Consider the following 70,496-nt stretch of genomic DNA (forward strand, 5'->3'; position numbering starts at 1 on the left):
AAAATAAGCTTATGTCACTTAGCTGAAGCATAGAGGGATAAATCTTTATTCTAGATATTTGTTGGAAGAAGTGGAACAAAGTCAACAAACCCTAAAAGAAGTATTCCAAAAAAGTAAAAAAAAAAAAAAAAACAACTGGACTTTTTTTCCGAAGTTTGAAGACGTTTCGCTTCCTATCCCGGAAGCTTTCTCAATTCCAAAAGTCTGGAGTAATGTGGAGCATCAATCTCAACAAAGGCCTTGTAATGGCTTAGATAACATGCAGATTGAACCGAAACTGGTCCACTCCTCTGCAACAGGGAGTCGTTAGGGTCGTTATAGGCCTGGTTTACAGGAACGATGTTTTGATCACCCGTATGGGGATGACGATTGAGGTGATAATTGATAATTGGCAGGAATTAATCCTATAGCTGTGTAAGCTTTTGAGAGTTGGAACCTAAGGCCCCCTCCTCTGTTTAGGTTTTTTTTTTCTCTCTTAATGTAGATGGCTTCCTTCACACCCCTTTCAAACCATCTGTCTTCTTTGTCCAAAATGTGAAAATTTTGGTCCTCAAAAGAGGTGGACAGCAGCAAAAGAAGTATATCTCCACTTCTGTGATAGAACAATTGCTGCCAAGATTTTTGGCAGTAACTTTAAGACCACATCTTCTCCAAAGATGTCTTTAAAATCTTCGAAATGACAATAGAAATAAAAACATATCCTGCATTTCAAAGACATGGCGCAGGAACAAGAGGCTGCTGAACTGGATCTGCCTGCGGCCCTGACGCGCCCACAAAGGACAAAGAAACACGGCGACAAGATAAAAGTAACTGAGGACATCTAGAGAAAATATTTAGGAACAACAAAGGATGTCACAACTTCAACACACAAACTCAAAAACAGAGATTTTTGAAGCATGACAAGAGGAAATTAACATAATCAAAATTAAAACTCTTCGAAAACCACATTTTACAGCCTGGGCCTTTTTGTTTTTACTCAATTTTTTATAGTCTTATTGATTTTATTGTTGTTTTAAACTGTGTGTTCTTTTTTTTATGTTTTTAGTGTTTGTTCTTTTTTCTTTTTTTTACACGTGCAGCACTGTTGCACCTGGGGTTGTTTTAAAGTGCTTTGAAAATAAATTAAGGAAGTAAGTGAAATGAACCATAGTGACAGGAACGATATGGGCCTCAGCCCATTTTAATATAAGTGGATAAAATAATTTGCAAAAATATGAAATAATAAGCAAATAATGGCATCAAGGAGCTTCAGAACTGTGAACAACTGTTTTAACCTTGCTTCATACTTTTCTGTCTTTCAGGCTTTTTGTAAGCCTATAAAGGTGTCTTGTCTTTGTTCATAGTTCCTCAGAAATGTTTTTCTTTGGACATACGGCCTTGTTTGAAGGGTAGAACACTTATTGCTTTGAGGAAATGGCAAACCAAACAGATTATTTGTGGAAAAAGATTGTTGGGAAAGGTAGAAGCTTGGATAAATCAACACTCCTTTCAGGTCAGGGCAGACAGAGTGGAAAAACCGAGACTGCACTTCAGCTAGTGCAGTCTTTGTTCCACCCATCGGGTTTGTAGATAACGGCAAGAAACCACATTTTTTGCATATTTTGGACTGCACACATCCACTGATAACAGAAAACACCCATCAAGTTTCTGTAGAGAGCGAGAAAGGAGTTTATTGCATCGTCTTTGGCGTTTTGGGGAAGAAATGAGACTAGCTTTGATGAATGTGCCAGTCTGCGTCACGTGTCTCTCCCACTTTGCCGACACAACAAAGATAAGGCCTAGTATTAAACATTTCATCTTCAATTCAAAATTGCAATGACTCATTCGTGCTTACGAGATTTGCACGAGAAGTGCTGCATGGAGGGTTTTTTTTACCCGTCCTTGAAGACTACTTTGAAAACAGGGCAAAGATGCCTGAGGAAATGTTGTGCTTCACATGATCACCGTGATCCAAAACAGGCAGCTCTCCAGTTTAAGGTCATTCCAGTTAAACAGAAATAACATGTTTTTCTCTTTTCCCCAGAATCATTGTATTTCTAACCTTGAACAGTCCATGGACTGCTGAAGAACCTGTTCTAAAAAGGCATCATTATTTAGTCTCTAAAATGTCTATTTTCCCCCACAAAGTCAACTGTAGGTTTACAGAGCCTGACAGTTTTATAATATTAAGATGTAAAAATAAATTATTTGGTCTCAAGAGAGATCTAAAGTAGAAAGATGTATTATATGCGCTATTGTTGGTAAGACTATTATTGGATTATCCAGTTAGAGAATCGATGTGTTGTGTTTAAGAGTGATCCTTGTGCATTTTTGGTTTTTCCCAACAAAAGATCTCCAGTTTTGCCACCTGTGTCACAATTGAAAGTTTGAAATAGATGAAATTTCTTGCAGAAATTCAAGAAGGGAAAAAATATATATTTAAAGTTGTTGGCCAACAGTCCAGGAATGATTTGAAAAGGACTTCACTTGATTTTTGATATATGAAAATATGATATGAATATATTTGAACTTTATTTTTAAGAGTAGTAAGTATCCCATTTTTGTGGTCTTTAATTTGATTTTCATAAATATTTCCAATGTCAAACATAACTCAGTTCAGCCCAGGTTTGATCTGTCTATACATTTTGAATTTTACACTTGTCTTAGTTTAATGTATCCCATTCCTTAAAAGCATCAGAGACGTCCTTATTGTTTCCAGATATTTTAGATTTTATACAAGACATAATTAAAGTTTGCAGATCACCTGACAAATAATGGAATAGCTCTTAAAGTCAATGCAACTCCCACAGACGGCCATTCTGGGTCCCCTGAGCAAGGCCCTTAACCCCTGATTGCTCCCCTGGTGCTGCACAGTGGCAGCCCACTGCTCCCCAAGGGGATGGGATAAATGCACACAACAAATGTCTTTGGAATGTATGTTGCAAAGACAATAAAGATGATTATTATTATTATGCTGAAATCCAGTGCCCTAAAATCCCATCAACACCTCATGGTGTACGTATTTTCCTACATTGCATTGATATTTGTTGTGAAAACTCAGACTCCAAACTCAAATGACCAAAATACTTTTTTTCTAACTCAATTGCTAGAAAAGATTACAATGTTTTCTCAGTGTAAAAATGGCTAAATAGGGTCCTCTTGTTTCCAATTATAATTATTATTTTTTACATTTTCTTCATAATTTGAATACTGGCAACATCTCTCCAGACACTATGTTCATGAAGATCTGTTTTGTTTATGTATGGTTGGAAAGCCTTCATTATACCTAAAATGATATATGTTAAACATAAATACTTTCCTTTTAAAGCCCATTGTTTCTGAACAAAGTACCCCTAAACAATACTGGGTGTGTCCCAATTCAGGGGCTGCATCTTTGACTTTCGAAGGACATGGTCTACGTGTGCTGGGTCCTTCTTCGATCGCGAAATATATGGAGCTAAAACACTGACAGCTTGCAGTGATATTGAAAAGAGATTAGGCATTGCAAAATCAAACATTGAAAAGTCACTTCCAATGACATTAAAAAAGAGATTTGGCATTGAAAAATTTGACATTTAAAAATGAACATTGTTAGAAAGTAAAACATTATGATGATATTCTCATTTTATGCTGCAGTTTTTCTCAATGAGAGATGTTTTTATTGTAACTGCAGAGTTCCTTCAGCTACGACGTCACTACAAGCTGGCGCTGTTTTGCTGTTGGGGGCGGGGCTAAATTGAAGGCCCCTTCATGGGCCTACCGTTTCTCCGGTACTCCTTATCATCTACCTACAGTGAACTTATGGAAAGATCTGGTCGAGTACCGCTGCTTGACCACAAGAAAGGGTATTGTATGCATTAATATTATCTTCATTAGCTCATACAGCTAATGATGGTAATGACAAGGAAATAATAAGTTCCCTGTAGATAGATGATGATGAGTACCGAGTACCGTACTTAAAACACTAAAGCTATAACTGTTTCAGTAAATTTAAATCAATTTATTTGTAGAGAATGAAAAAATCTAATTATCATTGATATTAAATATCTGAATTATTTCGGCTTTTAACTTATTGCGGAAAGCCAGCGGGAGTTTGAAAGCGATTTGTCGCTGTGGCGACTCCTGAAAAGGAAGAATCTGAATCGGTCTCCATCTAACCTTATCTTCTGCATCTTCCCTTACACCTACTACCTTCATGCCCTCTTTAACTGCATTCATAAATCTCCTCTCTGGTCTTTCTCTAGGCCTCTTGCCTGGGAGTTTGATCCTCAGCATCTTTCTATTGATGTATTCACTATCACTTGTTGTTCTTGTACCAACCATCTCAGTCTGGCCTCCCTGGCTTTATCTCCAAAAACATCTAACATGAGGTTTTCCTTTCATGTATCCATTCCTGATCTTATCCATCTTTATCCACTCCCAAAGAGAACCTTAACATCTTCATTTCTGCTACATGCAGCTCTGCCTCCTGTCTCTTTCTCTGTGCCACTGTCTCTAAACTATTCAACATTGCTGGACACACCACGGTTTGTACACTTTTCCCTGTACTCTTATCACACAACACACCCGACACTTTTCTCCACCTGTTCCAAAGTTCTTGGACACATTTCTTCACCTCCTTTCCACACTCTGCATTGCTCTTGACTGCTGACCCTGAGTATAGCCTCTCCCATCTTTATCTCTGCTTCCTGTCACCTCACAGCTCCACTTGGGTACTGCTTTCATCTCTCTGGATTTCCCGTCTTCCTGTTTCCTGCTCTCACCAAAAATCACATGGAGATTCCCATCTAACGCCATCTGTCAACCTCTCCATCACCACAGGAAACAACGAGTTCAGAGCTTAAACTCCTCTGCCACACCCACAGCACAACTCACCATTGTCTTGCAGCTCTCATACATGTCCTGCATCACTCCCACATACTTCTCTGCAACTCTAGACTCCCTCATGCGATATTACAATGCTTTTGCTAGATCTATAAAAACACAATGCAGCTCCCTCTGACCATCTTGGTACTTCTACATCAACATCATCAAAGCCAATGTTGCATCTCTTGTACTTTTTCTTGGCATGAAACCATATGGCTGCTCACAGATGCTCACCCCTGAACACAATCTAGCTTCCACTACTCTTTCCTATAAATTCAGTTGTATGACTCGTCAAAGTTATTCCTCTGCATTTGCCACAATTCTGCACATCCTAATTGTTCTTGAAAATTGGTACCAGCACACGTCTCCTAGCTATTACCCTCTCGCTTCTCAATCCTCTTCCCATCTCATTCATTGCACCTATCAGTACATTTCCATCTCGATCCTCAATCTTCTTTGCTGATCTTTCTCCAAACACACTCCTGTACTTCCTCGTTCCACCGCCAAGTCTGTTTTTCAACTTTCCTTCCCAAAGACATTACAAGTACTCTCCTTCCTGTTTACTTGATAACATTAGCTGTAGTTGTCCTGTCGTCTGGAAGCGCCTCCTGGCCACCCAGAGTCTGTCTCAACTCCTCGCTGAAAGCCACACAATATTCTCCTTTTTTCATCTTCCACCGCTTTGTCCTCTTCATCTTCCTCACCACCAGGGACACTCTATATATCATCACCCAGTGCTGTCTGGAAACACTCTCAACAACCACTACCTTGCTGTAACATCGTCTACACAATGAGATGTAATCTACCTGTGTGCTCCTACTTCTGCTCTTGTAAGTCACTCTGTGTCCCTGCCTCTTCTGAGGGAAAAAGTGTTCCCTACAGCCATTTCCATTGTCTTTGCTAAGTCTACCCCCGGGCCTCAACCGATTCTGTACAGAGATCATGTTTTTCACTGGCATGGTAAATGTGGCAAATGTGTGACGTTGGATCCCCTACCTGAAACGAACCTCTGCATTTATCCAGGCTTGGGCCCGGCTTAAAAAGGACACTGCGCCTCATTTGACGTTGCATTATCAAGCTTACTGCTGACAATCAAAATTAAAGCAACCTAATTAGCAACAGCAATACCTAAACCACCCATTGCTCTCTCTACAATAATCATCCACCAGAATGGTTGATATTTCTTCCTAACAATATATAATCAAATCATAAACCAGCTAACTTCAGATTGGCTAGTTTCCTTTAGCAGCTAGCCAATCCGTAATACTAAAGACCAACATTTACATAAAATGGTACCAAACAAGAATTAGTTTCTAGTAGTTTTGGTTTTTATATATCATATAATATATATTTTGCTCTGCTCAGCTTTCTTTTAAACAGTGATTCATTGACAAAAATGTTGATGCTGCCACATATTGTCATGTTTTGGTTGCAAGGACTCAAATGCAGAGCAAAATGGGAAATCAGTCAGAGCTTTATTGAAAAAAAAGAAGAAAACTTACAAAAGATCTTACGCAGGAAACACAGGATATGAACCAGGCAAGGCATCAACAGAACAAACCAGCAGGTGAACAGAGTAAAACAGGAAGAATATACACTAGGAAGAGTGGTTAGAGAAGGCATGAGAAGCAGGCGAGCCCAGTAACAAACCAATGGGGATTGGAGCTGAACAAAGGCTGAGCAGGGAGAAAACGCAGAAAGAAATTTAAATATAACACAAACTGAGCATCAAGATGAACAAAGAATCTAATCTACAATGACTGAAAACAAAACAGCAAAAAAAAAAAAACTAAAAAACAGCGCCAGCACAAAAACAACAAAGAAGAAACCGAGATAATAGTAAAGAGGCTAAAAACACCTGACAATAGTCAGCAGAAGGAAATAAACCTGTATGGCAAACCCCAAATGGCAAAAATAACTAGTTTGGCAAGACAATATAGAACATAATGAACAAAGAGGAATTTGCTGACAAACATGAAAACGAAATGAAAACCATGACCTAACGTATCAGGATCATGACATATATAATGAAAAATAAGAGTTGCATGGGTGAAGCTATGTTTTGCTGTCCTTTAGCCACCAACTATGGTGTGGCCAGTGTTTGCATGTGGCCAAGTTAGTGAATGTTATTTCTGTATCTTGGTGGTTCATTCAGTGGTCATTCAAAAACAATGCCATTAAAAGAGGCAAATCCCTTTAGCCAGTGCTGTTTTTTGACTGACTGTGAATATATGAGCCATTGTATTTTTCCAGGGTTTTCCTCTGTTATCTTTATGATCCATCAATTTAAAGCCAAAGTCACGAGGTGAGGTTTCTCTGGCAACTGATAAGAATCCCCAATGATAAGAACCACAGCTAGCGGAAAAAATAAAAGCTGCCTAGTACAGTACTTTATATCTGTTTGTTTTAGATCACTGCTATGTGCAGCTGTGTGTCAGTGATAAACATTTAAAAGTGCCAAACAACAAGGAAGCTGTCTGAATGTGGGAGAGAACATGTTAGGTAATAAATAAAAAGTAAAAATAATAAAATCAATAAATAATAAAATCAATGGGTGTTCAAGTAGCTTTGCTTTTTTGGGTTTCTCTTGTTTGTTTGTTTTGTTTTTATCAGTGAGGTGCATGTCTCTTAAGGGTTCATTACAAAAGAACACAGTGGCCAACATGCAGCCATATTGCTAATTACAAACTTACCAACTCCCTAATTAGTCACATCTGTTCAGTTCCTTGTCAAGAAATCAGCCAATCACATGGCAGCAGTTCAACGTATTTAGGCATCCAGATGAGGTGATGAAGAGGGCTTACTGAAGTAGGCTCAAAATTTAGCATAACCACACTGCAAAAACGGAACTAGAAATAAGTAAAATGTTCTTAAAATCAGTGCATTTGTCCTTGATTTGAGCTGGTAAATAAGATGATTTGCCAATGGAATAAGATTTTTTTCACTTAAAATAGGAACAATTCATCTCCATCATCTTTTTTCAAGTGCAGGATGTTTAATTATCTTATTTTAGGGGTAAAAATACTCGTTCCATTGGCAGATCAAGGATAAATACATTAACTTTAAGAACATTTTACTTATTCTTGGATCCATTTTTGCAGTGCAGCATCAAAGCATGAACCTGTCCTGCTTTGTATCAAAGGTTTGGACTGGTGGTGGTCATGTTTTCTTATAGAATATTTTCTTGGCTCAATTTGGGCGCTTTATTACCCACGGGTAAGCCTTAAACACCAAAGCCAGCTAAGTATTATCGCTGGTCATGTTAATCCCTCTGTAACCGCCCATCCCCCTTGTTCTGACAAAGTCACTGTCACAAAGCTCAAATGGTCTCAAGCTGGGTTCTTGAACATTCACAGCAGTCCAGTGGCCTCCTCAGTCACAAGATCTCAATCTAATTTACCACCTTTGGGATGTGAGGCAACTGCTTGATGCTTTCATGTCAACATGGCCCAAAATCTCAGAGCGATGTTTCTGACATCTTTCTGAATCGGCGACATGATGAATTAATTTCTTGATTATAAAAAAAAAAGGGTGTCCATACTGGTGCTAGCAATTTGTACCTAATAAAGTGGCCAGTGAGTGTGTCTGCAATATGTTGGCTGTCTAGTTTTTGATTTTAGAACATTTTGACTATAAAGGATATTGGTTACTCCAATGCTCACTTGTACTGCACAACAAAGCCACTTTTTATCCCAGTAATTTGTTCACCGTGACAAAAAGATTTTCCCTAATGTCTGTTATTAATACAAGTGGGCTTGTTTGTGTCCTCTAGAGACAGAAGCTTTTCAGAGTGACCTTGAAAAGACCAGCAAAAACAATTCTTATTTAGTCTGAATTTTGTTTTAATCTTCAGCTTTCAGCAACATGCCCCCCTCCTCCCCCCTCCGCCCCCACACTCCACTCCCACTGTAACCTTCCAGACATTTCCTTCTGCACACATCCCTCTCCCGTATATATATATAAACTGGTCAGGGATCGCATCACAACATTAGTTCGAGAGAAACCTACCTTACCAGACAAAACATCCTGCAGCCATGACTTCACCTAGAGGCCCAATTGGCTTTTTGACGATTGTGCTGATAGCTCTTCTGAGTTCTGATCATGCAGGTAACCTCTTTTAAGACTTCTTTGTCGTTTTTAATTAATGCAATCGCATATCCTCACCGTTTTCAATCTTTTTTTTTATGTTTCCTTATCTTCTGCTTCTCAGAGACCAAGATAAACTCCATGACCAACGCAGACGTCCCGTTCCCACCTGCAGCTCCTACCACTCTGAATCTGGGTGCCATCTGCCAGAAGGGTCATTGCCGCCCCAGATACCTCGCAAGCTTCTTCCCTCGGTCCGGTGCCAGCCATTTCCGCCGCCGTGGAAAGGCCATCAACCGCCTGGAGTCCTGGTACAGTTTGTGCTGCGGCAAGCCAGAAGCACAAAAACTGTGCTGCGCCCAACAAGCTGTAAGTAACAGAAGAGCGGTGCAGCGATCTGTTTTACTATTAACAGTTTATAAATCTAGGGATAAAAGGTCTCAGCGTTTTTACTTCAGATTTATTTGATAATGAAAAGAGTGTGGCGGTTGTTTGCCAATTGTTTATTACTCTGCAATGATTTTGAACCACCCCTAATATGTTTATACTTTGCTTCCAAGAAGCCAAACTTTGGTTGATTTCCTTAACTCGTCAGTCCTGTCCTTGTGCCTGACCTGGTCAGTAGAAAAAAATGTAGATAATTAGAACTATCTGGAGGAAATAAAAAAATATCTGAGAGTCATATCTTCAGAACAGATATGGAAAAATCCACCAAGAAACACTGATACTGGACCTAAGAGAGACATCATCCTCTGCAGCGATCCCTTTGTTGTTGCTAAAATACTATATCCTGAACTTTTAAGCTGAGTTATCTTTGGTATTTTTCATTGGTTTGGCTTAAGCAATATAAATAGTTTTTGTCTGCACCAGGCTTTAAAGTTGAAATTTAAACTGGTTGTCTGGCCTGTGTAGAGACTGGTGTAACCCTTGAGTTAAAGAGTCCTTTTCAGGTCTAATATAGCCATAGGTCAGGGCCAAGTTAAATAACAGAGAAGCAATCCCCATAAAATGGTAAACTATAGGGTGTTGTATGAGAGGTAAAAGCATTAAAAGTCCCTTAAAATGCCCAGAAGGTTTTTAAGAACTATTAAACCTAATAATTTGAAAAGATTAGCAGAACATTTAGCTAAATGTGAAACAAATCTAAAGAGGCAAGAGGCCTCCATTGTGCTATGTGCATGGCAGTTCCAGCCACTAGCCATCTAGTGTTTTAAAATCAAACAATTTAGTTCAGCTTTGACCATGGATTTAGATTTTGAAAATATTGTCAGATTCAGGCCAGGTTTTCTAAAATAACAGTAAAGCAGCCCTTCAGTTAAACGCAATAATGTGTAGAAATACAGCCATGTGAAATAAATTAGAAAATGCATTTCTAAGAGGCTTGTTTGTCAAATTAAAAGTACATTTTTGGAAAAAACAACAACCTTTAAACCAGTACTAAAGATGCCTTTCATTAAGCTCCCATTTCTGCATGAAAAAAAAGCTTTTTTATTGGTCTGATGTAACATTCTAATCGTAAAATGTCGTGTTTTGATTAGCTTGAAGTGTTCATTTATAGTGTGTTTCCCTTGATGTGAATTGAGCTACTAAAATAAGTTCACAAGATTCTAATTAATTGAATATGACTGTTTTTACACAAGCAATAATACAGCTCTGTTCAAACTTAGTTTATTAAACATGCAAATAGACAAAATTAAAGTTAATCTGGACACAACCTGCATAATCTCTCTCCCCCAGCTTTACTTTTAGGAACGGGCTACCACCCCCTCGATGGGACAACACCCTGGACAAGAAGCCATATTGCTTTTATTAAAAATAAATTAATTAATTAAACCAACGCCACTCACTATGTGCTCAATATGACCAAAATGTAAATTAAACTTTAATTTAATATAATCTATTACCCTATATTGCTGGAGTCCTATATCCTATATTGCATCATAAATATGACAAATAAAAAGTATGTTTCTTTTAATGATGAAACTGTAAATTTTTGCGGTGAAAGGATTTTTAACTTGGATTATTTAAAATGTTAAATGCTAAAATGGATTCAGGCAGCTTGAATTCATTTGAGTTTCAATTTCAGCCACATAGCAATGATTTTTTTGTTTTCTTCTTCACAGTGGAAACTTGCCCTCTCTCAGTTTTGCGTGGAAGAATTCTCCACCAAAACACTGGCATACGAGTGCTGTGAGTTCAAAGGAGACGCTCGGTGGAGCTGCTTTGACAGTGAGCTGCCGAACCCAGACTACAGCTGTGTGCAAGGCTACACCGCTCCCACAGTTCTTTCAGAGCCAGGATTCACGTTCAACCAGGATGCGTGCCAAATATGACCACATAATCACTCCCATCAATACAGGAAAGCCTAATAAAGCAAACAATTACTCTTTATCTCCTCTTTGTCCAAGGTAGTCAGAAGAAAAAAGTAGATGCTTGTTTGATCCATGCTTTGTAATTAGAAGAGAGTTACTTTTTTTCTGTTCTTATATGTTAATCAAGCTTTTTTGGGGGAAATATTTAGAATCCCCATTTCAAGATGGGCAGTAGTTTGCATGCTTATTGTTCCAACTTTGTTTTAAGTACACTAGCCAGCTCCTGACAGGTATATTGATTTTGTTTGTATTGCCGCTTCTGTAAAGGCTGTGATAGACTGTTGGCTGGATTTCATTTGGCTGCGAAATGCAAATATTAAACATTTGCAAATGCAAATGTAAATGTGAAAGGTCTGTCTAACCCTAAACAGCCCTAAATGTGCTATGAAAAATAACAAATAAACATTTTTTAATAAAAAAAAACTTTACTGTTTTCTTTACTGTTGTGTTGCTCAGAGGACCAGAACAGCTTAAACGACTTTAACCAAAGGAAGAAACTATACTTCCAGTTTCATGAGCCGCACTTTCAATGTAAAAGCAGAACCAAGACGTTACCTGGGAAAATGGTCTTCTGTATTCATTCCAATAGTTCTTGTACCATTACTTTATATATGAGTTTACTTTGGCATTGTTTTTCAACATTTCTTATATAGGCCTATAAGTAAAAGCATATTTAGAAAATGTATTTAACCATAGCAGTTTATTATAATTAGGCTAGATTTTAGACACAATTTATAGTTGAATGTAAAAGTGCACATATAAATTCTAGTGTGCAGAGAGTGTGAGAGAACAAATAGAACAAATAATAATGACACTATTTTTTATGGGTCCAAATTCACAACATACCAATAAAATTTGGAATGTATTTGCAACAATTGGTGCGCAAGTTTTTTTTTTCACATGTAAAGAAAAATAAAAACAAGGATGAGCAGGTTTTTCTTTGATTAAAAATGTGTTGTAAAACTCCTACGTTGCATATCAATATTTGTATTACCATTGCTAATTTGCAGCAACAAAAAAAACACTGTTGGATTTGTACGGAGCCCCTATGTAACTTTCGACACGAGAAAATATCTGGTGAGCACGAGAATGTTTCTATTTTTATATATTTTTTTAAATTTCCCTTCAATGTCCGTTGAGGGGCTCAGTAGTACGGATATATTTACAATGAAAAATATATTTCACAATCGAAAAAAAATAAGATAATAATAATTATATATATATATATATATATATATATATATATATATATATATATATATATATATATATATATATATATATATATATATATATATATATATATATATATAATATCCTTGCACCCCAATGGTGGTAAATAAAAATTAAATCCACTTGTACCCACTGAGCTATATAATATAGCTCAGTGCTTGTACCTCATATGACGTCAATCCGCTGGGGTTCTCTGCATGAACGGATGAGAGGAGGTTTTATTCTGAAAGGAACAGGAGTCACCGGAAGCGCGGTCAGCGCTCGGGTTGAGCCACTCTCACAGAAACTGCCGCATCCGCATTGCTTCCTTGTTTACTTGTTTTGTGGGAAACCTAATTTTTTAAGAGGTCGGGCTCTCTCTTTTTGTTAAAATCAATAAAAACCGTAGAGCTCCTGTACCAAGTTCTCAGGTGTGTTGCGCATTACGTCTGTTGTTTTTCGGTCAGTAGAGCTTTTGGTTAAAGCGGTGTTAGCGGTTAGCCTCGCCTGTTTAAACGTCGCCACCCAGCGCTCCAGTTAGCAGTCACAGTAACCTTCTGCGATGGGTTCTGCTTTTTATCCTTCACACTCTTGTTTCCTAATCACCTTTTACGCACAGTTTAACAGGAAATGTGTTGTTAGTTAAGTTCCAGAAAAGTTTCGTCCCTTTCTGTGCTAAGGTTTCTGGGTTAGCCGTGTTAGTCAACGTGGCTGTTCTGAGCTAAACCGCAGTGTCTTGTTATTAATGAGCTCTTGTTTGTCTGCCTAGATCCAGAGCCGAGTTTCATCAGAACCCAGTTTGGTTCCCTGCCTGAATGGCCACAGCATCCGAGGAGCCTCCAGGTCTTCAGGGCCACACTTCCAGTAAGTACCGAAGCTGTTTTCTCTCCGTGGTCTTGGTCTAAAATGTACCTGTTAGGTCCTTTAAGCCCAAATGTACGACGATCTGACTGTAAACACCTCTAGTTACAGGTTTTCCTTGAGGTGGTTTTGGTTATCATTCTCATCATCTTGATCCCCTTTCTAATTTTATTTTAAGCCTCTTGGTGTGATTGCTTTCTTCTTGAGAGTCATTCACATTTTTTTCCTGAATTGTGCAGTAGTTCAGCTGGTATGTTCACCTCTGAAAAGGAAAACACCCCAGGGTCTGTTTGTTTGTTTGAGGTTTAGGCTTTGGTTGTGTCCGCACTGCCACCTTCCAAAGAAGAGATCAACACCTTGATGTGGATTGTATACGGTACACGGTTGATCTGAAAGCAAATGTACTCTTAGGTTTCCCTGTCAAACTGAACTAATATAAAAGTGAATTCTGCTAATTACATGAAGGAATCCTTTTCGTCACTGTACGTGCCAAACCCTTGCATAGCAAAGATGAAGAAGGAAATAAGCTTATTAATTGATCTATTTAACAATAGAGTAAGTCACCTTACTGCCAAGAAATATGATTTTAAAACAAGAAAATATAGGCAAAAGTAAAATGAAATATATGTATGGAATATAGCAAAATATCTAACTGTAGAAGAAGTAAGCTTATGTAGAATAGTTCAAGCTACAGTGATCATTATTGAGCAGTGATGGAGCAATCAATCAGCAAGCTTCCCCCTTTTTTGTGTCTGAACGTCTGTTCATTAAAGGAATCAAATCTATAACCTCCTGTTATTTGGTCTGTAAACATGTTAATAAACAGCATGTTCCTTGATGCACTTTCTTTTAAGTTTGGGAGGCATGAATGAGGATAATCTTGTAATCCCTTGATTTTCTGTTGGTAGTGTGTATCATTTATTTGTTGAATTTTACCAAGATACATTTCTATGGGTTATTAGCTTTAGAAGAAAATTGGGATGTGATCGTTAATATTTCATTGGATTGAATGGCAGGTCAAACATAAAATATTTTTTTTCTCTTGTGTAGTCTCTGGTGAGAGATATACAGTCATTGCTTTAAGAATTAGGTGCATTTTGAGGTCAAACCTTTTTTATTATTATTTATATCTGGGGAAAAAGACAATTTTAGTTCACTTAAACACCTAAAATGAAACTTGTGTCGCACATTAAACAAAATATATCGACAAAAATGTGTGTTCTAGCCGGGGGGAAAAGTCAGGGCACCTACAATTTCAAATATAGTCTTTCCCCTTTGGCTACAATATCTGCAGAGAGATGCTTCGTGTAGCCAGCAACAAGTCTCTGACATTGGTCTGGGAAAGGTTTGCCCCACTCCTTCCTCTTGTTACAGGGGGTTCTTGCATATACAGCCGCCTTCAGGTAACCCAGAGCATCTCAAAAACAGAAAGATCTGGTCTTTGACTCTGCTTGGGACTTTCATTTCACGATTTTCAGCCAGTCGTTGGTGGAATAACTGGTGTTACGAATTATTGTTATGTTGTAAGGTCTAGTTCTGCTTCACCTTGACTTTTTTTTTGTCACTTAATTTACCTCAGACATCCTCATATACATAGAAAAATCTATGAGTTCTGTGATAGTGAGCTGAGCGGGTCGTGCTGCAGCAAACCCTCTCTAGACACCTCCAGCTCTGTGTGTCACAGTGGGGATCAAGTTATTTTCCTGGAATACTGGGTTTAGTTTACACCAAACATCCTTTGTTTTGGTGTCAAAATATTCAGTTTTAGACTCATTTGATCAAAGAGCATCACGCCAGAAGCCCTGGCCTGAGTCAGAAATGTTTGATGGCAAACTTCAGTCTGGTCTTTGTGTTTTAAATATTTGGGGTCTGAACTTGTTTTGCATCCTGTTAGTGATGCTCCGCATCAATTAATGTAACCATGGAGATGTTCAGTCCCAGCCATATATTAAGTTGTCCAGAAAGAGTTTTAGATACTTTTTATCTTTGCTTGTATCATATCAGAGCAGACATTTAGGTTCGTATTGCACATCCCTATTGTGTCTTTTTGGGCATGAAAAATGCTTGGCATAGAGGTATTACGCATCACCATATAAATATTTTCTTTAACACCCATATTACCTTCAGTCGTCACCATGCATAGCAAATATTCATGTTTTTCTGAAAATGTAACTCTCTAAATAATTGGATGTCTACACATTTTGTCAAGAGGGCCAAAATCCTAAATTTAAACATATTGATAGGCCAAAATAACGAAAAAAATAAAAAATAAAAATCTCTACAAACGAACATGCATATTTTAAAAATTAAACAAGTTAGTCAGATTTTCTGTAGAAAGTGGATGTGTAAATCCTTATAAGTCCAATACGTAAAAACATTCTCAACATTTGCTTTATTAAAAAACGATTGATATCCTGTTTGCAGGTTCTTTTGGGCTTCATTGAAAACAATTGAAGAAAAAAATGTTTGTTCTCAACAATAAGGTTGAGTTAAAGATTGCCTTAGAAATATTATGTATTATGAATGGCAGTATTAACATTAGTTTTCACCATAGATGGGAAACAATGAGGGGTGTGTGTGTTAAGAACAAATCAAATTTAAATGATTTTGCGTTTAAAAAAAGGCTTTTTGAATGGAGCACAAAAAGATGCTGAAGGGAAACACACGGCTATGTGTTGGCATATTAGGCACTGCATGAAGAAAAAGGGGGAAATCATTCCTGTAATTCATAACCTAGTCAAATGTTACAAATGTCCAGGGATCCAGGGGGGTTAAAGTGCCGTTAGATGTATAACGGACCAACACAGACCAAGTAATTTGTCAGCTAGGATCAAATTTAAATAGGTCAGACCTAATCACACATCAAACATGTCACCGTGAACTGATGCCAGAGCTCAAAAGCTATTGCTTTCTACGAATTGCCTACATCAGAACTTGGATGTTTACCAACAGATAGTAATTATTTCAGAATGTCTGTCCTTGTTCCTCATTGGCCCAGTTTGAAAAAAAAAAATCACTTTTTAATGCTGGTCTAATTCCTCCCAATGCACTCAAAAGACCTGCTGGGTCAGGTTTGGAGGGCACTGTCATCCCCCAGAGGTAACGAATGAGGTTTGTATATGCATGCTTGTGTCTGATGCTGTGTTGCTTAAAGTCACTTCCAGTAAAGGAGTTGCTTTTGCTTGTTACCTAATTTTCTCCACCTTTTTTTTTTTTTTTTTTTTTTTTTGTTTTTTCCCCTGCTCGTGCGTAATTTTTTACGTAACACGTTTCCTCCCCTTTCTCTATCCTCAGACTCGACTGGGAACCGAAAACATGTTGCTTCAGAGGTGAGACGTAACACGTTAGCTGGAAAAGAAATATCAGTTAGGACACACGGATCCAAATCACCCCGACAGTATGGAGTTTAGCAACGTTTTGCTGACATCTCCGCTTCTCCTTCCTGTTTGAAACACGAGAACAGTACTCATTGCTTCAGACTTGCGGCTTCTTTTTCCACCCGTCTCACTTTCTGTTGTCTTCTGTCTTTTGACCGACAGGGTCCAAGCATCGGCACGTCTCAGGCCCTGAAAAAAACCATCGGCCACCGGGGAGTCGACCCCACCGGGGAGACGGTGTACAAGAAGGTGCCATCATAGACATTGGCTCTCTTTCATCCATAATAACTTCAGCGATTTAAAGAGTATTCACAGATTTCTTCAAGTGTTCTTGACGTGTCGTCATGCAGTTTGTCACAAGCTTCAACTTACTTCACTGTTATTGACCAACACAAAGTAGTGCATAATTGCGAAGCGGAAGGAACACGAGGCGCAGGTTTCTAAATGTTTTTCCTGTAAAATGCGTGCATTTCTATTCAGTAACACCGGGTCAGTACTTTTACAGTTAAACGCATTAATTCATCTTTTTGGGGGTATCTCTCCACCCCATAATAGATGTCCAAAATGTTACCCTTTTCACGTCTGGAGACTTAAAGTTTTACTAGATCTTCAATGCACAATAGCTAAATCTCAGTCAGATTTAATACAAAGCACCCGTGAAGATCAACTTTCAAGTCTTGCCAGATCTTCTCGGTTGGATTTAAGTTTGGACTTTGACTAGGCCATTCTAACAGCTGAATAGGCTTTACGCATACAGTTCTGGCTGTATGTTTATAGTCACTGTCCAGCTGGAAGGTAAATCTCAGTCTCCAGTCTTTTGGAGCCTCTAACATGTTTTCCTCCAGGGTTGCCTTGTATTTAGCGCCACCCATCCTTTGAATTAATCCAGGTTCCGTGTTCTCTCTGTGTGTGAATAATAACATTAATTCAATTAAATTCAATTCAATTTTATTTATATAGCGCCAATTCATGAAACATGTCATCTCAAGGCACTTTACAAAGTCAAGTTCAATCATATTATACAGATTGGGTCAGATTATACAGATTGGTCAAAAATGTCCTATATAAGGAAACCAGTTTTAACATTACCATAGCATGATACTGCCACCACCATGTTTTATGGTGGGGATGGTTGGTTGAAGGTCACGTGCAGCGTTAGTTTATCCCTAAACGCATAAGTTAGGTTCTGGCCAAAAGGTTTGGTCTCATCTGGCCAGAGCACCTTCTAACGAATGTCCTCTGCGGGGCTTGTGGCAACATGGAAACAGGACTACTTAAGGCTTCCTTTATCAATGGCTTTCTTCTTGCTGCTCTTCCATTAGGATCAGGTTTGTGTGGCGCATGCTTGGCAGACTTTTCAAATTTTCAATGAATCTTTTGAAAACCATCCATCAACTTTAAAATTATGCACTACTTTATGTTTGGGTGTCAAATCAAATATAAATCAAAACATTCTAATAGTGGGAAACCTATCAATACTGTAACAGTGCTTTCTAAGCTCTAAACTCACAGTATTTAGCATCTTTTTAAATATAAGATTAAAGAGCTTTTTCTTTCTGTCTTGTAAAGTTCTATTTAAATGAATTTATTTTGTTCTTTAATTGAACTGTAGTAAAGTTGTTCCTGTGCTATTTTATTCATTTAGACTTCTACTCCAACCAGCTTGAGATCTATTCTGTGTTTATCTTGTATTTGAACATTTAGACATTTAAAAAATGTGCATAAAAATGCTGCTTGCATTTATTAAACATGTGTAACATCTATTCTTTTATGGTAAACTTGTACGTTTTTTCCCTTCTTTCCAGACTACATCTTCTACTCTTAGAGCGGCCATACAGTTGGGCATCACACACACGGTGGGCAGCTTGAACCAAAAACCTGAGAGAGACGTGCTGCTGCAGGACTTTGAAGTCGTAGAGAGCATCTTCTTTCCCAGGTTTGCGTTGAAAATTATTGGGGATTATATTCTTGACTTATGTGGATTGATTTCTTTTTCTTTTTGGCCCGTGCTCTGAAAGTAAATCCTCGTTTTGTCCTTTTCTGGCAGCGAAGGCAGTAACCTGACACCGGCCCACCACTATGGAGACTTCAGGTTCAAAACATACGCTCCGGTCGCCTTTCGTTACTTCAGAGAGATGTTTGGCATCCAGCCCGAAGACTACATGGTACTCCTGTTCCTGCTGCATGTTCCCTATTTAGAATATAGGCTTCAAAATTAGGTCAAAGAGCTTTGAATAGTGAAAGGAATGAAAAGAATGTTAGAGGGAGTGAAACTGGAAAAGTGTGAACAATGAAGCGCAGACACACGATAGACAGAGCTTTTTATGCTGGCTAACTATTGGTGTTACTATATTTAAAGTTTTTTCTTCTTCTTGCTTTTTAAAGTTTTTATCTCATGTTTTATCTACAGTATTCTCTGTGCAACGAGCAACTGATTGAGCTGTCTAACTCCGGCGCCAGCGGGTCTCTGTTCTTCGTCTCAAAGGATGATGAATACATTATTAAGACCGTGCAACACAAAGAGGCAGAGTTTCTCCAAAAACTGCTTCCAGGATACTTTATGGTAAGATCTGATTGTATGGATAGTTCACTACCAGACCCATCTATAAAGCAACCCTGCTTGTTGTAGGACCAGATGCATTAGTGTTTTCAACACTAGACCTTGGGGGAAAATGTGTAGGGTGTGTTGGATGATTACCAGCTCATACGAGCCATAATTGCCTCGAGTCAGTAATTACCAGGATTCTGTAGAATTAAGGCTGAGCTCTAAACTTCATTCATCAGGTAAGTTGTTGAAGGAAGACGTCTACAAAAAAATAGAAAGATAATGTTCACGGAGAGCTGTAATTAATCATTGTGATTTAATAAAATGTTATTTATATAGCGCCAATTCATAATACATGTCATCTCAAGGCATTTTACTAAGTCAATTCAATTAAGTCATACAGACAAATTGGTCAAAAACGTTTCTCATCTAAGGAAACCCAGCAGATTGCGAGTTTTGACAAGCAGCATTCCCTTCTGCCAGAGCATAGATCCACAGGGAGAGTCGTCTGCATTGTCCATGGCTTTGCAGCAATCCCTCATACTGAGCATGCATGAAGCGACAGTGGAGAGGAAAACTCCCCTTTAACAGGGAGGAAAACCTCCAACAGAACCAGGTTCAGTGTGAATGGAGCACACAGAGCAGATACACAAAAGATTTAAGATACAAGATGTTTTGCTGTATAGTTTTTTTTTTTCTGTATCAGTTCCTCATGACATATGGACCTTCATGTAAAACATTACCAGAAATAAACAGACTTGATTATTCTTTATCAAAGATACCTGATAAAGGCGATATCAAATGAGCAAAGTCTGTGCTTATTAGATTGGCTTCAAGGGAAAGAGCAACAATAAGTTTCCATTACAAGAATTTTAAGTCTTCTGGAACAAAAATAAATATGCTACTTTATAGGTCATCATGAACTCTAGGTCTGAAAAGTAAAAAAAAAAAAAAGAAAGAAATTCTGTCATTGCACATAAGATATGTACTCAAAAAGTGATTGCTTCATAAAATTTAACTTACATTTTCACTTAGAAGCAGGTTTTATTTAGAGATATGGAATAGAATTGAGGTCGTTGTGCAACATTTGATTATCTAATAAGTAAAACTTTTGGGTCATTGTGGGAAGCATTGTGTTAAGATGTAAATTTCAACACTTGTGTAAATTTTATCACTGTTTAATCCATCAGTAGAATATCTTTAGGACTCTTATCAAGCCGATGTGAATTATATCCCTTTCCATTAAAACATTCCTATCATACATTTCTAAAAAGACAGGTTAATTAAAAATTCTGAGATAAGTACACATTATGTACACATTATGTAAAAAAAAAAATAGTGAGCTACTAATGAAAACATTACAAATTCGTCATTAGTCAACCTAATATGTAACAAATGAATTTAAGGCCTAAAGGAAGAAAAATACACTTCTAATAAAATTAGTGCAAACCTGAAACAATGAATTAGCATTTAGCAGTCTTATCATTCAGCTGGTCAGGCTCTTATGGTGATCCAAACATCATCAGATTCTTAGAAACTTTGTTTGAAAGCCTCTCTGAAGTGTGATTATTATCTGCTCTTAGAGAAAAGGCTTTGAGTTCAATATTCTGACACTGAGCCCCTTTTCCACCGAAAGTCCCAGAATTAAAGTGTTTGAGATTTTGTTTTTTAACTTCCACTCATTGGTAAAAAACTAGCCGAAGTTTAAAAACAAATGTCCAACAAAATGAAATGAAAAAGAGACTACAATCATGTCCGCTTTCCCGGCAGGCAAAAAAACGACGGGCTTTTGCTTACGTTACATTTGTCCTCAGAAGTAGGAATTTCCAGCCTCTAATTAGGAAATTTTAACCCAAACACCCCAGGAAGTTGGGATTGCGAGTCGAAAAGTCGATGGAAGTACCTGCTACTTGCAGCAAGATTGAGTAAAACTTGACTGTTTATTGCAGTTCTGTGTTATTTATGCAGCATTTAGTCGTACTCCTTCTATTCAGTGTTTTATAAGACGGGATGTTTAAGTGTTGCTTAAATGCACAAAATAATGGCTAAGACAGAGTTGTTGTTTTAAACATAGTGGCTAAACGAGCAACGAAGAACAGTCACCTATTGTTGTTTAACGTGTCATATGTAATTAAACAGTTCAGCATATCTTAAAAAAAGACAAATATTTTTCTGATAATAACTACCTCAGTTGGACCAAACCTACATCTCTGTCTGTTGTGGCCAGATTTTACTAGCCTGGCCAGCCTGACTGACTTGCGCCATATGTATTCAATACACAGGTTGTCATTCTGAGCAGGTGTAGACCATAAGCATCATATAAACGTAGACGCCTCGTCGGACGGGTTCTGCCTATGCTGCCTATGCTGCAGATGCGTCAGAGCGTCCGCCATGTTGAATGTGGCAAATCTGCAATTAGTCTCAGTCACTTAAACAGTATCAGAGAGAGTTTAATCTAAGAATATACTTTATATTCGTACTATTTTTATTTTTGGAATATTACAAGTTTATTTTCGTATCCCTTTGGCTTCATTCTCCTGACTTTATACTCATAAAGAATAAAAATAATTAAAAGAATCTATCCTGGCCCTATTACTCTGGGACTGAAATAGTTCTGCAAACTGTGACTATTCTGGAAATGTCCTCCCTTAATTCTCATAATATGACTAAGACTTTTGTCTTTTTTTTTTTTTTTTTACTCTATTGTCCCAGGACTTTTTTTTCTCATTAGTAACTTTATCTCTTTTATACTCCCCAAAACATCTGTTCCTAATCTGTGACTATACCAGAATTTAAAAGATTTACATGTGACACTGTTTTATGAAATAATGAAGACCACAATGTTTAGATTTAACTAATTTACTTTTATATTCAACACACACACACACACATCTATCTATCTATCTATCTATCTATCTATCTATCTATCTATCTATCTATCTATCTATCTATCTATCTATCTATCTATATATATATATATATATATATATATATATATATAATATGCAGCACAGGAATGAGGCATCTTCTCTGATCCACGTTCACTACAACAGAACTTTACTTCTTTCTGCCACATGCAATATGGCGGTGATGTTGACGTACGAACCCGCGCCCAACCAGGCGTCCATGTATATGATGTCTATGTTTTAGACTATCTGGCCCAAATTTACCGAGCCAATCATGGCGTGGGAGGCGGGAGTTTATGATGCGTCACTTGTAGGGACAGAAATGCCCATAATGCAGCAGTGCTTTGCTGCAACCATAATAGTCAAAACGGCGCCGGCAACGGATCGTTGTTTCAATGACGCCCTCTATTATGTCCTGAACGAGCTGGATATATCTTTAAAACCTCAACAGCCGGCTGCTCTGAGAGCTAAAACGGAGCGTGTCGTTCCCCGCTGCTCTCCAGACTGATATGCCGTGTTTACAGAGTAATCAGTCTGGCTGTCCAGGCTAAGATTTTACTATCATTTAAATCTAAACTCAAATGTACAAAAGCGTGCCACAGATTCCACGTTGTTATTTATTAAGCCATGGTGATGTAATTGTGCAGTTTAAATGTAAAACATCAACAGGAAGAAAAAAAATAACATGCAGCCTCACTGCTTCTGTAGGATTTAAGAGAGAAATTATTATGGTTAGTGATGCTGATTAGGTTTTTACTTCATAAATTAAGCCATGTGTGTTAGTTAACACGCGACGTCAAGGAGAAAACACATCAGCCAAGACACATAAAACTATTAAAGTGAAAGAGCATGTACTTTGTTTTGTCTTTAAAATGTTGTCTTTGTACAGATGGCCATGTTAAAGTCTTACATGCACTTGCTGCTCTATATTTTAATTGGCTGTTCCATGATCTCTGTTTTTTCTGTAGAACCTGAACCAGAACAAGAGGACGTTATTACCAAAGTTTTATGGGCTGTACTGTGTCCAGGCAGCCGGTAAAAACATCCGTATTGTAGTCATGAACAATCTGCTGCCCAGTGCAGTACGAATGCACCTCAAGTTCGATCTCAAAGGCTCCACTTATAAGCGGCGAGCCTCTCCCAAAGAGCGGGAAAAGACCGTGCCCACGTTCAAAGATCTGGATTTCATCCAGGACATGGCAGACGGACTGCGCCTGGATGTGGACAAATACAACGCTGTTTGTAAAACTCTTCAGAGAGACTGTTTGGTAAGAATTCAGTTAAAACACAAATACATATTTTGGTAGTAATTTAATGTGTTTTTTTATTTTTTTCCTGACTTGTTTTGTTTGGCTTGCGTTCAGCTGTTACAAAGTTTCCAGATTATGGACTACAGCCTTCTAGTGGGAGTTCATAACATAGACCTGGCCTGTCGAGACCAAGATAGAGAAGAGGTCGCAGGAGCAGCTGTGGACCAAGCAAGGCCACAAGTCCAAAAGTCCCTGTACAGCACAGCTATCGAGGCCATCCAGGCAGAGACAGGAGGTGTGGAGCCAGTGGACAGGTGCGTGTCAGCACATTTATTACGGATTTTCTCTAATCCACGTTCCAAATTATACACGCTCCATTGTGTGCATGCGTGTTTGCTGAAAGCCACACGCCTTCAGAAGGCATCAACAAGCTTCTTGCAAAAATACTTAATTTAACTTGTTTGGTTTCTTGGCAACAATCTGGCTTTTAAGCAGAGTGCACCAATTCCCAATGAGGCTGATGTTGTGGCTCATGCTAGTCTGGTTTATTCAATTCAATTAAATTTTATTTCTATAGCGCCAATTCATGAAACATGTCATCTCAAGGCACTTTCCAAAGTCAAATTCAATCATATTTTACAGATTGGTCAAAAAAATTCCTATATAAGGGAACCAGTTGATTGCATCAAAGTCCCGACCTGCAGCATTCACTCCTGGGGAACCGTAGAGCCACAGGGAGAGTCGTCTGCATTGTACATGGCTTTGCTGCAATCCCTCATACTGAGCAAGCATGAAGCAATAGTGGAAAGGAAAACTCCCCTTTAACAGAAAGGCAAACCTCCAGCAGAAGCAGGCTCAGTATGAACGGTCATCTGCCTCGACCGACTGGGGTTACAGAAGACAGAACAGAGACACAACAAGAGAAACAAAAAAGCACAGAAGCACACATTGATCCAGTAATCTGTTCTACATTAGATGGTAGTAGCGGGTGAGCCGTCTTCTCTGGATGATGTCACAGTTAACAGAACGTCAGACCAGGTGTACCTACTATGAAGAAAAAGAGAGAGAGCAAAAAGTTAAGATGAAATGACAACAGTCATTTCAATGTAATGCAATGCAAAACTAGAGAACAGTAGAACTCAGTAGAGTGAGAAAAATAGGCCCTGATGTCCTCCAGCAGCCTAAGCCTATAGCAGCATAACTATAGAGGTAGCTCAGGGTATGAGCCACTCTAACTATAAGCTTTGTCAAAAAGGAAAGTTTTAAGATTAGTTTTAAAAGTAGACGGGGTGTCTGCCTCACGGACCAAAACTGGGAGTTGGTTCCACAGGAGAGGAGCCTGATAACTAAAGGATCTGACTCCCATTCTACTTTTAGAGACTAGGAACCACCAGCAGACCTGCAGTCTGAGAGCGAAGTGCTCTGTTAGGAACATACGGGGTAATCAGAGCTCTGATATATGATGGAGCTTGATTATTAAGGGCTTTATACGTTAGAAGAAGAATTTTAAATTCTATTCTTGATTTAACAGGAAGCCAGTGGAGGGAAGCTTTATTATGCATCCTAACACTAGTGTCGATGTCTGATTTAGACCGTTGTCCCGCTAGAATACCCTATTGCCTTATGTTTCAACCATGTGACCTAAACTGTCACTCTAAGATAAAATGAAACTGGTTTATGTCATGAACTGGAACCTGCTGGAATGCTCGTATCACTTTCTACAGTTAAACCAGTTTTACATCATAAATTAAAAGCATGCCCATTAAAGAAATGCTGCAAAACTGACAATTTTATTTGACCTAAATTTCCAGCTGCAGACAAAGACCATCCCAAAAAACCTCATGGGAATGATTTTATGGGCAGATAAGATTACGATTGGGCTATTTGAGCTTGATAACAAGCAGCTTGGTCAAACATCTAACGAGAGTCATGCCCAAGCTCACTGGTGTGTACTAAAGAGCTTTAATTTCTCTGCAACTTGCCAAACAACATTTAACCCATGAGTAGTGAAAGGTGTATGTGCATTTTTGACACTTGGGAGTAAATCCAGGATGCATCCAGGCCTGGTGGCATCATCCCACGGTGAAAAAGGAACGGTTAAAATGCGCCATGTATGTAAACTTGACTGAGTATAAAAGTGTGTTTTGATCTTTCAGGACCGGAGGGATCCCCGCGCGAAACGGGAAGGACGAGAGGCTGCTGGTGTACATCGGTATTATTGACATTTTGCAGTCCTATAGGTAATAGTGCGTGTTTGTGTTTCTTTTTTGTTTTGGTCAATGAAAGCGAAAAACACGGCCCTCATGGGAAAAGCGACACATCCACAGAGCAGCTTCAGCGATCCACCTGAGTTTAAACAGAACCCTCCCAGGTCATTAGGCTGAAAACGCACACACTGGCTAATATTACAAATAGACAGAAACCTAAAACTCTGGATGGGGCTCAACAAACAAAACAAACCTTTGTGCGGTCTTTGCAAACCGCTTAACTAACCGCTTTAAACAGAAGCCATCTGTTGTGCCGAGCTGGGTTCACTTACCGTGAATGAACGCTCCCTGTTTCTCAGACATTCCTCAGATTTAATTCATAATTAAAAGGGTTTGTTGGCTGCTGGTTGTTTCACCCACTCGCCTTTTTGTATTTTCACAGTTTTGACTGTTTCCTTGTCTTAGCCAACTTTGTTGAGTACAAAGGGGAGCCATTTCCTACCAACCACGTGCCAGTTTGACCAGCTTTGGCAACTGATGATTTTAAGTCATTTTCTGTGATTCTGTGTCTCGAATAAATGAATAAATATGATCTACAAGCAGGAAATGCTTTAATTTAATGATTGTGTTTGGTATATTGTTATATTCTAAAAGTTTATTAGGATATAATACAAACTTTTATGTGTATTTATATCCATAGTTGATCAAAAGTACTTAACCACCAAGACAGATAATTTGATCTGCTATGGATTGTTTATGGTAGGGCTGGGCGATAAATCGATTTAATCGATTAATTTGAATTTACAATTCTTTAAGATTTCATTTTTGGAAAATCTGGATTTTATTTTGCCAATACACTCATTGGGTTTCCATGAAGAGAACAACATGTGATGCTGAATATATGTTTAGGCAAATGTATTGTCAAAATATTGTTAAGTAGAAACTTTTTACTTCATTTACTTATTTACTTTTTTTTTTTAACTTAGTTTGAAGTTCACAAGTGCAGTGAAGCCTGTTCTTAGCTCAATGTGTAATACCACTAGCAGCAAATGTTTTGTTATATTTTCATTGTTTGTAATGGCACGGCTGCCATCTTGTTTTACAAGCATGTTTCACAGCTTGTTTTTAGTTGCACTTTGAATTCAGGTCAACTCCTTGACGAAATGCTTGACATAAAAGCAAGGTTTTAAAATAATTTCTTTAATTTCTTTTTATGAAACAAAAAGGAGGAAAAAATCGATTAATCGAATTTGGTGTGATAAAATCGGAGATTTATTTTTTAATCCATATCGCCCAGCCCTAGTTTATGGGTACAAATGTCAAGGCAAAGCGGATTAAATAGCAAGGTGTTGGTATGAAAATGGAATTCTAATAAATTGATCTAATTTGTTGTATATTTCATATGAATCTTTTATTGACTCTACACGTGTTTTTATTATGTAGTTCATATAATAGAACCGTGCGTCTGTGTATTTTCTTGTCTTCAGATTTGTAAAGAAGCTTGAACATTCCTGGAAGGCCCTGGTTCATGATGGGGTGAGTTGCTTCTATTTGTCTGTTGGATTGCTGTGGTTGAAAACACAGATCTTGACAAAAAAAACTTTTGTTTTCAGGACACTGTGTCTGTACACCGACCAAAATTCTACGCAGAAAGATTTCTAAGGTTCATGTGTACTACGGTTTTCAAAAAGATGCCAGGTGAGGTTTATGTTAAGTTGCTGATAATAATATGAAAAAAAATCAGCTTGAACCCTGAATTCACTCTTTACCATCTTAAATCTAGTAAAGTCCTCCCCGTGTAAGAAGCGCCGGGCCAACGGTCCTACGAAGAAACCTGCTGGCGCCTTCTTGTCTCAAACCAGCGGCAGCTCCCAGCATCCTTCACTCCAACAACAAGCCAGCACTGACACCAGGGAGAGCGCCGAGGGAGTCAGCGGTAAGGCCTGGAAGCAGAAATAAGTGCGCAGCTGCTTCAGATGTAGTGTGGGAAACAAACAAGACTCACTGATGATTGCTAACATGTGCCGGCATGTGACCTACCACTTTCACAACGCAGTAATACGAGTTTATCCTCCTCTTCCCGCCCAGCCATGCAGTCCGGTCGACCTGACCTCCTCCCCCAGAGCTCACTGGCCAGAGACGGTGCCGTCAACACTCCTGGAGCTCCGGTTTTTGTGTCCTTGGCTGACGCCAGATCCACTCCCACAGCGCTTGCTGTGTCTCCCTCTCAGGAAACCTCAGTGAGAGAAGGTGGAAGTGAAACAGGCAAAAACCAGGACAACAGCACCCCCAAGAGGCAAGAGGGAACAATTCAGTTCAACTCAGTTTAAGACTTAGACAACTTTATTTGTCATTTTGTATGCACAGAGTGCGTACAGAACACTGAGCTATATAATACACTGGAGTGCTGATTTTGCCGAAAAACTGAAGCCACTGGCCGCCATCTTGCTACTCCCTACTCTCACAGAATCCCACAGGATTTGGTTGCAACAACAAGCAGTTTTCTGGCTGTGTGAAAACGTTTCACAGGTGATTCTACAGTCAGTGGATGTACTAACACTATCAACTACTAGGAAATTAGGTGCTGAAATATTTTACATGTTATTCATATTAAATATATATATATGTATATATAAGTATGTGTATATGTATATATGTATATATATGGATACACATATGTAAATATATGTTTTTGTATATTGTTATTTATATATTTATAAATGTTAAACATATATTTAAATGAATAAAATGCAAAATATTTCAGCACATGACTTTCTCAGTACTTGATATTTTTAGAACATAACATAAAAGTATATGGCATTTGACATTTTAAAAGTTTTAAGCCCCCCCTGAACATGAGAAAATCCTCGTTATTCGATGCTGTAGCGCACATATTCCCTAGTTACTGGGGGGAAATAGGGAGTACCAATATGGCGGCTGGTGGCTTCAAAGCGACTCGTTCAAACAGACGGTGATTAGCACTCCAGTGTATTATATAGCTCAGTGGTACAGAACCAAATTTTGTTGCATACAGCTTGTAAAAATTGCAGAAGAATTGGATTTACATTATGAGGTGCAGCAGTGATTTAAAAGTAAGCAATTTAAATGTAGACAATGCAAGATAAGTCACAGTGAACAGGTGAGTATTTTTTTGTGCAGAAATTGATTGTGCAAAGGGCATTAGTGCAAGAGTTAATCTTAAAGAGTTCACAACAGGTGTCATCCCTTTGGGTCCAGTTTATATCCAGTTACACCGGCTCTAAAGTGTACAAACCTTTGTTAAAATACCAGCGTTTTCTTATGTAATAAAAGAGTCTTTGATTAATTATTTTTAAAAATGTGATAAATATCATACACAAAAAACTTATTACTGGGGAAAAATACAAATTTGCAATATGCTGGTTGCATAAATATTCACACCCTTAAACATTTGTTGAAACACCTTTTGATTCTTTTTCAGCATTCTGTCTTCTTGAGTCCACAGCGGCCATCAATAATGGATAAAACGAATAGCCTTGAGTTCAATATTTTTGAAGTGAGGTTCTGTCAAAGGTTTCTAACAAAAATATCCTACCTGCAGGAGATGGCTCTCTTTGTTTCCTCTTTTAGAATAAATCCAGCACAGGAGGTGCTAATGCTAGCTAAGCATGTAGCTTAGGAGGTGCTAAGCGTTTCTTTGTGCTTGGAAAAATTCCCCCGAAAAACGCTTTTTGGTTTATCTTGTTTAGAAAGATGGTCACATGTTTTCTTCTGGCTGTTTTTTATGGAGGACCAATCCTGCCAACATTTAGAATAAATAAATAAATAAATCAATGACTTACTTAATTACATACTGGGCCAAAAGTAGCTAATAATATAAAACTGTGTGTCATTAAATGCAACAAAATAATAAAAAGACATTTATTCAATAACTGATCAATTAACCAGCTACAAATATATGGGAGCAAGAACCAAGCGGACCTCTACAGTCCTAAAACCAGAATCTCTTCTCTAAAACTATCATAGCAGTTTATGAAAACTCTATTTTGTGAACTTTTAAACAACTGTTGCTTTTGAATTAGGCAGTTTGTTACACAAAAGATAACATGATAAATGAAAATGACAGTGGCCTTAAATTGATCTTCCTGTGTGAAACCCTGCCCTTACTGTGCCGCCTCTTATTCTTATGTTTTGTTTTTATACATTTTATTTTTACCCTTGTGTGCATCTCCATGCTGCCATTTGCGTTTCAGTTTGCTGTTAGTAGACCTGAATTCCCCACCGAGGGACAATGAAGAACTATTCTAATCTATTTTGTTCTATTTTAAGCACTTACTTAGAGCGGTACCTGTAGAGTTTTTCTGGTCAGAGCATCTAAAGTAATCTAAAATAAAAGGAAAGTGTTAAAAAACGACAAACTGTTAGTAGCGAATGATGTTGTTGACATCCTTACACTGACCATTCTCTGTACCTGCTTCACACAGGAAGATCACTGCCTGCTACCTCTATTCCCTGTGTAAATAATCATCATGCTTAAAGTAGCAATAAGCAAAATTTCATTATTTTAGATAGAATAACTGAATTTCTTTTTTTTTTGTTTTGTAAAGAACTAAAGGTATCTTTTTAGATGGACTATGGTTAAACATCACACACCATCTCTCTGTGTTGTTCTCTAACATTACGCGCATCACGTAATGCACAGCAACAGCTGCCACTCAGGGCTTAGCCACTTCCTGCCCATAAAATGGCAGAGAGCACGGCCATCAGATCAAAACGTTGTCTTGCTAACAGCATTATAAAGTTATGAGTTACTCACTTCTTCACTAGACACGTTCCTCTGAGAGGTGACGCTGTTTTGCTGTGTTTTTAATCCTTTGCAAATATGCGCATATGAGCCGATGGGTGAGAGGGGGAAATGGGTGCTGGAGTGAGGTAGAGAGAAGTGTGCCATGATACACATCTTGTTTTGGTCTACAGACAGTGCTCAAGCTCCACCTAGTGGTGAAATATCGCTCATCGCTGCTTTAAACGTGCATAAGCTAACATTAAAATTGGACGCGTATGATTTTTTTTTTCTAGGAAACCTTAAATAAAACCTTTCCACAGAATCTCACCTAAAAAAATCTTGCTGATCTTTCCCTTTAAGACTAAATCTGAACTAGACAGTGTCTCTGTGAAGTGTCAGCTGACTCTGTGTTTTTGCCTTTGTTCTCAGACATCAGTCTTCTGTTGAGGAAAGTACTACGACAGAGGACACAATCTCACTCAGCGACATAGATTCCTCTGAAACCAAAGTAAGTAGAATAAACCTACTTTTATCAAAACAAATGGGTTGAACATGTTTTTTTTTTTAACCAAAACATTTTTGTTTGACAGGCGTAGGATGTGGAAGAGTAACTGGGATTCAACCTAAACAAAGGCAGAGGTGTTAATGAGGAACACTGAAACATTTACACCCACCCCACCCCCCTGTCTTCCTCGAGGTACCAGGACTAATAAATCCTTGTAGTGAATCACTGGGACCAAGCAGGACTTTGGATGTTTGTTTATGCTACTGTTCGTTTGCACTTTGATTTCCGAACAGACGTGTTCTGACACTAGTAAATGTGGGTACGTTAACGCGGTGGTTAGGGAACACTATCTTTGTCTCGCAGGAGTGCCTGTATTCACAACTAGTTATTCTGTTTCACCCTGATACGCTCATTTAAACCAGTATTTGCTGTGACATCAGGATCTTTCTGCTTTTTTTTTTCTTTCATGTGAAGAAGTTTTATTTTCATTGTTTGCCTTCCTTGAATGTCATTCCTTATTCTTTGCCGGCAAACCCTAATCAGAACGCTGGTGTCTGTCCTGCCATGTATATTGCACACAATAGAACGAAGTGACATCGAGGAGTGGTTGCAATCTCTGTATGTTTTAGATGTGACCACATTTGGAAAGTAACTGCAGAATGTTGTCTATTTAAGGGCTGGTTTATAGAATTATCATCTGCCATGTAATCAAGAGGAATGAATTGAATTTGAGCTTTCAAAGGACATTTTCAATAGGAGATTGTTGGTGTCTGAGATGTTTTGCACCAAATCGCTATTTCAACTAAAAACATTGCATGTTGGCTTAATTTCCGACAAACCTCCTATACACAGTTTATAGACCTCAACGTAAGTGGCTGAAGTCAAATTGTTATTATTTTTAATTATTAATTTAGTTGCTTTAAAACAAAACCATACATGTGTTGGGAACACATGCTGAGAGAAATTACTGTATTCATATGTAATAACATGCCTTTTCTGTTTTTAAAAGCTTACTTTAAATGTACATAATGCTGGGAAAAGACGGGGGCCCTCTAGTTTTTTTATTTAACCAAATCTTCTAATGGACCTACATGACTTCAAACACTGTGAATCCTTACAGCAACTTCTAATGTTACGGTCAAAAGCTATATTTTAAAAGAAGATTGTTGTTGTTTTTTGTATGTATGTGTGGTACATTGAGCAGAAGGGATCAAATGTAGTTGAGCACCTCAACAAACACTGATCTGTGGGCTGCCTCATAAAGAGAGACCACTGGGTTTTGTTTGCTATATGTGGTGCGACTCGTCCAAGCGGAGGTGTTTTTACACAAAGTGAAGCCACCGATCAAACCTGCGAAAAGCAGTTTTCTCCAGAAGCCTTCGAAGTAATCATGTGACTAGTACCAAAAAGTAGGAAATGACATTATTGTTATTATGAGCTGGTACAATCATATTTTTTTTCTCATGGATCATATGGGGGTTGGTGCGGTTTGTACAGCTTTACTCAGCTGTCCAGTGATAAGCATGAAAGTAAAAAGGTATTTTTTAAAGAGGTGCAGAGGCCAACATTTGTGATTTACTTATTGTTCACCTGATCTGGGTGCAGGGTTGTCCATCCCTGTGAGACACGTACACAGACACTCTTTGTTCATGATATTGGGAAATAATATTATAGCTGTAAATTGTTGCAGTCTAATCAGCTACTTACTCTGTTCTTGTATAATGTCAGTTTTAATTAAAATCTGCTGTCACAGGACTATTTTCTCTTTTATTGTTCACGTTTATTTCTGTTTATGGAGTACAACCCGATAATATGAAATACTAAATATATGTACCATAGATTAAAGCAACCATTGTTTTTTGTTTTTTTCATTTCTTTATACAGGGAGGTTTACTTTCACAACTTTGTGATGATTTCAGCACCTGATTGCAGTTACTGGATTTATTTTGTACCACTAATCCAGGTGTGTCCAAACTTTTGGTCATGTGGGCCAAAATTGTCAAGTCGGGGGGGAAAAAAAACACTTGAGGGACAAAAAATATAATAAAAATAAAAATTAGCAAAAAAAATTATATTGTAATTTTTTTTCTCCTGCTCCACAAAATATGAACTATATTAAATTAGTCAGATTTTATGTAGGAAAGGGATACGAAAATCATTGGAGATCCAGAACTTTGAAAGGGTTTTCCCAATGTGCTTGATTAATAAATGCTTATCTGTTTTTCAAATTCCTTTGGGCATGATGATTTAAAAAGGGGGATAAAAAAAGGTCTATTCTCTAGTATTTAAGAAATTAATTAAAATGATCCAGTGAACGCTGGAGATAGGCACCAGCAACCCCCGCGACCCAATGAGGGTCTAAGCGGGTAAGAAAATGGATGGATGGATGGATGGAATTAAAATGATTTTTTTTTTTTTTTGGTGCACTGGAGTAAGAGTCAATGGATAGATGTGGTCCTGTTTACTATTAAATTAAAGAGAATGTTATAAAGTGTGGTCAATTAAAGACATACTTTCTGTTGTACCTGGCATTTTCAATAGTAAGAAGATTTTTAAAGGAGGAATAAGTAATAATGACACCTAGTGTTTCAAATCAGTACAACACAAACAGCCTAGACCGTTTCCTCAATGGTCCGTTGCTGCTGTGAAACCCCAGTGAATGTTTACTCACACAGGATAGGTTTATGATCTTGTATTTCTGGTCCACTCCCTTTTCTGGCTTCCATGTTAGCAGGCTGCTATTCTGTCTAGATAAAATACCAAATGCTGTGTTCTGTTTTGTGTAACCTGGGAACTCTCATATGATTGGCTCAGGAACCAGGAAGTAAACACGGGCTACACTCTGCACCAAAGTCATTCCAGACCATAACTCTAATTTTGAAAGGAGAAAAACGTGACTAAGACAATGTTGATGAAACGGACCGATTGTTTATAGGGAACGGTACTTCCATCCCAAGAGACAAATGGGAAATGTTTTGGGCTAATTTTACAGTAAATATCTTACTTATTGCTTTTTTAACTTGTCTGTTATACATTTTCTTTACAAAAAAAAAGTCAACCACCTGTGCTGGTGGGCCAGATCCTTCTTGAAACGGACCTCAGTGCAGCATTCGATACCGTTGATCACTCCATCCTGTTAGAACGCCTGGAGAACTGGGTCGGCCTCACTGGTACAACTCTCAGCTGGTTTAAATCCTACTTGAAGGACAGGGACTTTTTTGTGTCAGTAGGTAACCTTACATCCCAGACAACAAAAAATACATGTGGGGTTCCCCAAGGGCCCATCCTGGGTCCCCTCCTATTCAGTATCTACTATATGCATCAGCTACCATAACTATGCAGACGACACACAGCTCTACATCATCATGTCACCAGGTGACTATGAACCAGTTCAGGCACTGAGTAAATGTCTAGAAGAAATTAATGCCTGGATGTGCCAAAAAAAATTTTTATTGAATAAAAACAAATCTGAAGTAATAATTTTTGGACCAATAGAGGAGCGATCAAAATTTAGCACACAGCTTCAGCTAGAAACCACTGATCAGTCACGAAATTTGGGTGTAGTGATGGACTCAGACCTAAACCTCCAAAAGCATCTAAAGACAATTACAAGGTCGGCTTTCTATCACCTGAGGAACATTTCCAGGATTAAAGGACTAATGTCTCAGCAGGATCTGGAAAAACTAATCTATGCGTTTATTTTTAGTAGAAAAGATTACTGCAACGGTGTTTTCACAGGTCTGCCTAAAAAGTGGATCAGACAGCTGCAGCTGATCCAGAACGCTGCTGACCGCGTCCTCACTGAGACTAAGAAAGTAGAGCACATCACCCCAGTTCTAAAGTCCTTACACTGGCTCCCTGTATCTCAGAGAATAGACTTTAAAATCCTTCTGTTAGTCTATAAATCCCTAAATGGCTTAGCACCTAAATACATCACAGACTTGTTATCAGTGTATCAACCCTCCAGACCACTCAGGTTTTCTGGCTCCAGCCTACTCTGCATACCTAGAACCAGAACTAAACACGGAGAAGCAGCATTTAGTTCCTATGCTCCACTTATCTGGAACAAACTTCCAGAAAACTGTAAAAGTGCTGAAAGCTTGAGTTATTTTAAATCAAGATTAAAAACACATTTGCTTAGGATTGCCTTTGACCGTTCTAGTTAAACTGTTTTACTGGAACATAATTAGTTAAACTTTGTAGTCCAACTGCTTTTAATATTTGCTTTTAGTTTCTATTTTCCATGTTCTATTTTGTTTCTACATTTTATTCCTGCTTGCTCTTATTCGTTTCCCCCCCCTATATTTTAATCATGTAAAGCACTTTGCATTGTCTCTCTACTGAAATGTGCTCTACAAATAAATTTGCCTTGCCTTGCCTTGAAATGCAGTTGTGTACGACGGAGTATTTGGGCCACACCTGAAGAGAAAAAATATTTTTGCCATGACGAGATTAAACTCGACATGTCGACATTAAACTCAACATTTCGAGAATAAAGTTCATATATCGTGGCGACTTTATTCTCGACGTGTCGACTTTAAAGTCGACATTTCGATAATAAAGTTGAAATTAGTTCAAAATAGTTTGGAGAGAGCCAACCGCTGCACAGGATACCTGCACTGAATCCAGAATCAGACAGTTGGCTGACGATTCAACATGCCTTGTGTAGATGATTTGGTCAAATTGTACTTCAGAATCGGGTTTAGCAATAAGGAAATCCTCGGTCTTTTAGCCCAGAACCATGATTATACAGTTGCAGCACGGCAAAGACTACCTTCACACTTAATTTAAACGCAGAGACTGCAGCTGTGGAGCGCGGTTGCTCTTTTCTCCAAACTTTGGAATGTCGAGATTAAAGTCGCCACGATATATCAACTTTATTCTCGAAATGTTGAGTTTAATGTCGACAGGGCCACTTTAAAGTCGACACGTCGAGAATAAAGTCGACATGACATTTCATCTTTGTTCTCGAAATGTTGAGTTTAAACTCGACATGGCGACTTTAAAGTCGACATGTCGAGTTTAATCTCGTCATGGCAAAAATATTTTTTCTCTTAATGTGTGGCCCTAATACTCCGTCGTAGTTGTGGGCCGCACAAAGTCAGTCCTAGAGATGCAAATGGCCCCTGCACTAAACAACATATAATTTGGTCACAGTCTAAATGTTTATTAGAATTGATGCGGTGTATATGATTGAAACCTGTTCTCTTTTAAAATCCATTCAAATAGGGTTTAATCGGCTGTACATTAGTTTACAACAGTATTTTTACATAAAGTTCCTTACCAGAGATATTCTGACAGCTGCAATCCTCAATGACAGTGTTTTACTGCAGAGCCAAGCAACGTGTGAATATTCCTTTCACATGAAATTTCCTCTTTATCTCTTCGCCCTTAGTTCAGGAAGTGCTCAAAATATTCAGCCGACAACTGTGACAATTGTTCAAGAAGCGTGATCACTTGTTCAAATTTTTCTCATTACTAAAAACAGTCGTAAACGGTGATATCTCGGTGATGTTTTTAAGTGTGTCCTTTAAAATTTCGCTCCTTATTTTTAAGCTTCATGTCCGTTTCCCTTAATCCTTAACCCTGCTCCACCCATTAAAAGCGTCCTCTTTTGGGAAAGTGGGAAGAGGTCAGACACAGTTCTGATGAATATCAGTTCAACATTTTAATTGCTGAAAATGTAAAGAGGAAATAATGAAACACAAATGTCCAAAGATCACCAGCTTGGACTGCTGGGGACACTTCATGCCGAACCACAAGTCAATTTGTACCTCGTTTGATAGCTGATCTTCCAAAGTAATTTCCTGCAATCTGTATCCATAGCATTGTACAAAATTCGGTCTGTTGACACCAGTTCTATCAACCAGCAGGAAGTCGCTCAGAGTTACTTTTGTTTGATCAGAGGTCATGATATTTCATAGGAGTTAATTGACTAAAAATTAACCTCCAACTGAATTTCAAGAAAACTTTGGCCGATCAATGCTGGTGGCTTTTAATTAGAGCAAATCTATTATAGACAAGTTGAAATCTTACAATTTAATGGTTGGTACATCACAAAACATAAGTCTTTTAATAAGCACACTTTTTACATTCTCTTTAATTTCATAGTAAATAGGGTGACTTTTACTCAAATGCACACTTTTAGATTAGATTAGATTCAACTTTATTGTCATTACACAGGTACAGGTACAAGGCAACGAAATGCAGTTTAGGTCTAACTAGAAGTACAATAGCAGGTGGATATTACTGTGAATAGAGTTTTACAGATATGTACAGTAGCATAATATACAGATGATTATTATAACAGAGTTTACATGTTATAAGTGCATGTAATGCACTTTGGTGCATTAAAATCTGATTGGCATTAATAGGCTAAATACAGTTTAATATCTTTTCTTTAAATTATCATATTTTGTAGGGCATGGTTATTATTATTGGTTATGTTATTTATTTTGAATAATTTTTTGGCCCTCGAGCGCTTTTGATTTAACAATTTTGGCCCAGTATCCAAAAAGTTTGGACACCGCTGACCTAGAGAAACAAATTGCTGTGTAAAGAGTAAGTAGAGACATTGTGGATTGTGCCGTTTAGGTTGGTCTGAACGCTGAATCCGGGGCGAACGCCGCCTGTAAAAGGCGTGCAGACTCCACCCAATCAGCGCCGTCCAGCTCTCCGGATGACAAACGGTGCGCACCCAGCGTGTAACTCCAACGTCAGATCGCCCGGCCAATCATATCCGTTCTTGTTCAGCGTTTCTCCAATAGGGAGGGGTCTTTTTAGTCTGCGCCAGAGAGAAACAAGAAGTTTCCAAAATGGTGCTCGAAAGTACCATGGTTTGGTAAGAACTCTACAAACGATTTTAAAGTTGTTTCTAAACGTTTCCTTGTTCGAAATTAAAGATGGCAGGCGAGAACTCGAGAGTTGAGACAGTTTAGCTGGACAGAGGACAAATGTCGCGGCTTTCTGAGCTGATAAATAACGGTTAACAGTTAGCCGGCTAAAGCGGCGCCGAGTGGCTGAGTCATTGTCGCCAAAGTTAGCTTACATCCCCTGTCCTAGAAAAGGATTAGTTTTGGTGAAATGTGCCAAACTTTATTTTAACACTTAGGAGGGAAAGTTTTTGTTCTATTGTGATAAAAACCGAAGTTATATCATTGTTTAGACCAGACGCAACATGGGTGTTATCTGTTGCTAATCGTACACTTTGTTGTTGTTTTTTTACGAGTAACGTTACACTTTACAATGTTGTTATTACATTATAAAGCTGGTTTCCGGGTCATCGAAGCAGGGAGCTGAGTGAGAACAGGATGTCTTCACTAAAGCAATCCGTTTGTTAGGCCTGACATCTACATCTTGGTTAAAGTTATCAACTAGTTGTGTGACGTGACAGATCAGCCTCTTAGTAACGTCATAATAATCTGCAGCGTGGACAACAGCGAGTACATGAGGAATGGAGACTTCCTGCCCACCAGACTGCAGGCCCAGCAGGATGCTGTCAACATCGTTTGCCACTCCAAAACACGGACCAACCCGGAGAACAACGTTGGGCTCATCACCATGGCAAAGTAGGCACACACACACACACACACACAAAACAACAACAACAACAACAGTACACAAATTCTTAATATATCAAGAGAAAGTAAACCAGTAAAGCTGAACGACCCTACATCTGAATTTCAAGAAAACATGCAGCCTTGCACTGTTTGGCCTCTTCAGAGCAGGTTTTCTGATACCCAGGACATGTTATTAAGTCATATAATCAAAGACTGGAAAAATAAAAAGTTAATCTTCTCTATCAGTAACCTGTTCAAAAAGCCTTTGTAATTATTCCATTTAATTTTTTTTCTGACTCTCAGTAATGTTTATTGTCTTGCTAAAAGGAAATTGCATCCCTGTTAAAGTCTAGATTTTGGCCTGTTTTGTGTCTATCCAGGATTTTGGGAACATAACTATTTTTTTCCCCCTCACAAACCTTTGGCTTCATCTTTAATAGGTTAAACCTGTGATGGGTGTTTTTGCATACTTGAGGTTAGATTGAAGTAATTTTTTAGAACCTGGTAAAGATCATATAATTTTAATGTTAGAGTCTTAGAAGTAATACCTCTAATTTATTGATATTGTATTTACCAGAACTATAAAAATCAGTGAAAATTACCACCTAAATTTCACAAAAACAATTAATGAGAAATTAATTTACTTCAGTACATCACATTTCAAAGAGGGATATAATTTCCCATCAGAACAACACAAAGGCACTAGTTTAGAAAACCTTTCAAAACCTCACGCTACGAATTACTTCTCTGTTCTCCGGTAAAATAATAAAGCTACTTTGTCTCTAACCATTTTAAAAAGGAAGCTGTTTTCAACAAGCTTGTTCGTGGATTTGTGATTCATTATATTGATTAAAACTGTACTGTCTTGCGACCTTTCCAAAGACCTCTTATCCATAAGGTCGATTACTGATTCAGACAAAGAGATCTTGACTATTCATTTTATTTATTATTAGATTAACTCTTGTTTCTCTTGACGCCCTCACTTGACATAAATGATAGTTTAAGCTTTTTTTCAGGTCTGGATAATTATAATACATTTTTTAAAAATGTGTATGGATAAGAAATTGAGACTTTACTCCCTATCTCTGTCTAAGTTTTTATCAATTAACCCTGTAAATATATTTGTCAGATATGCCCTTTAGAAGTCTATGTATAAAATAATCTGCATAATTATGCAGATTATTTTTTCCACTATTGATTTGCTTTTCAGGGCAACCAATCACCAATCTAATACGAAAATGTTTTACTTATTTATTTTAGCAAAAGCAGTTCTCTTTCATTTCGCCTTGGTGTGTGTACAAGGATGATTTTTAAATAAAATTGTGTTGGGTTGCGTCTTCCTGGCTACCAAGGATGGCTAATAGTGGGTGTTTGTGCTTCTTCTGTTTTGTAGTAACTGTGAGGTCCTTACCACGCTGACACCAGACACGGGCCGCATCCTGTCCAAATTACACGCTGTCCAACCCAAAGGAAAAATCTCGTTCTGCACAGGCATCAGAGTGGCTCATGTAAGCAGTTCACTGATTCACACTGTAACTGATTTAACTAATTAGTAATTACATTTAAAAAAATTCTTGAAATATGAAGCAACATTTTGTCCTGTTTTTCTTTTGTTTTTACCAAATCTTGTAAATGTTACATATAAAACACACCAAGTAAAAGAAATGTGCACACCTTGATTACAGGACACTATCTTTACATTCTGCTAGACACAGTAATCTTACAGAATATCTAATAAAAAACTTTTTTAATAAATGGTCAAAAATGTGTTTATAATGCACTAGAAATGACTCTAGAAATTAGTAAATTAAAAAAATGTGACTGACTTTTTCATCCAGTAAACCTTTGATCACAACAGGAACGGTTACAGTAGCTGACACAGAACTCCTTTATACATTTTGCAGGTTTTTACCATTCGAATTTTGAAAACTGTAAAAAGAAACGTATACATTTAACAGACTCCGCCTCTAATCTTCTGCAACTTGGTATCCTTTTGTCAGTGACGTCTTCATCGCTCATGCTACATGGATGCTAGACTTATTACCTACTCATATTCATTTATTCAGGGCTGGTTTTATTTATTTATTGTCATTTTGCATCCAAACTGGCTGTAGTGCATTGGAAAATATAACCAAAATAACAAAATGGGGGGCCAACAAGTGGAAATATTTTATCTAGTTATAAAAGAAATTACAAATTGCAACTTCTAAAATCCCATAAATATACCAAATATCAATTACAAACTAATAAGTCATTCATATCATGTTTATTGGAGAACTATGCAAGTATAATTCAATGGCTTTTTAAATTTTTATTTGCATCTCATCTGAAAAATACTCCATATGTCTAACTACAGTCATTACTCGTTCCACACATTTTCAACATTTTTAGGCGTGTGTTTTTAAAAAGCACAGCGGCACTTTTTGAGCAGCCATGTTTTTGTCTGTCTTTTCTAGCTGGCTCTAAAACACAGACAAGGCAAAAACCACAAAATGAGGATCATTGCCTTTGTTGGGAGTCCTGTGGAGGACAATGAAAAAGATGTGAGTTTACAGTGTTTCATGACATTTCAGCCCAAACCTTTTCTGACGAATACGTATCAGAACTGCTGTTTCCACTGAATGCACTTTATCTTGTGTTTCTCTCCCTCCTTATCTCTGTTCGCGTCTCTCCCACCATGCTGGTCCTACAGCTTGTTAAAATGGCAAAGCGCTTGAAAAAGGAGAAGGTGAACGTGGATATCATCAATTTTGGAGAGGAGGTGATGAGTTTATTTTTCATGATCGCTTCTGCAATCTGTGACCTTTTAAGTGTAGGTGTTTTAGTTTCTGGGTTCCTACAGAGTCTTGAAAATTATACTTTCTTGGTTGACATGTTTTCCATTTCCTTTTTCTGGATATGTATGGAAAGATGTTTAGTATTCCAGACTTTTTCTCTTTTATAAATCTAAAAATTTTGAACAAGGCTCAATAAAATCTGTGGATTTTAGATTGATTTGTTTGAAGCCCCTTTTTGTAAGATTTACAATTCTTACACATTGTAATGAATTACAAACAACTTTGCTGTAATAGCTACTTTGGAAGTCTCTGAGTAAAATACGTGTGAAAATGTAAACATTTCCTCCATGTATTAGCTACTGCTAATTGCTAATAGCTACTACTAATGGCTACGCTCATCATGTGAAATGTTTTTTTTGCACCGTTGTCAAGTTCGCTTCTTTTTTTCTAAAGTCGCTTATTAATTCTGTGAGTCTCAGTTTTTTTGGGCTCGTTTCTGAATAACTATAAAGACGAGTAAAGAGCACACGCTGCTGTGCCATGGATACTGTGAACCGGGCGGCTGAAATATCCCTCCGTATCCAAGATGTTACAACAATATCAGAATAATTTGTTGTTTCCTTTTTCTGATAATCTTCTGTGCCTGTCCTCTTACTCAGGGGATGAACACAGAGAAGCTGACTGCATTTATTAACACTCTAAATGGAAAGGAGGGAACAGGCTCCCACTTGGTCACAGTCCCTCCTGGACCCAGCCTGGCCGACGCACTGCTCTCCTCTCCCATCCTGGCCGGTGAGGGAGGCTCCATGATGGGGCTGGGCGCCAGCGACTTTGAATTCGGCGTTGACCCCAGTGCTGATCCTGAGCTGGCCTTGGTAAGCAGCAAGAACATGTCTCCCCCCCCCCCCCCCCCCCCCCCCCCCCTGAATGCTGGTTAACGAAGCATGTATGCATTTAATGACAACTTTGAAAATTACCAGGAAGGAACACAGAATGTGAGCTTCATAGCAAAGCCCTAATATCTGTAACATCTGCTACTTGAAAGGGGCCAAAAATTCAAACTTCTCTTCCCACAGCCCATTTTATTAATCTGAAGATTTATACTGATGCAAAAAGCTCTTTAATGTGTGTTTTTTTTTTTTAAAACGGTTGGGAAAATGTTGATCTTAAAATAACATCTAGAGACAACTAGAGATAGAGCTGGACAATATAGGACAAAAAGCAAATCACATCGATGGATATCGATAATTATCAACAAATTCAAAACATATTTTAAGTGCACCTCTTATCATTTTATGCTGTTGCTTAGCAACCACTTTTAGATACAGACACACAAACTCTGTAATTAAAACTCAACCTTTTATTCAACCAACTTTTTACCAAAACTGGAAGTTTTTTAAAAAGAAAAAAAAAAATAGCGCTTTGAAGGGGGCGGAGCTTTGTTACGGCGTGTTCCTGGGTCTGCGTTTGTGATTGGTTGGGAGGATGTAATGTTTGTAATATTAACCTGCATGACAAGAGTGCAAAAGGAAGAAAATCTGTTATTCTATTGAACTTTTTTTTATTGACCCTTTTTTTTTCTATCATCAATATACGTCTATTGATCGATATATTATTATTGAGTTATCATCCAGCCCTAACTAGAGAATTACAGTGTTGACCACATTTATTAGCATTCATGGTAAAGTTACCCGAAAGCTTTAAAGTAAATTAAACTATTATTGCAGTTGGAACATTGAAAATGAAAAATATCCAACATTTTAGTGGGGGTAAAAAAATCCCACGTTAAATTTTCAACAAAATCAGTCATGTAATAATTTTTGGCACCCTTGCTATTAAAGGAGCTATAATTAACCTAAATTATTCTCATTTGTCACCTGGGATGGAAGTAACATTCCTTATAAACAATCGGTCCTCTCCATCAATAATGTCTTAGTCACCCTGAAGCCAGTAAAAGAATCAGACCAGAAATAGAACAGAATACAACATCATAGACTTGTCCTGTGTTAATAAAAATTCACAACAGTAACACACTGTTTAAAAAGGCATATTAGATTGTTGTGATTGGCAAGCTGTTGTACTAATTTCAGCCACAAGGTGTCAGTATTACTTATAGCTCCTTTAAGGACATTGTACGACAGAAGAACATGTAATCTTCACCTATAACGTTTTCCTGGGTTAAAGGGAGATGGATTTTTGACCATTCAGTCTCCCTTGATTGATTTGATCCCCTTCAGCTCACCCCACAGCTTTTATTTGGAAGATAAATCACGGCATCACAGATCTATTTTCAAAGCTATAAGTGGATAAGAGCAAATCTTTCCCACATTGTTCATCCTTTGACACCAAACCCACCACAACTGTTTGTTGCCAGAAAACTCAGCTTCAGTCTGATCCTTAGAGACACGCAGGTCCAGGTAAAGTCTACATGTTTACCTTTGTGACGGTAGGACAGGGATGCAATATTTCCTCTAACAATGAACTTGGGATTTTTTTTTTTTTTTTTTACCTTTTTTGTGGTAGCAAGATAAATAGGTCTGGGGCAGACATTATTAAATTTTATTTCTTTTTTTTTTTTTTAAATGTCTAAGACAACGATAAATTCCTATTAATGATGTATGAAAACCACAAAAAAACGCCAGTATTATTTTTTTTTTCTTTTTTATCCACAGTTGGTTCCTTACAGGCGTCAAATTTTGTTTTAATATGTTAAATTATTACATATATATATATTTTAAAGACAATATTTGTGTTTTTGGGGCTATAATTGCTGTGACATGCAGCCACAGAGTTACCTAAAAGGACTGCAAGAAGCTGTTAATAGTCTTTTATCATCACGTTTTATTGTTATTATATTAGTACCGTCCATTTTTCCTGCACTAGATAAACATACTTAGATTTTTAGTGTGAGAAATGCTACTGCAAGAAAGGAAGAACTTATTTTTGGGCTTTTTACACATTTTTTTCACTTCTGTGGTCTATTTTCTCTATTTGCATGTTTTCTACCTTGATGGGACTTTTTTAAAGTTCACACCTCAGTTATTCTACCAGTATTTCCTGTTTTTTTTCTACACTTGAAGGTATTTTTGTAACTATTCCTCATTGTGCCGTTTCCGTGCTTGGCTTTAGGCCCTGCGTGTTTCAATGGAGGAGCAACGACAGAGGCAGGAGGAGGAGGCACGCAGAGCTGCTGCTGCCTCCGCTGCCGAGGCAGGCGTGCCCACACCCAGCGCAGACGGTAGCTTCAGGATTTCTCCAATATTCGCTGTAATTCACACCAGACTTGATTGTTAGAAAACAGCAACACAGAAATAAAATGATTGATGTATTTGACAGAGTCAGAGGAGGCCTTGATGAAGATGTCGGTTTCTCAGCCTGAGAGCGCTCCCGCAGTGCTTCCTGATTTCAGCAGCATGACAGAAGAAGAACAGATAGCTTATGCCATGCAGATGTCTTTAGCTGGAGGAGGTGGGTCTCATTCCTTACGCTAATTCATCCTTCGTTCTCTTCTCGGCATGTTGGATAATTGTTTTCCTGTGAACAGAGTACGGTGAAATGGACGCGGGAGCCGCAATGGACACTGCAGAATCAGCCAAGGTCAGTTTTTGTCAGCATCTGATTTAGGGATAAAAGTATCAAGTTTGGTGGAGTACTTTCCAGGTTCAGATTATTATGGGGAAAATAGGCTATGAAAACATATGTTTCCAGAGTTTATCTAAATTATTATCTAGCCATCCATCCACACACCAGTTTACCTGTCCATCCATCAGTTTCTCAGTCCATCTGTTCAGTCGTAAAATTATCCAAGTTTCTGATTGTCCACCCTGCTGTACATCCATCCACCCGTTTGTCGACCCATGCATCCGTTTCTTGCTCCATCCATCCATGCATGCCACATTTAAAACCTGACAGCTCTAACAATACCTGCTATAATTTTTTAAAGTGAACTATAACTGTGTTTTGAAAATTTGAATCTGGAAAAGTATGTTGCTATGAAATAAAAATGCAAACGAACCCTAAACAGAATTCTACATTTATTCAGCTGTCACAGTCCGATTTATAGGATAAAATAAGTTAAGAAAGACCATTAACCCAGATATAAGATAAAATATAAAAAGTGGATTTAAAATATCAGCTCCAGATATTAGAATATCTGGAGCTGATATTTTAAGTCCAGCCAAAACAATAAACACCTAAGCTTTCTAAATGAATGTATTTTATTTATTTTTAATAAAAAGGAGGAAGATGACTATGATGTAATGCAAGACCCAGAGTTCCTTCAGAGCGTCTTGGAGAACCTGCCAGGAGTCGATCCTAACAACGAGGCCATCCGCAACGCAATGGGCTCCCTGGCGTCGCAGACAGGAAACAAGCAAGACGGCAAAAAAGACGAAGAGAAGAAGAAATGAGACATCAAAGCAAAAGAGAAATGAACAATTGCAGGATTTCTTTACAGACATGATTGCTGATGCACCGCTCTGCATGACGGCGCTCTCACAGCCTTCTATAAAACGTCAAATAATAACAAAAAACAGTATTAAATCACAGCCTAGTTTCTTATTCGACAACATAAGTTCTCGTGAAGCACAAATTGGTGAATTTATAAACTATTAGGGTAATTTACTGGACTCCGGTTAACACTCTCCAGCTGGCATTTTATCTACAGGGTATGATTAATAATTGATTCATTAGAAAAATAAATGATCTGACTGTAGACTAAACAATTATTCTCTCCTCTTTTGGTGTGCCGTTTTTATTTTGCAATAAAAGCCAATTGTAAATGTCTAAGTCATTTCTATTCACGCTTTAAAGGACTCGTTGCTGATATCAGTGAGAGAAGACTGGAAAGACGAAAAAGATTAAATCAGCAACAAATCAGTGTAGTTAAAGCCTGCTGCCTCGTATTTCAACAGTTTGTAAGTGTAAAATCAACACTGACGATTTAAAGTGAAAATATATATATATTTACGTGTCGTTTGCAGCATCCTTACATTTTTCCCAGCTCTATCGCAGCTTGATGGGATGCGCGTGGTCACGTGATGGGAAGCCAGTAGTGGTGAAAATTGCGGCGCTGTTCCGCGATTCAACACTTTTGGCTCCGCTTTGAACGATAGTCATCCTGTTTGGCTCTTGAACGCCCCCCCCCCCCCACCCAGCCCTTTCATTATGTAGGGATAAATTGTCGTGTATATTTTTAATTTAGATGTACTTCATGTTTTATTTTACAGAAAATAATTGTGACTACTCTGGAGTAAAGACAAATTGGGACATCCTTTAACCGTTCAGTTTGTAACAAATATTCACATATTGACCTATAATCTGTTTATATCTACGTGGAAAACGTTAAGTTTTTAGTTACAGGTAAATGCTAAAAATTGGCCTTGTTTTACTTGTTAATAAGACTTGACAGACACTTATTTTTATTAAGGACAGAGCACCGATGACCTCAGAGACATGCTTCATCTACCAGTCCCTTGGTATTGGTCGGAGAAAAGTTTGCCCCTACTCACTATCAGTTGTGAAATGTGGTTTCCTGCACGTAGAGTACATTTCAAGTCCCACCACTACATCAACATTTTTGGATTTACAGAATTAATTCTTAATTAGCCAGTAACTTGTGGACTTAAAGGTAAGTTTTGGCTCACTATCATATTGGAGACTACAGTTCTGCTTGAAAACTTTAATTTATTTTTATCAGGTAATCTAATACGTTCTTCAAGCAGATCCAATGATGATTAAGCTGGCCAGGTTCTGCTACAGCAAAGCATTCCCAAAACCAGGACCACTTCACAGATAGCATGACTTACACTTAGACTTAGACAAACTATTGTCATTTTGTATGCACAGTGTGCGTACAGAGCGAAAATTCATTTGCATACAGCTTAAGAATTTCAGTGAATTGCAGTGGATTCCAGAATAAAGTAGCTTTGCAGGATAATATAGTAACTTAGCAGGAAAATAAAGTAACTTTGCAGGATAATAAAGTAACTTTACAGGATAATAAAATAACTTGGCAGGATAAATACAGTAACTTTGCAGGATAATAAAGTAACTTTGCAGGATAATATAGTAACTTTGCAGGATAATAAAGTAACTTTGCAGGATAATAAAATAACTTGGCAGGATAAATACAGTAACTTAGCAGGAAAATAAAGTAACTTTGCAGGATAATAAAGTAACTTGGCAGGATAAATACAGTAACTTAGCAGGATATAAAGTAACTGCAGGATAAAAAAAATTAATTTTGCTGGACATTCCAGGATAAAGTGCACAGTGTTTTCACAGTATGAAGTTCTTCTCCTTATATGGAGTGCAAGACAAAAAAACTTTAATGTTTTATGCTAAATATGTCTTGAATTACAATAAAAAAAGCAAACCTACTAGAAAATCCCATTTTGCTAGCGATAAAACCACATCTAATTTCAGTTTAATCGGTTGCTATGGTGTAACGGCTCCTATCGTTCACCTAAAAGAGCCGGCACAGGGAGCCGCCCCCGTCGCCGGCGGCCCACCGTTAGAAGCGCAGCATATTCTGCTGAAAACGAGCTAGGATAGTCGGGAATCGCACATCCAGGTAAACAATCCAAAATGCATCAAAAAAAATTAAAGAAACCCCCCCGTCCCGGCCATCACCTCCTCCGTCACCGTCGACCCCCTCGAACGGGGCGCCCGTGACCGCTGTCGGAGCCGACGGCGGCGGACCGCTCCTGCTGCTGTTAACGGCGGCGGCGGCTAGCGCGTTAGCTCGATGACCCCTCTCTCCGTCTCCGTCTTGGCTGGAGCTCAGCGGCCAGCAGTCAGCGGACGGAAAGGGAACATCGTTAGCCGAGAATAGCGGAGCTCGCCGTTTCGAGATGTACCGCCTTCTCACGTCGTCACCGCTTTTTTTTAATTTTTATTTAAACCCCCGGTGCGGCAGTGAAAGCATGCTTTTTAAAGCGGCGCTACCCCCCATTCAAGGAGGCGAGCCTGTCACCGCAGACGGGCTTTTTGGTTGCAGAGTCGCCGCCGCCGCTAGCAGCAGCCACCTAGCCGGCTAACTCGATGCTAGTGGCAGGAGCCCGAAACACCCATCCTACCTGCTTCGGCTTCTACTGCAGCAGCTCGGAGATTTGTGTTGGACTTGTGAGACGCGGTTTAGTCGCGAACCGGCACGTTTTAAAGACGCTTTTAAATGTAATAAAAACATGCATGTAGCCATTTGTAGCCGGACAGCCCAGGTTCATTGTCAACATACCAGGAATCCAGCTTCTAGCTCTGTTTATCTTAGATTTTTTTGTTTATTTTAAAAAGAGAACGAGCCGACGTACTTATTTCTACATGTATATGTATATTTTTTTAATCTTTATTTATTATTATTATTATTATTATTATTATTATTATTATTATTATTATTATTATTGCCAGGGTCCAGGGCTGTGATTCAAAAACACACGACCCAATAAAATCATGTGATATCGGATAGAAGGGATTTCACATGTGCAAATGTATTCACACCTGCTGTAAACCCTGGGTCACACCAAATAAAACACACCCAAGCTTGTGGGCTGTACATTGACAGGAATAATGAGTTAAAAGGAGGTGAAGATTTATTTATTTATTTATTTTTTGCAAGGTATCTTACTCGAGTAGAAAAAAGAACCACGTACAGAAGCCATTAGGCCACAATAATGTAATTAATTGCATAATTGAATGTTGATTTTTCAAGTATGCGGCTTGTTATCGGGCTACATCTGGATCTGATCCCTGCTGGTTTGGAGCTCTAGCATCTCTGAACATCCTCAGCAGCCAGGGAGCCAAACCATGACGAGAATTAAAGCTGCACTGCAAAATCGGAACTATAAATTAGTAAAATGTTCTTAAAATCAGTGTATTTGTCCTTGATTTGAGCAGGTTAATAAGATGATTAGCCAATGGAATAAGATTTTTGCACTTAAAATAGGAGCAACTCATCTCCATCATCTTATTTTAAGTGCAGGATGTCTTATTGTCTTATTTTAGGGGTCAAAATACTCATTCCATTGGCAGATAATCTTATTTACCTACTCAAATCAAGGATAAATACACTAACTTTAAGAACATTTTAGTTATTTTTAGATCCGTTTTTGCAGTGTGGAGAGCTCGCTGCACCCTCCACATACCTCGATCATGAGGCACAGGACGGTTTTCCCTCCTGTGCTCAGCGTAGATACTGTAGAAACTCTCTTTGACCCGCGTCAATAAAGCTGCACAACCCAGCTAATGTGCATTATATATATATATATATATATATTTTAAAGTTTCCCATTCCGTGACCCAGCTCTGTTTTTTTTATTTTTCACAAACGCACCGCGCAGTTTCGCACAGTCCTTCCTCAATCTGCACCAATGATACTGCCCTTTATTCCTTTTTATTGCATCTGTATTGCTTTTAAAGCTTGTATAAGCTTTTAAATGACATACGAGGGGGAAAAAAGAAGTGAGGAAATCACAGATTAAAGTTTAACAATAATATAGACATTGCGTTAATTTCCCCGACGTTGTGCAGGCCGGGTCTGTGCTCCCGAAATGTCGCGACCGCGGCTTCTAAATGCTTTTAATCACCAAAGTAAGACCGGCCTCTGCACGTTTAAGTTGCAAAAGTAACATTTAGCAAAAAAAGTCTGCAATAAAGATATTGAGCTTTTATTTCATTCTTTCCCAGCTTGCGTGCTTATTAGTGAGTTTGACCAGAGTTGACACATTTCACCGAATACAGACAGATCTGTTTTATTCTGTTTAAATAAGTGCATCGAAAACCGAGAAGGTCAACTTTGTAAGCGCGCAAAAGGTCCAGGCTGTTCAGTAAAAACCGGAGGACGGTTCAGGACGTTTGCTTCCACGCACAGACGGGGAGGATCTTGCACTTTCCTACATTTCTGTCGGATTCAGAACTAATAACCTTTTTTTTTTTTAAACAGACTTTTAGAGGTCGAATTGAAAGTGACGTTTATGGAAATATGTGTTCTTAAAAAAATGGATCAGCAAGAAAAAACAAAAAAATCGTAGATCAGATTCGGACAGTTTTCCCTCGTTTGGCTCTTATCAGTCACCTGCAGAGGAAATATAGATTTTTTTTTTCTTCCTACTGGCGATTAAATGAGTCAAAACTAAAATCTCCCACTATTTTGGGTCTGTGAATGCATCAACCAACAGCCTGATGCACTTTGGCTTAAACGGAGTAAAAAGCAGATAGAAGTTAGGAAGATGAGCTCTGATGCTTAATTAATTTGTCTTTTTATGTCCTACTATTATAAAATTGGAGTCGTCGGGTCAGGACTTAATGAAAACCAGAAATCTGTATAAATTCTGAAACATACTGATTGCTGCATCCCTACTATTTGTGTGTATTGACTAAATAACGGTTCTGTTTGTGTAAAGTGTGAATCATGGCATTCATGCAGAACTTAAAAAAACCCTATTAATTAAACTAAAAGTGCTAAATTGCGTTTGTGCTTTGGACGTGAACATTTGTCCCGCTAAGTCCTTACAGTTCTGCGTTTCCTCCTCCAGGAGTGGATCCCGGCATGGGGGACATGAAGACCCCAGATTTCGACGACCTTTTGGCAGCGTTCGATATCCCCGACATAGATGCCAAAGAGGCCATACAGTCAGCGCCGGATGAGGCCGAGGGCCCCCACGGACCCGCCGGCGCACCTCTGGGGAAGCAGGAAGGCGTGGTGGGCGTCGGCTCGTCTCTGAGGCCGCCCAGTCCCCCGGACCCCCAGGCGGACACCTCCATTGTGAGCGTGATCGTGAAGAACAAGGTGCGCCACGAGGCCGTGGACGGCGGGGACGGAGCCGCCGACCAGCCGCACCCCATCGACATGATCGCCGGCGCCGACGGGGGCCCGCGACTCGCCGCCTGCGCCGAATCCGAGGCGCTCAGCCACAACGGCTTCGGAGCGTCCGGCGTTCCCGCGCCCCTTCCGCTCGGCCAGAGCCAGGCCAACGGCGGGCCGTGGTCGGTGAGCGCGCCCAAGGCGTCTGCGGAGGCGGCCGGCGCCAGTACGGCCAAACCTCACAAGCAGGGCGGGAACATTTTCAACAGACTCAAGCCTCTGGTGGCGCAGGGCTCCGGCGACCCGGTGGGCCGGGCCAGGAAGATGCAGCTCCTGCAGCAGCAGCACCAGCAGCAGCAGGACGCGGGCCAGGAGAGAGCGGACGCCGTCAAGGCCTCGCTACCTTCGTCCTCCTCCTCCATCTCCGCCGGCTCCTCCCCTCTGGCCGCCAGCGGGCCCGCCGGACTCGCCTTGCCGTTCTTCCCGCCGTCCAAGCCTCTGCACTCGGCTCCTCCTTCGGCGCCGTCGTCGCAGCCCTTCAACGGCGCCCCGAAGGGATTCCAGCACCGCGCCGAGGAGGACGACTCCGACCCGGATTTGGGGAGTCCGCTCGTGATCCAGGAGAACCCGGACTCCCCGACCAGCGCGCAGATGAGCAGGCGATACAAGTCCGATCCCGTGGCGTCGCAGCCCGCGCCCTCCTCTGCGCCCCAACCCAAACCCGGGGACACTCCTTCTGCCTCCGCTCCGCAGTCCAGCTCAGCGGAGGCGCCGCAGCCGGAGGAGAGGAACCCGGAGCACGTCATAGAAGAGAGAGACTCCCCCGAGAGCCCCGAGCCAGAGATGCCAAATTCTGCCGCTCACGTCCCGGCCAAGAGGTGCTCCAGCCCCGCGGTGGCCTCCACGCCGCCTCCCCCTGAGCTGCGGGTGCCCAAGGAGGAGGAGGAGGAGATGGAGGTGGGGAACGGGATGGATCGGGTCGCGGACGGCAAGGCGGACAAGGGAGAAAGCACGAGGACCGGTGAGGAGAGCATGGAGGTGGACGACGGCAAGTCTAAACCCGCTTCCGCCGACGGAGGAGAAACGGGGAGCGCTGCTCCTGCGCCTCCGGGGGCTCCGGCCCGACCCCTCAAAGTCAGGATAAAAACCATCAAGACCTCCACCGGCGGCATCACCAGGACTGTGACCAGGGTGGCGTCAAAAGGCGGCGCCGGAGGGAAGGGCCTGGACCCGAAGGCGCCGACCGGGGAGCACAAGCTTTTAGGGAACAAAGCCCAGAAGCCCGAGGCGTCTCCCGTCCTCACCGCCGCCTCCTCCCAAAAAGTCGGCGCTCTGAATGCGCTGCCCGTCTCCACGCTCGCCGCCAGCAGCGTCATGCTCGCCGCCGCCACCAAGGTCCAGAACAAGATGGCCTCGTCCGACAAGGCCAAGGTCTCGGCCACGGCCGTCAGCATCACCAAGTCGGCCGCCCTGCCGGCCACGCCCGCCGTCACCTCCTCGCCCAAGTTCTCCGTCGCCGCCAGCGGCATAAGCGTGCGCACGGCCGCCAACAAGACGGCGAACGGCGGCGGCGGCGGCGCCGTCTCGGGCAACGCGCTCCAGTCGAACAAGCCCGCCTCCATCGTCAACAGCACGGGGGCGGTGATCTCCCGCAGCCAGTCGAGCCTCGTTGAGGCCTTCAACAAGATCCTGAACAGCAAGAACCTCCTGCCCAGCTACAAGCCCGACCTCTCGGCGCCTCCGCCGCCCGAGTGGGGGCTCCCGCTGCCCGCCACGGGCTACCGCTGCCTGGAGTGCGGGGACGCCTTCGCCCTGGAGCGCAGCCTGGCGCGGCACTACGACCGGCGCTCGCTGCGCATCGAGGTCACCTGCAACCACTGCGCCAAGCGGCTGGCCTTCTTCAACAAGTGCAGCCTGCTGCTGCACGCCCGGGAGCACAAGGAGCGCGGCCTGGTCATGCAGTGCTCGCATCTGGTGATGAGGCCCGTCACCGTGGAGCAGATGATCGGCCAGCAGGACATAACGCCCATCGGTGGTACGTGGAGGAGCGCGGGGCCTTGCAGCAGCACTCATACCGCGCGGGTGTGACGGCGTTTTAGGCGTTTTAGGTTTTTATGTGCGTCACTTAGGGCTGGGCGATTAATCGATTAATTCGAATTTACAATTCTTTAAGATTTCATTTTTGGAAAATCTGGATTTTATTTTGCCAATACACTCATTGGGTTTCCATGAAGAGAACAGCATGTGATGCTGGATATATGTTTAGGCAAATGTATTGTCAAAATATTAAGTACACTGCAAAAATGGATTTATAAATAAGTAAAATGTTCTTAAAATCAGTGTATTTGTCCTTGATTTGAGCAGGTTAATGAGATGATCTGCCAATGGAATAAGATTTTTGCACATTATCCACTGGCAGAATCTTATTTACCAACTCAAATCAAGGATAAATACACTAACTTTAAGAACATTTTACTTATTTTTAGATCCGTTTTTGCAGTGTAGAAACTTTTTTTTACCATAACACGAGGTACTACATTTACTTATTTACTTTTTTTTTTAACTTAGTTTGAAGTTCACAAGTGCAGTGAAGCCTGTTCTTAGCTCAATGTGTAATACCACTAGCAGCAAATGTTTTGTTATATTTTCATTGTTTATAATGGCACGGCTGCCATCTTGTTTTACAGCTTGTTTTTAGTTGCACTTTGAATTCAGGTCAACTCCCTGACGAAATGCTTGACATAAAAAGCAAGGTTTTAAAATAATTTCTTTTTATGAAACAAAAAGGAGGAAAAAAAATCGATTAATCGGATTTGGTATGATAAAGTCGGAGATTTATTTTTTAATCCATATCGCCCAGCCCTAGCGTCACTTTGGAGAGGCAGAAAAATAACGCGGACGAAATCCGAAAAGGTGCAGGTGTGCGTTTTGAATCCGCCTCCTTTTTACTCTGACAGACGATTGGGCGAATCTAGTTGCTTCAGAAGTCGCTCAATTGGTAAAAACCCTGTGAGGATTCTGATCCCAGCACAGGTCCCACACTGCAAAAACTAAAGTAAAAATAATTAAAATTGTCTTAAAATTAGTGTATCTGTCCTTGATTTAAGCAGGTAAATAAGATGATCTGCCAGTGGAATAAGAGTTTTGCACTTAAAATAGGAAAAACTCATCTTATTTCAAGTGCAGCATGTCTAATTATCTTATTTTAGGGGTCAAAATACTCACTCCACTGGCAGATAATCTTATTTACCAACTCAAATCAAGGATAAATACACTAACTTTAAGAACATTTTACTTATTTTTAGATCCGTTTTTGCAGTGTAGAAACTTTTTTTTTACCATAACACGAGGTACTACATTTACTTATTTACTTTTTTTTTTAACTTAGTTTGAAGTTCACAAGTGCAGTGAAGCCTGTTCTTAGCTCAATGTGTAATACCACTAGCAGCAAATGTTTTGTTATATTTTCATTGTTTATAATGGCACGGCTGCCATCGTTTTACAGCTTGTTTTTAGTTGCACTTTGAATTCAGGTCAACTCCCTGACGAAATGCTTGACATAAAAGCAAGGTTTTAAAATAATTTCTTTTTATGAAACAAAAAGGAGGAAAAAATCGATTAATCGGATTTGGTATGATAAAGTCGGAGATTTATTTTTTAATCCATATCGCCCAGCCCTAGCGTCACTTTGGAGAGGCAGAAAAATAACGTGGACGAAATCCTAAAAGGTGCTGGCGTGCGTTTTGAATCCGCCTCCTTTTTTACTCTGACAGACGATTTGGCGAATCTAGTTGCTTCAGAAGTCGCTCAATTGGTAAAAACCCTGTGAGGAGTCTGATCCCAGCACAGGTCCCACACTGCAAAAACTAAAGTAAAAATAATTAAAATTGTCTTAAAATTAGTGTATCTGTCCTTGATTTGAGCAGGTAAATAAGATGATTTGCCAATGGAATAAGATTTGTGAACAATTCATCTCCATCATCTTATTTCAAGTGCAGGATGTCTAATTATCTTATTTTAGGGGTCAAAAATACTCGTTCCATTGGCAGATAATATTATTTACTTGCTCAAATCTAGGACAGAAACACACATTTTAAGAACATTTTACTTATCTCTAGATCCGTTTTTGCAGTGCAGCCGTTCTCAGGCGACATTAGTGACCAAACAGCATCGCCTCAGGCAGGCAGGCAGGCGGGCTCACAGACGTATGAGTACTTTTGCAAGGCGCCGTAGCAGTTGTCACAAGAATGCATGCATCCTTTCTCTGTGCCCGTCTTTGCTGACCACCGCCCGTTTGTCCTGTCTTGCTGTTCCGGCCCGAGCAGGCCTGCTCACCTCTTCGTCCTCTCCTCCAGTCTCCTCTCCCTCTGCCACATCAGGGGGTACCGCCGTCCCCGCCAGCTCCAGCCCCTTGAAGGACGGCTCGTCCCCGGCGGCGGCGGCTGCTGCTGCGCCTCGGCCCGTCCGCCGCGCTCCTCAGGGGCCCCAGGCCTTGATGCCGCTCCCCTGCAAGAAGGTGGACGTGCTGCAGTACAACAACTTCAAGTGTCCGGAGTGCCAGACGCAGTGCTCCAGCAAGGCGGAGCTGGTCACTCACTTCCAGCAGATCAGAGGCGCTCCCAGCTCGGTGAGAAATGAAGCCAGGTTTTCTTGAAATTAGTGTATTTGTCCCTGATTTGAGCAGGTGAACAAAGCTTATCTGCCAATGGAATAAGATTTTTTGCTCTTAGAGTAGGAACAACTCCTTAATTATCTTGTTTCAAGTGCAGTGTATCTAATGATCCTGTCCTACACTGTCCTACAACCCGTGCAATAATCCTGATGTAGTGACTTCTGCTGCTACCAACACCTGAACATAAGTCAGTACACATGTATGTATGTATGTACAAATGTATACAATGTATATGCACATATATATGCGTAGGTACGTATGTATGTAGGCGCATAGATATATGTATATATTTAAGTATATAGATATGTTTATATATATATATAGACCACTATGAATGTAAATGAGACATCATATGCCCATTCCTATTTCCTTTTTTGTATTTTTTGGTATTCTTTTTGATCCATTGTATATATGAAGACTCACTGTATATAACTGAATGCACCTTCCCTACTCTGCACCTTCTTGTATGAGCCGATGTGACGAGTGAATTTCTCCATTGTGAGATCAATAAAGACCATCATATCTTATCTCTTATCTTATCTGATACTCGTTCCATTGGCAGATAATCTTATTTTTCCGCTCAAATCAGGGACAAATGCACTCATTTCAAGAAAGTTTGATATTTTTGGTTCCATTTTTTGCACATAAAACATCAACGGACACTGAATGCTTTGTGTTTTTTTTTTTTTTTTACAGACGTGCAGTCAGTGCTCCCCTCCCATGATGCTCCCCAACTCGTGCGCCGTCTCCGCCCACCAGAGGATCCACAAACACAAAGCGCCGCACGTGTGTCCTGAGTGCGGCGGCGTCGCACGGCAGGCCTCCTTCCAGACTCACCTGGATGAGGCCTGCCTGCACTTCGCCAGGCGCATCGGCTACAGGTGGGGAGACGGTTCTGTGAAAATGGGCTAAAGTGGACGAACCTCGACTTGAATGTCATAACGGCATATGGGGGGGGGCAGGAAGATGAGCTGCACTGCTGCAAACAGGCAGTAGTTAGAATGGCTCCAATTCTTTAAAGTCAGGTTTCAATTTTTGATAATGGGCACTGTTTGGTTGAGGTTTGTGAATTAAGTACATTGTTGTTATTTTCATATCATTCACAGAAAGTAATATCTGGCTATATTAGTGCCTGATTACAGAAAAATATATAAATCGTGCCACACGACCCGGTACTTAAATTTAAATTTTAGAAAAGCTGGATAAAGCTTCAACCGCCTCAATGCTAAATGTTTATTGTCAACCACACACACACGATTAACTTATCAAATATTAATGTATTCATATATTAAATGAAATATTTCTTTGCTGCATTCACAAATGTGTAAAACGAAACTGCTTGATTGCAGTTTTACCAGAATCGTTGCCTTTGACGAAACATATTTCTTCTGAAAATGGTGAATCTTTAAAGTGGAGCAGCATGTGGTGCTGTGCAAAACTTTGAGATTAGCCTCTCTGAAGGTCTTTTAACGTATTTTTAACCAATGGCTGCTAATGAACCTAAGAGATGCATCGGCAAAGGTAAAAGTATTCACCCCCCCCTCACAGACTCCTTCTGGTTTGCCTTCTAGACTTAAATGTTTCAGATCCTCAAATCAACTGGAATAGAGCGAGATAACCTGAATAAAAACAAAAAGATGTTCTCAGGTAATGTTAAAAGACCCCAGTGGTGTCCAAAGTGTAGCCCGGGGGCCATATATGTCCCTAGGAATGCTTATGGTTGGCCCCCAATCTCAATTCAGGAATTACCCAAATTTAATAGTTTTTATCCTCCTAATGCAGGGGTGTCAAAGTAATTTCTATATTGGGCCACTTTGGCATCAGGAAGTCATTAAAAGGGCCGGTTGCGCGTGTATAGATGATACATTTGATTTCAATTCAGTTCACATAGAAGCATAAAAAATGCGCAGTAACATAAAAGTAGGAACCTTATGCCCAGTTTATTCAGTTTATCCGCAAAAAAAGTTGATATTGGGGTGAGTTTCACTTTAAACTCATCATTCTGCATCACCTTTTCTCTTTTTGGACATTTCTGAGTTGTTCTAACGTGTTGTGAAAAAACTGACATCTAGTGGCAGGATGCTGTTACTACACAGTTAAAAAAGTCTACATTCGGCACAGGAGGCATAGTTTTAACTACTTTATACACTTTAAAAGAATATATGCCTCTATTTCATGACATGATATGCCTTTTTTGGCTCTTGAGGGCCGGATAAATTGTCTTGACGGGCCGGATTTGGCCCGCGGGCCTTGAGTTTGACACATGTGTCCTAATAAATGAAAACAGAATTTAAAAACTGCTTTTTGTATTAACTCTGGTTCTATTTGTCTGTTTTTAGGATTAGTTTAAGTTTGATAAATAGGTAAAAGCAGAAGAAAACTGTAATGAGACCAGAACCTTGTTGATGACGACAAACGTGTGGTTTCTATGCAACTTGAAGCAGATTTTGCCATACATTGGTGAGGTGGTGTCTATATTTGGATCAGAGAAAGTTCAGAGTGGCGTCTTGGCAGCTCATCAAGTCTCCTGGAAATGCGTTTGTGTGGAAAAACAGCTGATGCCCACCGTTAAGGTGGAGGATCTGTGATGCCGTGGGCCCATTGTGTGTTTTTGCTGAATTTGCATTAACGCTTATTTGGATATTTTAACTTAAGATAAGACTTTATTGATCTCACAGTGGAGAAATTCACGTCTCACATCGGCTCAATGATCAAAAGAAGGTGCCAAAAGGAGGAAAAGGTGCACGAGGTATATACAGTGCGTCCACATATATACAGTGGATCGAGAAAAAAGAAAAAGAAATAAAGCAGAGATTTAAGAGGACTTATGTACATTTAAGGATTTGACGTTGTTCATTAAAGTGGTACCAGGTAAAGAGCAACAGTGAGGTAGTGAGATAACTATAACAGCTGAAGTCTCTTATTTAACAGGACTATTGCACAAGTCATTGCACAGGGTATTAAATAGTAATTGCACATTAGTTATTGCACAAGTTGTTGCAGCGATAGTGCAGCGTTGTAAAGTCTGATGGCAGCAGGGATGAATGACCTGCGGTAGACAACCTGTGGAAGAGGGACGGCTCGCTCACATCAAAACGGTCACGCTCTGCTCCTTTCAGGTGCTCAAGCTGCCAGGTTGTGTTCGGAGGCCTGAACTCCATCAAGTCCCACATTCAGACGGCTCACTGCGAGGTCTTCCACAAGTGCCCCAGCTGCCCCATGGCCTTCAAGTCCTCCCCCAGCGCGCAGAACCACATCAGCACCCAGCACCCGACGCTGACCGGAGGCCAGGCCAAGTACGTCCAGCCCCTCCCTGCCATGCAGAGGTCTTCCTTCATCTGGAAAAACTGAGAGGTCACACACGTTTTCTTCTCCTCTCGTTACAGGATGATCTACAAGTGCGTGATGTGCGATACGGTTTTTACCCAGAAGCCCCTGCTGTACATGCACTTCGACACCCATCTAGCCAAGCAGAAGGTGCACGTGTTCAAGTGTCCCGACTGCACCAAGCTCTACGCCCAGAAGGGCTCCATGATGGAGCACATTAAGGTGATCGTTGGGACCGGAACGTTTTTTTTCCTGCTGTCGCCTCTTGCCTTCGCGTGTTGCCCATCCGTTGATTTCTACAACGGATGTGGTGTCAGAAAAGGCATAAATCAAATCTTGGGTCGGCCTTAGCGGGTTTCCTCAATGGTGGAGCTCGTCCTAAGTTCTATACCAAGAACATTACCCCAGTGCTTAATGAACTTCCTCTAGAGCAGGGGTGTCAAACTCATTTCTATATGGGGCCACTTTGGCGTCATGAAGTCATTAAAAGGGCCGGTTGCACGTGTATAGACGATACTTTTCATTTCATAATTTCATTCCAGTTCACATAGAAGTATAAAAAATGCACAGTAACATAAAAGTAGCAATCTTAGGCCCAGTTTATACAGTTTATCTGCAAAAAAAGTTGATGTTGGGGTGAGTTACACTTACAGGAGGCACAGATTTAGCCACTTTATACACTTTAAAAGGATATATGCCTCTACTTTATGACATGATGTGCCTTTTTTTGGCTCTTGAGGGCCGGATTATTTACCTTAACGGGCCGGATTCGGCCCGCAGGCCTTGAGTTTGACACCTGTGCTCTAGAGCAATGGTCTCCAACTCCAGTCGTCAAGAGTCATGATTCAATTATTTTTATTTATATAGCACCAATTCACAACTGATGTCATCTAAAGGCACTTTAAAAAGTCAAATTCAATCAAATCATACAGATTGATCAATAAGTTTCTTATCTAAGGAAACCCAGCAAATTCCGTCGAGTCCTGAAAAAAGCATAGAGCCACAGGGACAGTCGTCTACATCGTCTATGGCTTTGCAGCAATCCCTCATACTGAGCAAGCATGAAGCGACAGTGGAGAGGAAAGCTCGCCTTTAACAGGGAGGAGAAACCTCCAGCAGAACCAGAACCAGGCTCAGTCTGAACGGCCATCTGAAGACAGAGGAGAGACACAGAAGCACACATTGATCCAGTAATCTGTTCTACATTAGATGGTAATAGCGCGTGAGCCGTCTTCTCTGGATGATGTCACAGTTAACAGAACGCCAGACCAGGTGTACCTAGTATGAAGAAAAAGAGAGAGAACAGAAAGTTAAAAGCTGAAATGGCGACAAGCAATTCAAATTGGAGAACAGTAGAACTCAGTAGAGTGAGAAAAATAGTCCCTGATGTCCTCCAGTAGCCTAAGCCTATAGCAGCATAACTATAGAGATAGCTCAGGGTAACATGAACCACTCTAACTATAAGCTTTGTCAAAAAGGAAAGTTTTAATCCTAGTCTTAAAAGTAGACAACTTTTCTTTCACTTTGCAACCTTTACATGCATCCCTGCTCCGGCACACCTGAGTCAATTATTACCAGGCCTCTGCAATAACCTGGATGACCTGTTAAGGTGATAATTCAGCCGTTTTGACCCGGATGTGTTGCCGCAGGGACGCAACTGGAATATGAAGCCTTTATATCCGCGTCACACAAAGAGTCGACTTGGAGCGCTTCAACAGCCTCCTTTTTATACGTTTGTCCATCCGTTCCTCTGACTGTGCAGTAAGGTCAGATTTACACCACAGGAACAAATACGGTATAGTTATTAAACATAGGACAAATTAAAAAAATGTGCAACTGTGTAGGGTGATTTAAATAAAGTGTACGAAACGTGCAGAAAAAACTGCAAAAGCAGCAGGGATGTCATAGATGAGCTGACGCCACTGCAGATCACGCATCCATCCGTATGATTATACATCTACACGTCCATCAGTGTATCTGTTCATCCAGACTCTCTGGGTTTTTTTTTCACATTTTGAAGCTGTAGAAATATCTGCAATTGATGCAGTCAGCTGTACATGCTTATAAACTTAAACGCATTAACGAGGACCTCGAAGTTTAAGCCGTATAAACTGTTTAAGGCAGGGGTGTCAAACTTATTTTGGTTGAGGGGCCGCATACAGCTTAATCTGATCTCAAGAGGGCCACACGAGTAAACTCATTGCAAGATTAAATAGAACTAATAAATGTGGACTTGTTCATTTTTATATTAAGTTAATTTCACTTTTACACAATATATTATGAATAACCTCAGCGTTTTTAAGAAAAGTATGTGCAATTTCAATAATACTTTTACTCAGTTAAACATTTACTTGTGCATTATGCATAAGAACTGATCAGAGTCATTATACAATGTTGAAAAACATTTATTCACATTTTTTGGAACTTAAAAACACTGTCCTGCATGACAAAATACATCAAACAGATAAAAATTAAGAAATGATTAGAATTTTTCCACACCTGAAGCTTAATCTGCTAATTAAAACACAGCGCCCCTCGTGGACAATATAGAAACTGCATATTTTCAATTAAACAAAGTACATGTTTTTTTCAATAATTGTTTTATCATTCTCTTCCTTTTATCTTGTCCACTTGTGAAAGTCAAATCTGATGAGCTCTTTGTGGCATCTTATTGCCACATTGCCAGACAGGACACTGGAGAAAAAAAATAAATAAAAAAAAATAACTTTTATAATGATAATGCATTTAGCCACAGGGCTGGACTAAATTGTTCGGCGGGCCAGATTCGGCCCGCGGGCCGTATGTTTGACACCCCTGGTTTAAGGAAACGCTGTAAAATGTTTCAGACCGCTCACAGAGGCCCCCCAGCCAAACAGGAGTCCCAGCCGGACGCGGCGAACCCCGCATCGGCCGCCACCAACTCGTCCAGCCCCTCCGGCCTCAAGTCCAAATCCTCGGCGAAGCCCGACACCTCCGACGGCGAGGACTGGGGGCGGGAGCAGGAGGAGGAAGACGAGGAGGAGGATGACGACGACGACGAGGGGGACGAGGACTACGAAGCCCCGGGGGGCCAATCAGCCGGCGGCACGGCGGTCGGCGGTCATCCGGCGGTGAACGAGTGGACCTGCCCGCAGTGTCAGACCACCTTCACGGACAACGACGACTATCAGAGTCACGTGAAGATGGAGCACGGCAAGGTGGGACCACGCGCTTTTCACACCGTAGCTTCAAACACGATCGTATGGAGGGAAAATAAAAACGTAATCGTCCTCCTGCTGTTCCTGCTCCACAGTTCCCCTGTCGGATCTGCGGCGGCACGTTCAGCACTTCCTCCAGCCTGCGGCGTCACGAACGCGTCATTCACGAGGGCAACAAACGGGTCTTCCACTGCCAGTGAGTCACCTCAGCTTTCCTTTTTGCCACAAAAGCAACATTTAAAGGTGATCGGATCAAACGTGAAAGACAAATCGATCGTTATCGATAGTTTACTGCAAATACAAAAATGTAGAATATCAAGATTGATTTTGTTCAGTAGTTCGATTCTAAAAATCTAATTTTTTAACCTTTCAGTTTGACGATTATGCTGGTGAAGATTCTCAGTCATCCAGGTCATGGTCATTTAAAAAAAAAAGTAAAAAACAAAGCAACTGGACTTGTTTTCCGTAGTTGAAGACGTTTCGCTTCTTCTCAAGGAAGCTTTCTCAATTCAAAAAGTCTGGAGTAACGTGGAGTACCAAGCTTTATACCATTGCCAAACAAAGGCCTTGCAATGGCTTAGATAACATGCAAATTCAATCAAAACAGGTCCACCCCTTAGTAATGGGCGGTCGTTAAAGGCTGGCTTAATGGCTTAAATGGTATAAAGCTTGGGACATACCAGCAATCCTCTTCTCGCTTCTTTAAGATAGCTTCTTTAACCTTTAGTGGAGAACTCGTTGGTTTTCAGTAGCTGTAAGTCTCAGAATTAACAGATGTATTAATCTTAGTGCAATACGTTTATTTATTCACTCTTGGAGTTGATTTACTGAACCTGATTACTAAGTTACCGAGAAGCACCTGTAGATCGTCTTTTTCAGAAACGTCATAATTTTACATAATTCCCTCTAAAATGTGTTGGTACGAGTTGAGCTGCCCTGATCATCAATTCTTTACTACAAACAATAATAGTTAAATTGTTCAAACCAGTAAAACCAAATTGTTGTTGGTCCAGGACCATATTTAGGGGACATCCTGACCACTAGAGGGCACTAAGAGCACTTTCCAACTGTGTGTGGTAAGGTATGTTGGTAAATGTTACATTTCCTGTTCTCTTTCTTTTCCAGGTTTTGCACAGAAGGCAAAAGAACATTTGGCAGCCGCTTCTTGTTGGACAAACATATTCGACTCCATCACAGAACGACGGACGGACAAGTAAATAAACGTCGCTTCCTCTCTTTTCAGCAGAGTTAGCTTTGGTCACAGCTGTCAGCATAGGTCATATCTGGCTTCTTGTAGCATATTACTTGCATAGTAATAAAGCTTATTTTGGCCAATATCTCCATTAACGTTTTAGAACTGAGTGGCTGTGATTTTAAGGCATATGATTTTTTTTGTTGTTGTTGTTGTAATGCATTTTGAACAAACTTGAGGACCAAAATGAAGCGGTGGCCTCCCAGTTATGAACATGACTGGACTTTATATCTTTTTTCCACCTCTCATTCAAAAGGCTCCCTTGAATGAGACTTAAAGGAACTTTACTGTTTATGTTTAAAAAAATGGTCAAATATATAGTAAAAAGGTTTTGTTCCCCACTTTCCAAGCATCATCTGACTATTTAAAGTCCTGCCACAGCACCTGAGTTGGATTGAAGTCCAGACTTTGACTAGACCACTCCACAACCTCCACTTAAAGGGGAAGTACGGTCAACAAGGAAAAAATCAGGGGATCATTAGCTATTACTAAAACTAATAAGTTTGTGGTGATTTAATGAATTTAGCGTTAATCAGTAAAGAAATGAAAACATAAGTTGTCGTCACGATCACTGACACTGGGGGTGGCCATTATTGCCCAAATATGGGCAAAAACGGCCGCCGTAAGCGTAAGCGGAGGAGAAGAAAAAAAATGGACAGTCCGGAGGGCGTGGTTGGGGAAAAAAAAACAATAATGCTGTAAACGCACGTTAAAAAAGGCGCCGTTATGGTCAAAGTTAACGCATTAAAACTGACAGCACTAATTTTAATTGATATTGACACTGAGATATTTCATCGGCAAGAAGAACAAATTGAGAAGAATAACAATTTACATTGTGAATAACAGGTTACATTTCAATTGTTTACTTTTTAATCACTGCTGCACTTTATACTGTAATTTACAAGCTGTATGCAATGAAATTTCGTTCTGTATGCACTCTGTACATAAAAAATGACAAATAAAGTTGTCTAAGTCCAAGTATAAAAATAAGGAGACGGCTGTGGTGCCGCAGCAGACAGATTCAACTCACGTCGTCCCTTTTTGGTTTCCTTGGCTCAAACTGGTTCGGCTGGAATACGTTAAAAGTACGGTTGCTGTTAAGAAACTCTTCTAAAAAATCCATATCGCTATCAGATGATGATGATGACTCCCATCGCTGTCGCTAATTAATCCATCACTCTCTGCTTCGTATAGAGCACCGGTCGTCGCCATCATCGCAATATTAAGATAGAAAATCACAATTAGATTCTTTTCCAAAATCGTTCAGCCCTATTTTACGGATAAGCCAAAAAAACAATTCAAGCGAGAGGAACAACGTCGCAAAACTGAGGAACTTATGTTAAATTTTGCCGTTTCCATCAAGCTTTTCTAATGTGATATTTTAAATTATGCATCAATTTTTTTTTAAATGTCTTGGTGACTGTTCCTCATCTGCTCCTGACCTCCTTCACCTTTTAACAAACCTCAGCTTGTCGGAGAGATTCTGCCTAAATTATTTAACGCGACAAAAATGAAACATGGAAGAAACCTGATGGGGAGTGAATACTTTTTCACAGAACTGCATCCCAGAATCTTGCTGATGTTTCACATTAAATGTAATTCAGGGTTCCCACGGGTCCTTGAAATCCTTGAAAGTTTGTGAATCTGAAAAAATAAATTCAAGGCCCTTGAAAGTTCTTGAAAACAGCCAAAAAAAAAAACACCTTGTCCTTGAAAGTCCTTCAATTTTTTTGTGGGGTTGAAAGTTCACACGGCTGACGACTCATGTGTCATTATTTTACTACCACACGATCTTTTAAAATTATGTTGATTTTGCAGACTTTTAATTTGCAAAAGTACGTTTAATCTTCTTCGTTAGTTGGTAGGCTACGGTTTAGGCCTACGTGCGTCCAATAGGTTACATTCACTCAGTGTTGCCAACTCAGCAACTTTGTCGCTATATTCAGCGACTTTTCAGACCCCTCTAGTCAAAAAAGCGACTAGCAACAAATCTAGCAACTTTTGGACACTCTTACGTGAAAGCACGTATCGTTCATACTCTTGTCCTCCAGCGGCAGGTACTGCCGTAGGGCGCCTCCCCCGTCCCAACCATGTTCTCCCACTACCGCAGGAGTCCCTCTCAGCGCTGCAGTCAGAGCCACAGCATGTTTACCCTCAGCGTCCAGACTGCAAATGAAGCGCGCATGCGCCGGGATTGATGGCGCAGTTTGACCATAAATAACTGAATTTGAAATATTTTATTTTAAATAACGGCATTTGATTCACACAGACACATGTTCATGTTTTACCGTGATTTGTAGGCTCCTTAGTGGACCACAAGAGAAAAAAGAAAATGTTAAAAAAAAAGTTGAAAAGAAAAAATTTGTAACGCCGCCATAGTCTCTTTATGGTTCATTTTGCCGGTCTCAAACCCGGGTAAAAAAGGAGGGTTAGTAAAATGCACTGAAATTGTGTCTTTAACAAAGGTAACAAAAGCCTGAGAATGATTTAAATATATCTCTGAGCAGCTTTCTGGCAACCGTGGCACTTTAAACAGAAGTCACAAACTAGCTTAATCAAAGATGAAAGTAAGTGAAACAAATTGATATAATTCTGAACATCTCAATGCTGCACTTTTTTCCATAAAATTCCATGAAACGGTAGGCTAATGTACATCTTATATGTAATGTAGTATGGCATAGCCATGTACTGTGGATATAAATGTAGGCTATGAATATGATCAATATCAATGTAGGCGATAAATTAAGTCCACTTTCTTGCATTGCTTCTGACCCAACAACTTCTATGCCGTTTAGTCTTTTATTGAATTTGCATTGTATTAAAATATGATAAACTTTTCAGCGGTCACAGTAGGTAAATGTCCTTGAATTTGAGGAAATTGGTCCTGGAAAGTCATTGAAAGGTCCTTGAATTTATTTGATGTTCACCAAGGTTTGGGAACCCTGGTAATATTAGTGGGCATGTGTTCGTATTTGGGCCCGCCCTGAAGTTTTTTTTAATTCTTGCCCGTCTCCGTTTGCCCTCAGGGTCCTCCTCTGACCAGGAAGCGGGCGGCCACAGGCGGCGACGGACCGGGCAGCTCCTCGGAACACGACGGCGAGGCGGCTCCTCCCGCGGCCAGGCCAGCAGACGAGGAGGAAAGCGCCACGGAAGACGGCGGCGGCGGCGGCCCCGCGAAGAGAACCAGAGCGTCGGTGGCGTCCACGTCGTCGGCGCCCAGCGAGCTGGAGGAGGAGGACAGCGTCTTCCGCTGCGTCCCCTGCGGCTTCTCCACGGAGGACGGCGCCGAGTTCCAGCGCCACATCCCGCAGCACCGGGGCGACACCGCCGCCTTCCAGTGCCTGCAGTGCGGCGTCTGCTTCGCGTCGGCCGGCTCCCTCGGCAGGCACCGCTTCATCACTCACCGGGTGCGAGACACGCAGGGCGGCGACGCGGAGCGCGGCGCCGCCCTGCGCGCCCCCGGCTCGCCCGGCGGCTCGCCCGGCGCCGCCTCCCCGCTGGCACACCTGGAGGACGGAGAGGGGAACCTGGGCTGCAGGGTGTGCGGGCGGCGCTTCGACAAGGCGAGCGACCTCAACACGCACTTCAGGACCCACGGCATGGCCTTCCTCACCGCGCACAAGACGGACAAGCCCCAGTAGGGGGCGCTGGGCGGAGACGGACGCCGCTGTAGAACATGAATGTTGATGAAACACTTCTTTTTTTTTTTTTTATAACTCCCCAGAGACATTTTACTCTACGGCGCCTCCTCTGTGCGACTGTAGCTGCATGTTTGACCTCCTTACACCTGTGCTAGTCTCGTGAGAAGCTCTTCCTGGGTAAAAGCCTTTATCTCAGCCATTTTTTACCCGTCCTTTACGCACACGCCCGCTCTGCCGCCGGCCGCATCCACACATTTCACCCGCTTGTCACCTCGCGTTCACGCTGCCAAGGGGACATTCTAAAACGCTTAACGTGAAAAACGCTTAACGTGGCTTAAGGTAGGAAAACGACGAGGAATCATCACCAAATTTCGCATAGCCATATCTCGTCATGAAGACTTAAGCCTGTCAAAAAAAATAAATAAACCGAAATCCAACGATTATAGAAGATATCTCACATTAACGTTTTTCTTCTTCATTGGCGCCTATGGCGAGAAAAAGGCTTAACGTGGTTTAATGTACCTAATCAACGATCACCAAATTTCTCTTTCATATTGCTCCTTATGAGCACATAAAACTGACAAACCCAAAGTCCAATTAGTATGGACTTTATCTAACATTAAGCGTTTCTGCTTCATTGAGACTTATTGAAAGGAAAAAGCTTAACGCAATTCAATGTACCTAGACAACGCTCAGTGATCACCAAATTTCTCTCATATATTGCTCCTCATAAGCACATGAAACTATCAAAAAATCTAAACCAAAGTCCAATTATTATGGATGTTATCTGACATTAAGCGTTGCTGCTTCATTGAGGCCTATATTAAAAGATAAAAAGCTTAACGTGGTTCAATGTACCTAAACGCTCAGTGATCACCAAATTTCTCTCATATATTGCTTATCATAACCACTTACAACTGTAAAAAAAAAAAAAAAAAAAAAAATCTAACCCATAGTCCAATTATTATTGATCGTTGATTAGGTACATTAAACCACGTTAAGCCTTTTTCTCGCCATAGGCGCCAATGAAAAAGAAAACGTTAATGTGAGATATCTTCTATAATCGTTGGATTTCGGTTTATTTTTTTTTTTGACAGGCTTAAGTCTTCATGACAAGATATGGCCATGCGAAATTTGGTGATGATTCCTCGTTGTTTTCCTACCTTAAGCCACGTTAAGCGTTTTTCACGTTAAGCGTTTTAGAATGTCCCCTGCCAAGTCCTCGGGGGCTGACGAAACCGCTCAAGGACAGATATCATAAAGCATGAAGAGGAGCGTCCAGAGAAACGAACACTGATTTTTATTTTTTATTTTACGTTGCAATATTTATTTATATTAAACGCGTCACTGCTGTCTGTATCTTAGAGAGTCTGCGTAACAGAGAACCCCCCAGAGAGGAGGGAGGGTTTGTGGGACGTCTGTGAGCGCGCTCGGTGTGAATAATATGTGAGGTTGTTAATCGTTAAAGCTAGAAAAAGAAGAAGAAGAAGAAGAAGAGAGATCAGGCTTCCTGTCAGTAGTATCAGTGTACAAGTTTGACATGTAAATACACACAAGTACACTAAGAAAGCATTCTGGTTTTAGTAACTATGATAATGTGAATATGTGTAGTATTTGTACTTGTACTGTTCCACTTTTTTTCCCCCTCCAGTCAAAAAACAGCTGGTTAAAGTTAAAAAGAAATAAAACAGAAATCCTCCCAGAGTTAGTTACATGTAATAAAGCAAAAAGGAGGGGGGGGGGGGGGGCGTGTCGTCTTAACGTGTATGAAAACAAAGGGTTCGCTTTAAGACGGTTCTTTTTGTAACTACAGGATCAGTGCTTGCCGTACCCACTTTTCTTCTTTTTTGTATGTTCAAGCCCTCGCGACAACACGACGGAGGGTCAATGAGCGGACTTTGTATCTTTTTTATATGTCATATCATATTTATATAGCTCTATAGTGGCAATTTCATGTCATTTTATTTCCCATGGTCGTGGTCTGCTTGCTGAGATGCCATTCACTTTCTGTGCTGTTTGGAAATAAATGTGGAAAACATCCGAAAAATGTGCAAAACGTTTCGCCGAGGTCTCATTTAAACGTTTTTTTATATATATAAACAAAGGGAAGTTTTCAGCCATCTTTTATTTATTTCATTCTGCTCATGCTTCACCTTTAGTGATACAGGATCTCTGCGTCACAACCGCGCGCTAAAAGCACAACGTAGATCAACTCGGACGTGACGTGATCCTCACATATCCGTCTTTTGATTGCGTTATTCTAGAGTCCAGGGCTAAATTTGTTCTGAACCGTCCACTGAACTCTTAATTTATCCTGAAGCATTAATGATAAGGCTTACGATCATCCTTATATAGCTGTAAAGCTGATAGTGATTCCAAGGAAAACGCCTCGTAACCTATCAGTCTTCTTGCCGGTGCCGATAGCTTTCCCAATAGCTCGTTAAGCAGATAACGGACTTCCTTAATCGGATCCTGTAGTGGATTAGCGTTAGACACCTTTAGTCTTTTGTACAGCCCCGTTTGACAGCTAGGCAGGTTTTCCACCGTCTGGTTCCACTCCCTCCAGCTCCAGAGTCTTGCCCTCCGCGGCTTCCTGACACGACGGCTGGATCTCCGGAGAGAGGGGCGGATGGTGGACTTCAACCAGCAGTAGGTAGATCAGAGTCCCTACCAGCGCGCCGATGCAGGGAGCCACCAACGGGACCCACGACCACCCGCCTCCAGCCCTGGGGGACGACAATTTTAGGGTAGGAGGAATATTGGGGAGGACGTTTTTTTTTAAAAAGAAACGTGAAAAGACTGACTTGAAAACTTCGTCTCCCCAGCCAGCGATGTAAGTGAAGAACCGGGGTCCCAAATCCCTCGCCGGGTTCAGGGCGTATCCGCTGTTTGAGCCCATGGAGATGCCGATGACCAGCACCGACGCTCCAGCCAGGAGTGGCTGGAGATAGTCGGGTATGGAGGTGTTCCTCCGGTCCCCTATGGCCAGGATACACAGCAGCAAGGCGGCGGTGCCGATCACCTGCAAATAAAACTCAAATAAGGCATTCACAAGAGTCCGTGCCCCATGTGAGGCTTCCTTAAAAACGGACATGTCGAGCTTTTTAATGTCTGTTTTACATTTAAAATCATTCATTTGTGGTCTATATAAAGTGGAACTGTGACGCTCTGGTCTGAATTCCTCGTTATGCCCCCACAGGCTCCTCTTTTTTCCCCCTTTTCTGAGGTATCCTGAAGGCCTCCTTAAATCTAAAGATTTAGCCCCCCAGGCTGCACCCAGTTCGGCCATTTTTGTAGAAAATATTGTGTCGAATTGTTAAAAAAAACTTAATAGAAAACAG

The 70,496-nt window shown here is 40.3% G+C and overlaps 5 protein-coding genes and 1 non-coding gene across 13 annotated transcripts in view; 5 read left to right on the plus strand and 1 right to left on the minus strand.

The window, feature by feature from the left end:
- Positions 1-8,809: 8,809 nt before the first annotated feature.
- ecm1a (extracellular matrix protein 1a) lies at positions 8,810-11,718 on the plus strand. The gene is made up of 3 exons (XM_021322966.2): positions 8,810-8,952; positions 9,056-9,300; positions 11,055-11,718. The coding sequence occupies exons 1-3, from the start codon at positions 8,880-8,882 to the stop codon at positions 11,262-11,264; spliced, it is 528 nt and encodes a 175-aa protein (XP_021178641.2). The 5' UTR covers positions 8,810-8,879; the 3' UTR covers positions 11,265-11,718.
- Positions 11,719-12,778: 1,060 nt separating this feature from the next.
- LOC105935056 (phosphatidylinositol 4-phosphate 5-kinase type-1 alpha) lies at positions 12,779-32,699 on the plus strand. 5 transcript variants are annotated; one of them, XM_036145269.1, is made up of 17 exons: positions 12,780-12,946; positions 13,285-13,379; positions 16,434-16,475; positions 16,671-16,705; positions 16,916-17,002; positions 18,559-18,689; positions 18,801-18,918; positions 19,164-19,316; positions 23,173-23,472; positions 23,569-23,768; positions 25,611-25,694; positions 27,149-27,197; positions 27,275-27,359; positions 27,445-27,597; positions 27,750-27,957; positions 30,856-30,934; positions 31,017-32,699. In XM_036145269.1, exons 2-17 carry the CDS (start codon positions 13,331-13,333, stop codon positions 31,020-31,022), a joined length of 1,779 nt encoding a protein of 592 aa, XP_036001162.1. In that variant the 5' UTR covers positions 12,780-12,946; positions 13,285-13,330; the 3' UTR covers positions 31,023-32,699. The 5 variants fall into 5 exon arrangements, with proteins under 5 accessions (XP_036001166.1, XP_036001162.1, XP_036001164.1 ...); XM_036145270.1 differs by having other exon boundaries at positions 12,783-12,883; XM_036145273.1 differs by lacking the exons at positions 30,856-30,934; positions 31,017-32,699 and adding an exon at positions 28,852-28,982 and having other exon boundaries at positions 12,779-12,946; positions 27,750-27,985.
- Positions 32,700-37,647: 4,948 nt separating this feature from the next.
- LOC105935101 (26S proteasome non-ATPase regulatory subunit 4) lies at positions 37,648-46,055 on the plus strand. 2 transcript variants are annotated; one of them, XM_012875343.3, is made up of 10 exons: positions 37,648-37,772; positions 38,359-38,499; positions 39,884-39,998; positions 40,947-41,033; positions 41,174-41,251; positions 41,927-42,142; positions 44,397-44,505; positions 44,604-44,735; positions 44,812-44,864; positions 45,506-46,055. In XM_012875343.3, exons 1-10 carry the CDS (start codon positions 37,747-37,749, stop codon positions 45,674-45,676), a joined length of 1,128 nt encoding a protein of 375 aa, XP_012730797.2. In that variant the 5' UTR covers positions 37,648-37,746; the 3' UTR covers positions 45,677-46,055. The 2 variants fall into 2 exon arrangements, with proteins under 2 accessions (XP_012730797.2, XP_012730798.2); XM_012875344.3 differs by having other exon boundaries at positions 41,183-41,251; positions 45,506-45,676.
- A 1,677-nt stretch (positions 46,056-47,732) lies between these two features.
- znf687b (zinc finger protein 687b) lies at positions 47,733-67,487 on the plus strand. 3 transcript variants are annotated; one of them, XM_036145275.1, is made up of 10 exons: positions 47,733-47,841; positions 50,798-53,101; positions 55,392-55,693; positions 56,435-56,619; positions 58,858-59,034; positions 59,125-59,287; positions 61,912-62,262; positions 62,358-62,458; positions 63,388-63,475; positions 66,541-67,487. In XM_036145275.1, the coding sequence occupies exons 2-10, from the start codon at positions 50,812-50,814 to the stop codon at positions 67,153-67,155; spliced, it is 4,272 nt and encodes a 1,423-aa protein (XP_036001168.1). In that variant the 5' UTR covers positions 47,733-47,841; positions 50,798-50,811; the 3' UTR covers positions 67,156-67,487. The 3 variants fall into 3 exon arrangements, with proteins under 3 accessions (XP_036001168.1, XP_036001170.1, XP_036001169.1); XM_036145277.1 differs by having other exon boundaries at positions 55,422-55,693; XM_036145276.1 differs by lacking the exon at positions 47,733-47,841 and adding an exon at positions 48,053-48,443.
- LOC118565566 lies at positions 59,332-59,467 on the plus strand. Its single transcript, XR_004932453.1, has one exon. It is a non-coding gene; the product is annotated as a small nucleolar RNA SNORA13 (small nucleolar RNA).
- Positions 67,488-69,287: 1,800 nt separating the features above from the next.
- Positions 69,288-70,496, minus strand: part of aqp10b (aquaporin 10b) — a 6,712-nt gene continuing 5,503 nt past the window's right edge. Inside the window, exons 5-6 of the mRNA XM_036145279.1 lie at positions 69,960-70,177; positions 69,288-69,881 (exon numbers count right to left, since the gene is read on the minus strand). Coding sequence (XP_036001172.1) covers positions 69,683-69,881; positions 69,960-70,177 — 417 coding nt within the window. The 3' untranslated portion in view covers positions 69,288-69,682. The remainder of the gene's footprint in view (positions 69,882-69,959; positions 70,178-70,496) is intronic.

The sequence above is a fragment of the Fundulus heteroclitus genome, chromosome 13, assembly GCF_011125445.2.
Source record: "Fundulus heteroclitus isolate FHET01 chromosome 13, MU-UCD_Fhet_4.1, whole genome shotgun sequence".
NCBI lineage: Eukaryota > Metazoa > Chordata > Actinopteri > Cyprinodontiformes > Fundulidae > Fundulus > Fundulus heteroclitus.

Coding starts and splice junctions, on each gene's coding strand:
- ecm1a (XM_021322966.2), top strand. CDS start 8,880: ATGACTTCACCTAGAGGCCCAATTGGCTTTTTGACGATTGTGCTGATA. Junction 8,953..9,055: donor TCTGAGTTCTGATCATGCAG/GTAACCTCTTTT, acceptor TCTGCTTCTCAG/AGACCAAGATAAACTCCATG. Junction 9,301..11,054: donor TGTGCTGCGCCCAACAAGCT/GTAAGTAACAGA, acceptor TCTTCTTCACAG/TGGAAACTTGCCCTCTCTCA.
- LOC105935056 (XM_036145269.1), top strand. CDS start 13,331: ATGGCCACAGCATCCGAGGAGCCTCCAGGTCTTCAGGGCCACACTTCC. Junction 16,706..16,915: donor GAAAACATGTTGCTTCAGAG/GTGAGACGTAAC, acceptor TTTGACCGACAG/GGTCCAAGCATCGGCACGTC. Junction 27,598..27,749: donor GAGCGCCGAGGGAGTCAGCG/GTAAGGCCTGGA, acceptor CTTCCCGCCCAG/CCATGCAGTCCGGTCGACCT.
- znf687b (XM_036145275.1), top strand. CDS start 50,812: ATGGGGGACATGAAGACCCCAGATTTCGACGACCTTTTGGCAGCGTTC. Junction 56,620..58,857: donor GCCAGGCGCATCGGCTACAG/GTGGGGAGACGG, acceptor TGCTCCTTTCAG/GTGCTCAAGCTGCCAGGTTG. Junction 62,459..63,387: donor AAACGGGTCTTCCACTGCCA/GTGAGTCACCTC, acceptor TTTCTTTTCCAG/GTTTTGCACAGAAGGCAAAA.
- LOC105935101 (XM_012875343.3), top strand. CDS start 37,747: ATGGTGCTCGAAAGTACCATGGTTTG. Junction 38,500..39,883: donor GGGCTCATCACCATGGCAAA/GTAGGCACACAC, acceptor TCTGTTTTGTAG/TAACTGTGAGGTCCTTACCA. Junction 39,999..40,946: donor CAGGCATCAGAGTGGCTCAT/GTAAGCAGTTCA, acceptor TGTCTTTTCTAG/CTGGCTCTAAAACACAGACA.